This window comes from Carcharodon carcharias, chromosome 21 (genome assembly GCF_017639515.1).
Source record: "Carcharodon carcharias isolate sCarCar2 chromosome 21, sCarCar2.pri, whole genome shotgun sequence".
NCBI classification, from domain to species: Eukaryota; Metazoa; Chordata; class Chondrichthyes; order Lamniformes; family Lamnidae; genus Carcharodon; species Carcharodon carcharias.
In genome coordinates, this window is record NC_054487.1 from 1,988,831 (window position 1) to 2,060,919 (window position 72,089).

At 43.9% G+C, this 72,089-nt stretch overlaps 1 protein-coding gene, 1 long non-coding RNA gene and 4 other non-coding genes across 6 annotated transcripts; 3 read left to right on the plus strand and 3 right to left on the minus strand.

Annotated features, from left to right (window-relative positions):
- Positions 1-10,533: 10,533 nt before the first annotated feature.
- On the minus strand, positions 10,534-10,674 carry LOC121293451. Its single transcript, XR_005946530.1, has one exon. It is a non-coding gene; the product is annotated as a U4 spliceosomal RNA (small nuclear RNA).
- Positions 10,675-22,211: 11,537 nt separating this feature from the next.
- trnae-uuc lies at positions 22,212-22,283 on the minus strand. Its single transcript has one exon. It is a non-coding gene; the product is annotated as a tRNA-Glu (tRNA).
- A 1,175-nt stretch (positions 22,284-23,458) lies between these two features.
- Positions 23,459-23,542, minus strand: trnas-aga. Its single transcript has one exon. It is a non-coding gene; the product is annotated as a tRNA-Ser (tRNA).
- An 8,255-nt stretch (positions 23,543-31,797) lies between these two features.
- Positions 31,798-45,230, plus strand: LOC121292965. Its single transcript, XR_005946401.1, has 3 exons — positions 31,798-31,899; positions 42,123-42,255; positions 45,093-45,230. It is a non-coding gene; the product is annotated as an uncharacterized LOC121292965 (long non-coding RNA).
- LOC121292943 (gastrula zinc finger protein XlCGF8.2DB-like) lies at positions 37,155-38,303 on the plus strand. Its single transcript, XM_041215450.1, has one exon. It carries the CDS (start codon positions 37,248-37,250, stop codon positions 38,232-38,234), a length of 987 nt encoding a protein of 328 aa, XP_041071384.1. The 5' UTR covers positions 37,155-37,247; the 3' UTR covers positions 38,235-38,303.
- A 1,662-nt stretch (positions 45,231-46,892) lies between the features above and the next one.
- On the plus strand, positions 46,893-47,033 carry LOC121293448. Its single transcript, XR_005946527.1, has one exon. It is a non-coding gene; the product is annotated as a U4 spliceosomal RNA (small nuclear RNA).
- The last annotated feature ends 25,056 nt before the right edge of the window (positions 47,034-72,089 follow it).

The following is a 72,089-nucleotide window of genomic DNA, read 5'->3' on the forward strand; positions in this document are numbered from 1 at the left end:
TGTCCCCCTCATTAAGTATCTATTGACTTTACTTAGATGGACAATTCCCACTCCCATTGTTCTGGGTGAATGATAGATGCTCCATACATTTAGATTTTTTATAAATTAATTGCTAATTTTATTGAATAGCCCACTGCCCCAAACTCCACATCATAACAAAAAATCACCATTTCTGATTGGACATTTAATGGCGGTACCTTTACCCAGCATTCTCCGCGGTGGTGACTGTCCTCTATCCACACCACTGGAGAGCGGTGCGCAGGCGCAGTGATGGACAGTGTTTGGAGCATGCGCAGTGTCAGTGATGACGATGGGGAGTGAAGCTCCTCGGCCACATCTGCAGCCGGTGAGGATGTGGAAACGCGGCGGGAGCGATGGAGCCGGGAGATGGACGGGGGGAGGTTTCTAAACACCTGGTGAAGGTCCCGGGTTGGCATCTCCGGCTCTATCTCTCTAGCCCACAGCAATGGGCAGCGAGGGATGGGTAATAAATTCTGGCCTGGCCAGTGACGCGCACATCCCAGGAACGAATTAAATAAATTCAAATAAAACCAGGACCAGGTTAGGGGCCGCCATTTTGTTTCAGCGGGGAGTAGGGCGCATGCGTCGCCACTGTGGTGATGTAACAATTAGTGGGCGGGGCTTCCGGATCCCGGTTCCCATCGGGTCCTAGTGCCGGGGAAAGCTATCCTTGCACCTGGTTTGGAGCAGCTTCACCCAGTCCCAGGCTGCAGGATGTTTGCAGCCGGGAGGAGTCCATGGGTCTTGTATATGTTCAGGGTGAGAGGTTGCAGCCCCTGTATAGTTACCTGAAGAGGCTCATCCTCAATGTTTGGTGACACTTCAGCCCCACTCTCCTAATCTCTGTCTGACCAGTGTGAAGGGGGAGTGTAACTGTTCATGGGCCTGGTAAAAACAGGAATTTGTCGATCCAGGATGGGTGACACACATGGGGGTGGTCACACTGGCTGCCAATCTCTCATCGTAGTCTTGTCCATGCCCGGGTGGCCATGGAGAGGGAACATGCGGTGTCCACCGGTATGCTTGATATCTCACACAACCGGTGGGCACCTCAGGGTACAGAGTGTCTCATAGACACTGGAAACAACATTCAGGTTTAGATAGGAAGGTTCCCTTTGCTTCTATTGGGACTTTGTTGCTGATCTGAGCTTCTTTCAGTTTGATTGGACCACGTTTTTGGGGAAAGCATGTACCAAATAACTCGAATTGTCTGTTTTGAATTTCTATCCTGTACTTACAGTGATGGTTTTTGTAAACTCCTTTTACAGGAGAGATGATTTACAGATAGGAAACTCAAGCCGAACATCACATCAAGATCCGGCAGAGTCACTCGATTCATCAAGACCTGAGTACAGTCGATCATTGAATGTGGAAGGAGAAATGTTTGTCTGTTCTGTTTGTGGGAGATTTCAAATATCAGTGTGACTGGAAAGCACTGAGACACGCACACCCGAGTGAGAGTGTTCCAGTTAACTGACTGTGGAGAGAGATTGAACCAGTTATGCAGCCTGAAAAAAATCACACCATTTACAGCAGAGAGAAACTGTACACGTGTGTGTGGATGAGGCTCCAACTGATCATCAAATCTGGAGAGACACAGGGACACATGCATCATGGAGAAACTGTGGAAATGTGGGGACTGTGGGAAAGGATTCAATCGTCCATCCCGACTCGAAAACCATTGATGCAATCACACTGGGGAAATGCCGTTCACCTGCTCCGAGTGTTGAAAGGGATTCACTGAGTTATCCAACCTGCGGACACACCAATAGATACACACTGAAGAGAGACCATTCATCTGCTCTGAGCATGGGAAGGGAATTAATCGGTCATCCCACCTGCTGACACATCAGCAAGTTCACACTGGAGAGAGACCAATCACCTGCTCCGAATGTGGGAAGGGATTTAATCGGTTATTCCACCTGCTGACGAACCAGCGAGTTCACACTGAGGAGAGGCCATTCAGCTGCACTTGCTGTGAAAAGAGATTCAGGTCTTCATTCAACATCAAAGTACACCAGCGAGTTCACATTGGGCAGAGGCTGTTCACAGTGTGGGAAGAAATTCATTCAGTCATCCAACCTACTGACGCACCAGTGAGTTCACACTGGAGAGAGGCTGTTCCAGTGTACTTCCTGTGGTTAGAGGTTCAGGTCTTCGATCCACCTCAGTGAACTCCAGCGAATTCACACTGGAGAGAGGCCGTTCACCTGCTCTAAGTGCAGGAAGGGATTCACTCAGTCATCCCACCTGCTCAGACATCAGCAAATTCACAAGTGACCTCAGGGGTTGGATTCTGCTGTTATTGCTGCTGTTAATCACATCCAGGGCTGAACCATGTTCATTCTGACAGTTGTGGTTTGTTTCTGCTGAAGTTAATAATCCCTGTAACTGGGCTGGAGTTTAATATCCTGATCTATAGCTGATTGTGTTCTCAGGGCTGCAGTGTCCCTTTAAGAACTGCTGTCTCTGATCTTTCACCATAATTCAGGAACTCTCATCAGAAATTAGTTTACAACAAGATTCTGAACTTGTCCTTCAATCCCAAATGGATCTTTGGTACGAACTCTACAATTCAGTGTCTGAGAGGTTTTGATCGAGTGGAAAGAGAGAGAATGTTTCATCTTGTGGGGAAGAGCATAACTAGAGACCATAAATATTGGATAGTCACCAAAAAATCCAATCGGGAATTCAGAAGAAACTTCTTCACCCAAAGAGTGTTGAGAAAGTGGAACTTGCTACCACTGGGAGTGGTTAAAGTGAATCGTATAGCTTTTGTTTAGTTGAAAAGGGTGCAATACGTGGATGTGTTCATTTAGTTGTGCAAAGGACAGGGCCCTGTGTGTGAATATATGTAGCTTCTAGCAAGTGTAAGTGAGGCACACATTGAGACCGACTGATAATCTTCAATTGGTTGTTTGTATAATTCTTAGCACAGTCAGGATTGTTTAGTATGTGTTGTCTAATCGTGGAATCACATCTAATATTATTTAAGGGGAAGCTAGACAAGCACAAGAGCAGAGGGGAATAGATGGTTACAATGATAGATTTAGATGAGGAATGATGGGAGGAGGCTCTGGTGGAGCTTAAACACCAGCATGGACTGGCTGGGCTGAATGGCCTCTTTCTGTGTCATGTATCAGATGTAATGACACTCCTGAAGGGTCTGGTCCTAACTTTTAGACTATACCACCTATTCCTAGACTGTCTGACCAGCGGAAATAATTTCTATTTACCCTCTGTTCCCCTTAATATTCTCGATTCTGCTGTTACTGTCACTGTTAATCACATCCAGAACTGAACCATGTTCATTATGACAGTTGGGGTTTATTTCTACTGGTGATAATCTCTGTAACTGGGTTGGAGTTTAATATCTTGATATTTGTTAAATAAACCAGCTTTGTTTCAAACTCTCAGAATGTCGAGTCCTTGATTTCTCCAGGATAAGAGGAGACTAATTGATGTCCTGTTACTGACTGCTCCATTTTTGCATCTTTTCTCCTTCCAACTCTAGATTCTTTCAGTTCTCAGACCTCTGGTTACCCTCATGGACAAGTCCCAGCTCCCCATATCTCCCAGAGAGCCTCTTTTCACCTTGGGATCCAGGGAAGTATCAGTATTAAAAGCAGAAAATGCTGGAAACAATACCTGATACCTTGCCAACTGCTAATTGATTTTGTCTTGGATTATTGTCTCCAGCCTTTCCCCACCACTGATGTGAAGCTGATTGTCCTGGAATTGCTGTGTTTTTGAACAGGGGTGTAACATTTACAATCTGTCAGTCCTTTGACACCACTACGATATAAGGAGGATTGGAAGATTGTGACCAGAGCCTCCACAAGTTCCATCTGAAGGATGCTGTCTCTGACAGTGCAGCAGTCCCTCAATGTCACCCTGGAGTGTCAGCCTAAATAATGTGCTCAGGTTTATTAATATTTCCTCTTGTTATTGATGTGGATCATTAAGAAACAATGGACTCTTATGATGTCATCCAGTCCCAGTGCGATGATGTCATCCAGTCCCAGTGCGATGATGTCATGAAGACTATTAAATACCAGTGGAGCCTTAGTGGTGAAAACAGTTTTGTTCGAGATGGCAGCAAGTCCATTACTGATAGATCAGCAAATGGAATTAATGGGAAAGAAAGTGAGGCAGCTCATGGACCTCAGGAATAGTGTTGTGGATTATGAAGCTGAGCAACGTGTATAGTATGTGTGTGCCACTGCCCCCATCTCCTGACACACTGTCCCTCTGCCTATCACTGGCCATCTATCTAGCTCCACCTGTCCTACCCCCCTCAAACAGCTTATATTTCACCTTATTTCTATTTTTCCTTCGTTCTGAAGAAGAACATATGGATTTGAAATGTTAACTCTGCGTTCTGCTCCACAGATGCTGTCAGACCTGCTGAGCTTATACATCTGCTCATGTCAGTATCGGTAGGAATGAACACCATTGTGGAGATGAAGTCCCACCTTCAAATTGAAGATGCCCTCCAGCACGTTGTGTGGCACTACCCCTGTGCTAAATGGGATAGATTTTGAAAAGATCTAGCAACTCAAGACTGGGCATCAATGAGGCATTGTCGGCCATCAGCAGCAGAATTGTAATCGAACATAACCTGTCACCTCATGGCCTAGCATATACCCCACTCTACCATTACCATCAAGCCAGGGGATCAACGCTGGTTTAACGAAGAGTGCAGGAGAGCATGCCAGGAGTAGCACCGGGCATACCTAAAAATGAGGTGCCAACCTGGTGATACTATAACACAGGATTATTTGCATGCCAAACAGCATTAACATTAGCAGAAACAGAGCCCAATGAACATGGTTCAGTCCTGAATGTGATTAACAACAGAATCCTGTTTGTTATTTGTGAACTCGCTGGTGTCTCATCAGGTTGGATGACCAGGTGAATCCCTTCCCACACCTGGAGCAGCTGAATGGCTTCTCCTCAGTGTGAATTCGCTGGTGCTTCACTAGGTCAGAGGACACAGTGAATCCCTTCCCACATACAGGGCAGATGAACGGCCTGTCTCCAGTATAAATTCGCTGGTGCTTCAGCAAGTGGGATGACTGAGTGAATCCCTTCCCACACTTTGAGCATGTGAATGGTCTCTCCCCAGTGTGAGCTCGCTGGTGTCTCAACAGATCACATAAATGAACAAATCCTTTCCCATAATCAGAGCAGGTGAACGGTCTCTCCCAGTGTGAGTGCGGCGATGAGTTTCCAGCTCAGACGGGTATCTGAATCCCTTCCCACACTCCCCACATTTCCATGGTTTCTCCCCACTGTGAACAGTGCCTTTTCCTTCCATGTTCAAAATCCAATGATATCCAGGTTATGATAATTTGGGCGACTCTGTCAGATCCTGATGTGATGTTTAGTTTCAGTTTCCTGACTGCAAATCCTCCTCTTCTAAAATCCTGGTTTAAAACAGAAAAAAGGGAGTGAGAGAAAACCCACAAAAACACAAAGACAGGTTGTGAAATTGAGCTGAATGAATCTGGTAATTTGTGGGGCCGGCACTAGGAAAAAGTGACCATGAAAACTGCCGGATTGTTCTAAAACCCAACTGATTCACTAATGTCCTTCAGGGAAGGGAACCTGCCACCCAGTCTGAGCTTACACAAGACTCTGGCCTCTGTGGGAGGAGAGGGAGAGAGAGGTGGGAGGGGCAGCGGGTGTAGGGATATCTACAACACCACAAGAACTTTGACAGTCTCCAAAAACCTCAACTTCCACCAGCTAAAGGACCAGGATAGCAGGTGTATGTGAACACCATCACCTCCAAGATCCCCTCTAAGTCACACACCGTCCTGACTTGTCTGACATCCAGTACTGGATGAACAGAAATTTCCTCCATTTCAATATTGCAAAGACTGAAGCCATTGTCTTCAGTCCCCACTACAAACTCCATTCCCTGACCACTGGCTCCATCACCCTCCCTGACAACTGTCTGAGGCTGAACCAGGCATTCAATGGGACATAGGAGCAGGAGTAGGCCATTCAGCCCATCGAGCCTGCTCCAACATTCAATCTGATCAAAGTCCTTTCCCACACTCTCCACATATCCCCGTATGTAATTGCTCAACCTGTCATCCATTCCTTTGTTCCATCTAGACTTAAATGTCAGAACACAGTCCCAGCCGGCCTCCCACATTCAGCCTCCCTGTAACCCAGAACTCTGCTTACATGCACCAAGTCTGGTTCACCCATCAACCCTGTACTCACTGACTTACAAAGCTCTGGGTTAAGGAGAACCTCAATATTAAATTTCTCATCCTCGTTTTCAAATCCCTCCATGGTCTGTCCCTCCCTACCTCTGTAATCTCCTCCAGCCTCACAACCCTCCGAGATATCTACACTTCTCTAATTCTGACCTGCTCAGTGTTCCTGATTTTAACTGCTCCCCCTTTCGTGTCTCCCCCAGCAGCTGCCAAGGCCATAAGCTCTGGAATTTCCCCCCCTAAATCTCTCTACCTCACTTTCCTCCATTAAGATAATCCATAAAACTTACCTCTTTCAGTGAACTTTTGTGCATCTGCCCTGATATCTCTCAGGTGGCTCAGTGTCAAATGTTGCTTTCTACACTCCTGTGAAATACCCTGGTATGTTCTATTACACAATAGAATTAATTAATTACCATTTTAGGGTGGGCAGAATCTGATGGTCAACTTAGGCACTAAAGTGGAAGAGAGATGGACTATACCGCAGGAAAAACAACTCCTGAAAGATACTGTAGGAAGATAAAGCTGGTGAGCCAGCAGCACATGGTCAGGGGATGCGCAGCAGTGGAAACCTCATTTAGACACAGTTGGCAGAAAGAACAGTAAAATCCTAAACATAGTTAAAATACACTCATTGTTAGAGACAGAGAAAGTTAGACAATGGCAGAGAGGTGAACAGGGAGGGCAGCGGATGAAACAGAGCAATAGATGGACATGGATTCAGATCCATAGTAAAGGAGTCACACCAGCCCCAGAGCCATTAAATCTCTCATAGACAACAGAGAATAGTCAAAAATACTCAACTCTGAAATAATTACGGTTTTAAAATTTAAAATCTCTTGCTGGATCTCGCAGCTGGAAAGATAACAAAAGCACTGGAGTCAGAGAAAAATGTCCCAGTTGAGGAATTACCCGGGGAGCGGGGTGATGTCACCGTGTAATTGTTGATGTGTGATGATGTCACCGTGTAATTGTCGATGTGTGATGATGTCATAGACACGAACACAGAACATCTGGGTCTATGCAAACCAGTGATCACCACACATTGTGAAAGATGTGAGAGTCCTTGAGAAAGTACAGAGGAGATTTACCAGGGTCAGGGATGAGGGATTTTAGTTGTAAGGTTAGTTTGGAGAAACTGGGGTTGTTCTCCTTGGAGTAAAGTGGATTGAGGGGAGGTTTGATGGTGGTGTATAAGTTTATGATAGGTTGAGATAAAATAGATGAAGATGTTCACATTAGTTGATCAGAAAAGGTTTACGGACACAGACTTAAGATTTGAGGCAAGATCCATAGGGGGGATGTGAGGAAAAAACTTTACACAGTGAGTGATTGAACAATCCGGAACTCAGTGCTTGCACTCAGAGGCCGATAATATTCAGGTCCTGATGAATCGAGTGACTCTGTCAGATCTTAATGTGATGTTTGGGTTGAGTTTCCCGTCTCCAAATCCTTCCCATTCAACATCCTGTTAAAGGAGATTATAAGAAAAATCCATCCCTGTCAGTCCCGGATAGAAATTCACAACATTCTCTCCTCCTGCTACCTGGACCAGGATGACCGCGCATGCGCCCCGCTGCACAGCCGCTGCCCCGGGCCGAGCAGAGGGAGAGTCCCAGCCATTTCCGGTCTGTTCGCTGCAAACGCGGGACCGGCAGTTTCTTATTTAGGCTCTGCGGCCTGTACCAAGTGTTTACGAAGCCTCCCAGCCCAATCCGCTGGCTCCATTCCTCCCGCCCACCCACTAACACTGAGATAAAAGCAAAAAAACTGCGGATGCTGGAAATCCAAAACAAAAACAGAATTACCTGGAAAAACTCAGCAGGTCTGGCAGCATCGGCGGAGAAGAAAAGAGTTGACGTTTCGAGTCCTCATGACCCTTCAACAGAACTTGAGTTCGAGTCCAAGAAAGAGTTGAAATATAAGCTGGTTTAAGGTGTGTGTGTGGGGGGCGGGGAGATAGAGAGACAGAGAGGTGGAGGGGGGTGGTGTGGTTGTAGGGACAAACAAGCAGTGATAGGAGCAGATCATCAAAAGATGTCAACGACAATAGTACAATAGAACACATAGGTGTTAAAGTTAAAGTTGGTGATATTATCTAAACGAATGTGCTAATTAAGAATGGATGGTAGGGCACTCAAGGTATAGCTCTAGTGGGTTTTTTTTTTATACAATGGAAATAGGTGGGAAAAGGAAAATCTTTATAATTTATTACCCACTAACACTGTTTGGCTGCTGCAGTCGACATTTGCTCATCAGTTCTCTGACTCTGGTCTCAGGACAGCACTGCGCATGCTCAGGTCCGAGACCGCAATACACAGGTGCCAATTACACTCCGCAATGCGCATGCGCACTGCCTTAGCGTTCTGGATACGACACCTTTTGCCCCGCTCTGAATGCTGGGTGAAAGGTACGCCATTGGAGATTGATATTCTTGCATGTAAAATTATGTTTCATGTTCAGCTGATCATCGGACGCTTACAGATAAAAGTTGAAATTATTAATTCGATGAATAGAACAGTCAAAGTACACGGGCTTCCAAAGAAGTTCTGTCCTGTGTGTAATTACCAGCAGAACAAGCCCTTGCAGTTAGAGGTGAATTCACTTGATTCTCAGCAGTCCGAGTGAAGAAGTGATTTTTCCTTCCATATGCCGAGCATTTAAACTCTGCCTTGTCAGTCAGAACGTGACTGTTGCAAATTAAATCCTTTGATCTTTTAAAGTTGGATTGTGAACACGTGGCCAAACTGAGAAAATCCCTTTGCAGAGTTTTCTCCATCAGATGTGACTGCTGCTGTGTCAACTAATGAGGTGATTGAGGGAATCCATTTCCACATTCAGCTGGTGAATGATGTTTTTGCAGTGTGACTTTACACAGGATTTTCCAGCTCAGACTTAGATCTCTAATCCTTCTGGCAATGAGTTCTATTTTCTACTCAAAGAAAAGAGAAAGGCAATGCTACAACTCTGAAATAAAGGCAATATTTTGGAACTAAAACAGCTCTGGTAGCATCTGTGGAGAGAGGAACATAGTTTTAATTTCAGGTCTGTAACTTTTCAGCTGAACTGTACTGAATCAGTGCACAGACCTGAAAACATAACTCAGAAATTCCCAAATATGCTGAGTATTTCCATCATTTTCTGCTTTTATCTCTGGTTAAAGACGTTGCCCCTGAATTGGACATTGGATTTATTGGTGACTAATTTACATTGATTCTTGTCTATCTGCAAATGGAAACATCTTCCAAACCCCTTTCCAAAATTAATGGCTTTGCTGAGATCAGCCCTCACCCTTTTCTCCACAGAAAGGCTTTTTAACCTGTTCAATCTCTTTTGAATGAGATAAATTTCCAATTTTAGGATAATTCCAGTAAACCTTTCTTGCATCTTCTCCAGTGCTTCTAGATCCATCTAATTATATAAAGAGGGAGCTAATCTGAGACTTCAAACTCATCATTTCCCCCAAATGCCTGTATGTTAGAAGGATCAGTATTGCAGTGGGAGAGAGGACTATGGTTTCAAGCTTTGATTTCCCAATCTCTCTTTCAACCATTTTCCCACGAGCAGGACTTAAGCTGAAATTAACACATCCAATGAAAAGATTTAGAAAGTGGTGTGTTACTTTTATATGTGACTAACTCACTCTTGCATTCTGTAAATCCTGCTCGGAGGTTTTGTGAATGGGATATCATCTACCTGCGATTTCCTAAGCCCGTGCTTGTGGGAGACTTGGCCCCTGTTGCAGTATCTGCATCCCAGAGATGGCCAGTAACCCGCTGATTGAAAGGGAAATTGCCACTTTTCCCTGCTGGCTGTTGGAGAGCAAATAATTGCTGCTTTCTATTTTTCCCTGTCTCACTCGCTGCTGGGCTGAGGAAGAGCAAATAGTTGATGGGCTTGTTTGAATCCAATAACTTAATAGGTTTCTAATGGGTTAGATGTAAGTACATGGGAGATGTAATTGTTTTCTAATTAGAAGCTAAATGGCAGCAGGGGGACAGCTTCATAAATCAATGAAAGGAGCAACACTCCCACTGAATCTCAATCAGGGAAATGCAGCAACATGTAAATGGTAAGAAAATATTTAGTGATACAAGTGTTGCCGAATCAATTTCATGAAAATGTCTGAACAGCATTAGCAACCCCAGCACTGACAGAGTTCAATCAACACAACCATTAAATACTGAAAAGCTCAGCTCTTCACAAATGCTGCTTTGCCTGCTGAATATGAACAGAATCCTCTGGGTTTATTTTACTATCTTTTTATATATGTAAAAAGTCTCCAAAGAAACTATAAAAAATTGTTAATAGTAACTTTGTTGCAAGTCACTAGAGCGGGGTATTGGGAAAAGTTTTCAATAAGCTATAATTACACCTCAACTAAACTTCATTAGCTACAGTACTACCACTACATAAAGTTAATGGAAGCTCCCTAGACAAGTGGTGGTCTAGCAAACAGAAACTGTTCACACTTGTGGTGAGCAAAATGAATTGATTTCAGCGCATTGCACACTCTCGCCTGGGATTGAATTTATCAGATGTCACTTATTTTCGTGGTAGGTAAGCATTAAAATCGCTGCACCACAGAAACAGGAAACTGCACAAAGGCCCAATGGGCTTCACTAAAATGTTAAAGTGGTGACGTCATGCAGCAGCACTTTGGGTCTTTGTTTTGAAGAAATGGAATTCGGCTGTTCTCATTAGGAATGCTGGAGACAGACTGATCAACAATGTCATCATCAAATGGCACAGCGCAGTAAGAGGCCATTCGGGCAATCATATCGGTGTCCATTTTGTACAAAGAGCTTTCCCGTTAATCTCAATTTCGTTGCCTCTTTCCATAACCGTTTTTTTTACTCCCTTGCAAGTCATTGTCCAATTCCCTTTTGAAAACTCTGAGTTAAGAAAAACAATATTGAAATAGGTGAAGGAGCTTCTGCAGTGCCTCTGCATCAGCGTGTGACAATTAACAAAGTTTCCCTGACCCAATTTCCCCAGCGTTCTCTAATTCCATTCGTCTGCAAGGATTCACAAAAGTTATAGCTAGAAATGGAAGAAAAGCAGTGCGAGGTTGGTGTCATACTTGCTTTCTGGGTGTTTGTCTTTCCTTAGAGACTTGCTTCCTGTCACTCTCGGTCTGTGTGTGTTCTTGTGTGTGTGTCAACATGGTTCAGTTCCCCATTTTTACCATCCAAACATTATTCACGTTAATTGTGTAGCTTCATATTAAGATGGTACAGAGAACAAAAGGAGCGGATTTAAAATATACAAGACAGGTTTCCTTTCTTTTTTTGACTGGCGACTTTTCAGCTTCTAAGGGTAGGGGCGGTACAAAGTGGAGAATGATGGGAATTGTCACTGAGCAACAATTAAACAGGCAGACACCGAGACCTTGTGGTCGAGTGGCTAAGGCAATGGACACATCGAGAAAATAAGTTTCTAAAAACAAATAGTCCAAACTCAAATCACTCGGACAATAGGAACTGTTTACATTGCTGTCAGGTGTCGCAAGGAACAGGAAAATAAAAGTTCCATCATAAATGTTACAGGAACGGATAGGTTATAATCACCAGGAAAGGCTGAACAGCCTGAAACCCTTTTCTCTGGAAAAGAGAAGGCTGAGAGATGACCTGATAGAAATGGGATGCTTTGTCCCTGTTTCTTCGACGATTCGAGGTGAAATTTATTCACTCAGCTGCAGGTTTACATGTTTTGAATCTGCATCAAACAAACAATGAAATGTTTAGAGATATAGAAAGAAAGGTTCTACATTGAAATGGAATTCTTAAAGTCGTATATTGTCATCTGCTAAATGAATAACTTTTATCAAACTCTCTCTGTCATTAGTTTACAACATTGACTGCACTTCAGCAAGATTTCATTGGCTGTAAAACGCCTCCCGTTTTTATGAGTTGGTGAAAGGCACTGCTTAAATGTAAAGCTTTCTTTCTCTTCTTTCTTTCTGACTGTCAATCTAGATTAACAATCATATGGAATGGTGAAGTGTATCTGTACCTTTCAGTGTCTACTCCACTCTCTGTCTCTATCTGTCCCTCTTTTTCCCTGTATACCTGTCTCGCTCTCCTTCACTCTCTTAGTCCCTCTGTCTGTGTCTCTATCTCTGTTCACTCTTGTGCTCTTTGTTCCCTCTATTCTCTCGCTGTCTGTGCGCAACCAAAATTCACTTGAATGATTCCTGAGATGAGACGGTTGTCCTAGGAGGAGAGATTAAGTGAGATGAGTCTGTTCTCACTGGAGTTTAGAATAATGAGAGGTGATCTCATTGAACAGTCCGACATTCTGAGCCAGCTTGACAGTAAACATGCTAAGAGGCTGTTTCCCCACGGCTGGAGCGTCTAGAACTGGGCTCACATTCTCCAGATAATGTGTCAGCCGTTTAGGACTGAGGTGAGGAGACATTTCTTCACTCAAATGTTAATGAACGTTATGAGCCGAGAGGTCTGTGGATCCTCAGCCGATGAGTATATTGAAGGCTGAGATGTTTAGATTTTTGGTCTTTAAGGGAACGAAAGGGCATCAGGATAGGGTGGGAAATTCGTGTTGAGATTGGGATCCACCTTGATCTTATGAACTGGAGGAGGAGGCTCGAGGGGGCGAATGGCCAATTCCTGTTCGTTTTTTGATCCTGTCAATGTTCTATGTCAGTGTAAATACCATCAAGGGGATGGAAAACAGCAGGTTGAGCGTGGTATACTGGCCGAACGGCCTCAGGTGCTGGATTCAGATTTCAGTCTCTGTGGAACCGCTGTCAAAGTTATAGGTGGTTCACCTGAGTCACTTTGGGTGCTCTCTTCTGACGAAAAAGTGCCAGCACAAAGTGAATGTGGGAGTGTATTGGGTTTAATTTTAACTGGAAGAAGGAGGAGAAGCAAAACAAATATTAATTGATTTTGTGAGAATGCACAGTAGTGGAAGTACTTGAGTTGCTCTTCCAGACAGCCAGCACGGACACAATGGGCCGAATGCCCTCCTTCTTTGCTGCAGCCATCTGTGCTCAAATACCAACAACATTAAACTATCCATAGGACCAGTCATCGTCGCTGAGTGGATAAGGCGATGGAGTTCAAATCCATTGGGGTTTCCGCATCTCATTATTTCTGCTTTTAACTCTGTGTCTACAGAGTTAATTATCAGTTACGTTGAATCAAATCCATCGAGAAACTCGGGAGCTATTTCCGTTAATTGATGAAAGCATTCACGAAATTTCCAGTCCGAAATGGAACAAAAACGGAGCCAGGCTGATGCCCTTCTTGCTTTCTGGGTGTTTGCCTCTCCTTAGAGACAAACCCTTGCCCTCTGTAACTCTCAGTGTATATGTCTGTCTGTTTTCCTCTGTGTGTGTCAATGTGGCTCAGTTCCCCGAGAGATTGAAAACAGTTTTACCATCAAAAACTTTATTCACGTTAGTTGTGCAGCTTCATATCAAAGTGTTGTAGAGAAAAATATCAGGATGGAAGATGCAAGAGGGGTTTGCAATGTTTGGCATGAGGTGCAGCCATGAAGCAGAGGATTCAGCGAGAAGCTTTTTTCTCATTTAACACAAGATTTGGAACTAGATCTGGGAGATATTTGTATCGGTGCAAACAGTAAAATCTCCTCTATAAATCTACAAGATTCTGAGGAAGCTTGACAGGTTAATGTAAAGAAGATGTTTCCAGTAGTGGGGAATCTTGATTCAGTAGGCTCATTTTTGGGATGAAGAGGCTGACTTATCAAAAACGGTGAAACAGGTTAAGCCTTTATTCATTAGAGTTTAATAAAATGATGGGTGATCTTATTGAAACGGACAAGATTCTGAGGAGGCTTGACAGGGCAGATGTAGGGAAGATGTTTCCACTAGTGGGGAATCTCGAACTAGGGGACATAGTTACAGAAAAAGGGAGCACTCATTTAAAACTGAGATGCGAAGGAATTCCCTCTCTCAGAGGATAGTAAATGTCTGGAATTCCCTACCCCAGAGAGTTGTGGTGGCTAGATCACTGAAAGTATTTAAAAGAGGACGTAGTTGGATTTTTAAAATATCAGGGAGTTGAGAGCTATGAGGAGCGAGCACAAAAGGGGAGTTGAGACCTGGAGCAGATCATCCATGATCTTATTGAACGGTGGGGCAGGCTTGAGGGGCCAAATGGTCGACTCCTGCTCCTTTCCCTTATGTTCCTATGTTCGTTTGAAACGTGTCTCTGGTGAAAGGGGCCGGAAATAAAAGGCACAGATAACATCGGTAATCCAGGTCGTAAGCTTTGCATGCAGTTTCCTTGATGGTCTATTGGTCAGAATTTAGTGCTTTCACGGCTGCTGCCAGGGTTCGATTTCTGGTCAAGGGGTAGTAATTTATTGACCTTGTGCAAACTGTTAAAATGAGCTTGAATAATTTACTGATTAAAAGCGAGAGATGCAAATCATCATATTCTCAGTGGCGTGAGCGCTTGTGTTCTGCATCAGAGTTGGAAATGTCATTCAGTCGCAACCGGTTGAGAACAAACACAGAGATGAAGATAAGGAATGAGGGAAGGGCTGTAATCGGCTACAACGCATGGACAATAGAGATGGTGGTGTATGACGAAATATAGCGGTATTGGGGGAGATTTTATTGTTGATACCGATACAAATATCTCCCAGAACTGCTTGCAAATCTCATGTTAAATGAGAAGCAAACTTGTTGCTGAATCTTTCACTTTTTAGCTGCACCACCTTCTAAACATTGCAAACTCCTAATATAAAAGCAAAATACTGCGGATGCTGGAAGTCTTACACAAAAACAAAAATAGCTGGAAAAACTCAGCAGGTCTGACAGCATCTGTGGAGAGGAATACAGTTGACGTTTCGAGTCCATTTGACTGACTCTTCAACAGAACTCATGAAGAATCATAAGGACTCGAAATCTTAATCCCGTCTTCCTCTCCACAGATGCTGTCAGACCTGCTGAGTTTTTCCAGTTATTTTTTTTATTGCAAACTCCGACTGCGTCTTCCATCCTGATATTTTTCTCTGTAACATTTTGATAAGAAACTGCACAACTAATGTGAGTAAAGTTCGTGATGGTAAAAATGTGTTCAACCCCTCAGGGAACTGAACCACATCGACACACGTAGAGGGATACACACAGATTTATACACCGAGAGTGACAGAGGGCAAGGGTTTGTATCCAAGGAGAGACAAACACCCAGAAAGCAAGCATGACACCACCTGGCTCCGTTTTTGTCGCACTATGACTGCAAGTTTTGTGAATGTTTTCGTGAATGAACGGAAATAGGAAAATCCCCTTGGATGCTTTAGTACTTGGATGGATTTGATTGAGTCTAACCGAGAATTAACTCTGTCGGTACAGAGTTAAAACCAGGAATAATGAGCAGCGGGGAAACCCCAATGGATTTGAACTCCATCACCTTAACCACTTGGCCACGGCGACTGGCCTTATGGACAGGTTAATGTTGCTGGTATATAAGATGGCTGCAGCACAGAAGGCGGGCTTTCGGCCCATCTTCTCCGTGCTGGCTGTCTGGAAGAACAAGTCAGCTACTTCCACTGCCGTACATTCTCACAAAAGCAATTAATATTTGCATTGCCTCTTCTTCTTCTCCCGGTTAAAATGAAACCCAATATACGCCCGCGTTCACTTTGAGCTGGCACTATTTCTTCAGAAGAGAGCATTCAAAGTGACCCACAGGTGAACCACCTATAACTTTGGCAGCGGTTCCACAGAGACTGGAACCTGAATCCAGCGCCTGAGGCCGTTCGGCCAGGCTACCTCTCTCAACCTGCTGTTTCCCGTCGCTTTGATGGTTTTCCCACTGAAACAGAACATTAAAAACATCGAAAAAGGAACAGGAATTGGCTATAAGCCTCCTTGAGCCTCCGCTACCATTTATTAGATCATGTCAGATCCCGAAAATCAACACCAATTTCCCATCCAATCCCGATAGTCCTTCATTCCCTTAAAGTCCAAAACTATATTCACCTCAGCCTTCAATATACTCGTCGACTGAGGATCCAGAGACATGTGGGCTACACAATTCGAAAGATTCACAAGCCTTTGAGTAAAGAAATGTCTCCTCACCTCAGTCTTAAATGGCTGACACATTATCTGGAGAATGTGAGCCCAGTTCTAGACGCTCCAGCCGGGGGGAAACAGCCTCTCAGCATGTTCACTGGCTCAGAATGTCAGACTTTTCAATGAGATCACCTCTCATTATTCTAAACTCCAGAGAGAACAGACTCATCCCACTGAATCTCTCATCCTCATCTCAGGAATCAATCCAGTGAATCTTGGTTGCACACAGGCAGTGAGAGAATAGAGGGAACAAAAAGCACAAGAGTGAACAGAGATTGAGACACAGACAGAGAGACTGAGAGAGTGAAAGAGACCGAGACAGATATACAGAGACAAAGAGAAGCAGACAGAGGGAGAGAGAGGGCTGGACACAGAAAGGAACAGATACACTTCACCATTCCATATGATTGTTATCTTTAGTTTGACAGACAGAAAGAGAGAAATAAAGATTTACATTAAAACAGAGCCTTTCACTAATTCAGGAAAACGGGAGGCTCTTTATTGACAATGAAATCTTTTTGAAACGTGGTCACTGTTGTAATCTAATGACAGACAGAGTTTGATAAAAATGTTGATTCAATGGATGACAAAATACAATCTTAAGAATTCCATCTCAATGTTGAATCTTTCTTTCTATCTGTCTAAACATTTTATTGTTTGTTTGATGCAGATTCACAGGATGTAAACCTGCAGCTGTGTGAATAAATTTCACCTCAAATCCCTGACGAAACAGGGCTAAACATCCCATTTCTGTCAGATCATCTCTGAGCCTTCTCTTTCCCAGAGAAAAGAGTTTCAGGCTGTTCAGCCTTTCCTGGTGATTATAACCTATCCGTTCCTGCAACATTTGTTATTGAGCTTTTACTTTCCTATTCCTTGCGACAACTGACAGCAGTAGAAACATTTCCTAACGCCCGGGTGATTTCAGTTTGGACTATTTGTATTTTAAAATGAATTCTCTCGATGTGTCCATTGCCTTACCCACTTGACCACAAGGACTCGGTGTCTGTCTTTTTAAATGTTGCTCAGTGACAATTTCCATCATCCTCCACTTTGTAGCTGTAACTTTTGTGAATGCTTGCAGACGAATGGAAATTAGAGAACGCTGGAAGTTATAGATGTTTTTTATTCAACTTAGTCGTCAATTAATTGTGCAGGCACACAGTAAAATTCAGGGATGATAAGAAGCGTAGCTGTCAGGATTCCAGCCTACATGTGGAGATCCCAATTCATTCAAACCCGTCACCTTAACAACTCAGTGGAAGACCCAGATTTGCATGAAAGTTGTTTGTATAAAACCATAGACGGCAGCATCAGACGGCCATTCACATGCCGACTGTCTGGAAGAGCAGCTCAGCGACTGTAATTCCACAACCCGCCTTTTCCTACAGCAACTCATATTTATGTCGTTTCACCTCGTTCCTCCTATCAAAGGTAAAAACCGCACACTCCGCTGGATTTCATGTGAGTTGTTAGGTGTTGGTTCAAAAGTACTGCTGCAGATCCTAAAAGGCAGATAGCTTAAATATTTGGCAGCAGTGAGATTCGAGCCCACGGCTCCATAGAAATTGGAGTCTTAATCCAGTGTCTTAGACCGCTTGGCCACGGTAGTCCACCTTAGTCTTAATTTCCTTCAATAGTATTGCCAACGAAATTGAACAGCAGCAAAGGAGCAGGGGTAAGTCATTTCGAAACTTGAAATAACTCCACGAGTTAATCAGATCATCTTGCATTTTGTAACATACAGAAATCATCTCTACTGCTAAATTCTTTTTTCAATGTCTCATTGTTTCGATGTTTCCAATGTTTCTTTTTTTTCCTGTGTGACTGTGCGTGTTTGCTCAATGAAGTGTTGGTAATAGGTAATGAATTTGTATCTATTGACTGAGAAAAATGAGAAGATGATTGGTCAGGATAAACATTTTTTGATAATTCGATTTGACATCAACTATTTCAAAAATTTTGAAAACTGTAAAAAGCTTCAGAATCCAAATCTTCATGTCATTGGGTCAGGGAAGCTTTGTTAATTTTCACACATTATGCATGTAGACTGCAGAAGTTCCTGCACCTCTTTCAATAGTGTTTTTCTTAACTCAGAGTTTTCAGAAGGGAATTGGACGATGACATGAAAGGGAGAAAAATAATCAGGGTTATGAAAAGAGACAAAGAAGTTGAGATTAACTAGAAATCTCTTTGTACAAAACTGACATAAAAATGATTGTCTGAAAGGCCTCCTGTAGAGCTGTATCATGGCATGTTGACATTGTTGATCAGTCTGTCTCCAGCATTCCTAATGAGAACAGCCGAATTCCATTTCTTCAAAACAAAGACCCAAAGTGCTGCTGCATGACGTCACAGCTGTACATTTTAGTGAAGCCCATTGAGCCTTTGCACTGTTTCCTGTTTCTGTGGTGCAGCGATTATCATTCTTGTCTAACATGTGAAATGTTCTCTGGTTCAAAACTGGGCAGAGCCATTATCAAAATCTGTGGGTTCACGTTGCAGCCACGTGGCCTGGTCAGTGTTTATCCCTCAACCAACCGCACATGGTCTGCTCATTGTGACGTCCCTGGTTTTGGCTGTTTCCTGAGCGGTGATTGGCTGCCGTGTTCCCTGCATTACATCAATAGCTCCACTTCAATAAAAGCAAAATACTGCAGAAATCCGGAAAAGGAAACAGAAAATGCAGGAAAAACTCAGCAGGTCTGACAGCATCTGTGGAGAGAGAAACCAGCTGAGTTTTCCAACATTTTTTGTTTTTATTTCAAAAATGTACTTAATTGGCTGGAAAGTGTTTTGAGACATCCACTGGTCGGGAATAGCGCTATTAAAATGCAAGTCTGTCCTTCTTTAATTATCTTAACTCACAGTCCTCTGGTTACTGAGCCCCGTCAGTGTAAACAGTTCCTCCCTATCGGCTCTATCAAACCGCCTCGTCCACGTTGCCCCCACCCCCATCATTTTGAACAGCTCCATGAAATCTCCGTTGAACCTTCTTTGCTCCAAAGAGGACAATCCCGGTGTCCACAAACTCTCCATAAAACTGAATTTCCTCATCTCTGGACATGATGCAAGACGGAGGATTGAGAGAAGATTTTGGACAATATTGTCAGTTGGCAGATGGGAAACTGGAGAAAGAACCAAAACAGAAAACCCAGTCTCCAGCTTTGTGAATCTTCAGAAAGACTTTGGGAACCGGAATTAGGGGTGAATGAAGGGTGAACTGTCCGACTGACCAGAGACAGTCAAGGTGTGCTTTCCCTTCTTTCAGACGCTGGAACATTGACTCTGATGTTATCAGTGAAATTAACTGATCTGAGACTTTGAAGGGATTCTCGTTACTGCACATCAGGAATTCAAACCAAATTTCGGCTTCAGGACAATCAGAATACTTGGTAACAGTCAAGACACCGAAAGGCTCGAAGGGAGACGGCTCCGGTTGTCGGAGATCTGGTTCCCGGTGACAGGGATGTGTCTGCAGTGGGTGGGATCAGACTGTTTCCATGTATCCACAATGAATGTCCCAACATTTATTTTGGAAGAGTAAAACTGAAAGAGAATAGTTGACATTCCATTCGCCGCAATCTGAAACTTTAACTCACTGACACGCTAGCTGCATTCTTAACGGTCCTTGTGGCGCAATCGGTTAGCACATTTGGTTGTTAATCGACAGTTTGGTGGTTTGAGGCCACCCAGGAGCGAAGCTGTTACTGTTTACTCCCCTTCATTATCACACAGTTTCTGGATGTCATTGGGTCCTTGAACTGAATGTCAAGACTCCAGAAATGTTGCCAGCTCCAATGTTATCCAGTGAGCTCCCAGGCAAGTGGCTTTTTTTCGAATATTCGTTTCAAATGTAATGGGAAAACAATTAGGCATACCATGTACCGGTATCCAACACACTGGAAATCGATGAAGTTATTGGATTCAAAAAAAACCATCAATTCTTCCCTCTTCCTCATTTCCACAGTGAGTGAGACAGGGAAAAGCAGCAAGATAGCAATGTTCCGGTCCCACACTCTCCAATCACTCGCTGCCAGCAGAAAGCAGCGACTGCAGCTTCAGTCAGCGGGTTACTGCCCATCCCTGGAACGCAAGATTCTCCAACCCGGGCCAAACCTCCCAATACACCGAGCACAGGCTCAGGAAAACACAGGTAGATTATATCCTGGTTACTAAACCTCCGAGCAGCATTTACAGATAACCCGAGTGAGTGAGTTACAATTAAAAGTCACATCAACTTTCTAATCTTTTCACTGTAAAATTCCTTCATTTTATTGATTAGCTGACTGTTGTAAATCTGAAAGTGAGCACCATGGGATTTGAGTTATGAGCGACTTGTTTTCCATTGTTTGTCCATCAGGTATGCAACTCAATTTTTGTTGGATGTTGATGCCAATAATTTCAAAATGAGCACACAAAGCAGGTAAGTATTGAATCCAGTAGAAAATCCTGAGGAAAATCGAACACAGTATTTGGAAGGAGGTGCAGCTAGGAAGTGGAAGATGTGAATGATGTTATTGATGATTGAGAGGAATGCATTGCAACTTTGGGGCATTTGTCGGCCGATTACGTTCCACACTTTAAAATTCCGACCAAGCTGAGGGATCAGGTGGAAAGCAACAAAACCATCCATGTATGCTGGGATACGGAACAGCTTCACACATTCCCGGCTAGCTTAGTCGGTAGAACATGTGACTCTTAATCGTGGGTTCGAGCCCCAAGCTGGGTGCTGTTTAAAAATCTGAATAACCGTCGTACGGACTAGGAACGTTGACCCTGTTTCTCCTTCCAGCTGCTGAACTTTTCCAGCATTTTATGTTTTTGTTTCAGGTTTCCATCATTTGCAGTAATTTGCTTTTATCTTTTTACTTTTACATCTTACTGCTTAAAAAACACCAACTAATCACTGCGGCTCCTGTGAAACTTACTGGTCAGACATTCACCACTGAAAACAACTGACACACATCAAATTGAAAGTAATTTCATTTCGCATGTCTTTCTGCTTCTGTCCCTGCCTCGCCTCCAGCTCTCTCTGCCCGTCCAGCTCCCATGTCAATGAGCTACTTGATGCAGACACAGTCAGTTCGTGGGAATGGGTAAAACTCGTGAGTAAAGAGACACCTGGATCTCATCTTCCTGATTCTCCCAGATTCTCCCACTGATTACATGAAGGTGCACAGTGCCGATTATCCACAGTCACTCTCCTCCTAGTTGTTCAGCTTTGAAATTGATTTTCACATTGGATTTCAATGTGAAGAAAGCAGAGCTGAGATAAGCTTATCAGCAGATGTACTGCTAGAAGGTGCATAACAGGCTGATAATAACAGTGCTCTTTGGAGGCAGTGAGCTCCAGTGAAGGATTGGCACCATTAATGTGTCGCTCATTTAGTCTCGTGACTAATGTCGTGCTGGAAATGATAAGAAAACTCGCTCCGTATTTAGGTTTCAAAACAGCCGAATACAAGGTAAGAAAGTGCATCTCGCTCGAGTGGGTTACAAAATGGCAGAATGACTCGTGCTGTTGGGAAACATAAAATTATAGAAAGTCACAGCACAGAAAGTGGCCATTCGGCCGGGCATGCTGCTTTCAAAGAGCAGTAGTGATTGGTTGATCCATCAGGAGTGATATTTGTGCCAATGCAAACAGTAGGCAGCAAACTTAGTACTGCTCCCACCCTTATGTTGCTTCACACCAACAGTTCTATGGTCAGTGCCTTGCAAACAGCCCTTCTTCTCTTCCCTTCGCTGATACTCACGAGTGTGATGTTTTCCCGATCTGAGGCGAAACTTAAACTCTCACTCCTCTGATTATGCTGGAGTTTTTAAACGTTTTTAATCAATGAGTGAACAACACTCGTTTCAACAAATACAATATATCGACATTTCCTGACTGGGAATCGAACCCGGGTCGCGGCGGTGAAAGCGCCGAATCTTAACCACTAGACCACCAGGGAAGCTGTACCGGCATTTTTCGATTCGGCATATCTACGCTGTTTTTGCCTATTGTTTTTCAGTTCAGATCTCTTTCAGCACAAAACTGCTTGTTTACGTTCAAGATAAACGAATTCGTCAGCCAATGAAAACAACAGTTGCTGTGAGCTGGAACATGAAACCGACAGTGAGATGAAATAGTCCCACAAGCTGCACATGCGTAACTTTCAATTTCCAAAACCCTCCACCCTGTTCGCTGAGCAATGATTGGCTGCCGTGTTCCCTGCATGAAAACAATGACTCTCCTTCAGAAAGTACTTCAATAAAAGCAAAATACTGGAAATCTGAAATAAAAACATTAAACGCAGGTATAACTCAGCAGGTCTGACAGCGTCTGTGGAAACAAAACCTGCTGAGTTTCTCAAGCATTTTCTGTTTTTATTTCAACAAGTGCTTCATTGGCTTGAAAGTGGTTTCAGACATCCGCTGGTCAGGAAAAGCGCCGTATAAAGGCAAGTTTGTCTTTCCTTCACTATCTTTAAATCCCAATCCTGTGGTTACTGACCCCCGTCAGTGGAAACAGTTTCTCCCTATCTGCACCAACCAGCCGCCCGTCCCCACTGCCCCCACCCACCTCATTTTGAACAGCTCCATGAAATCTCCACTTAAACTTCTTTACTCTAAAGAGAACAATCCCGGTCTCTACAATCTCTCCACAAAACTGAATTTCCTCATCCCTGGACATGTGATAAAATGCTCCTGGGGAACGCCTTGTGACGTCTCATTAGGAAAAAGCAGCTTTATAAATATAAGTTCTTGTTGTAGTCCATACGTAGAAAGAGACAAACTACTCTTTCCTCTTTCATCCTGATATTTTTCACTGTAAAATTGAAATGTGAGGTTGCACAACTAATGTGAATACAGTTTGTGCTCGTAAAAATGTGTTCACCTCCTCGGGGAACTGAACCGCATTGACCCACACAGAAACACACATCGAGAGTGACAGAGGCCTAAGGGGAGACAAATGCCAGAGTGAAATCATGTCACCAAATTGGCTCCGTTTTGTTTTCCATTTCCAACTGGAGATTTGCAGAAGGCTGACAAATGAGAGAACACGGATGTGTTTGGATCGCTTTTCCTCGATTCAAACGATAATTAGCTCTGTCTGTGCGCGGTTAAAATCCGAATTAATGAGAAACGTAGTCGGCAGGATTCGAACTTGTGGGGGGGGTAAACCCAATGGATTTCTAATCCATCGCCTTAACCACTCGGCCACGACTACAGAAGCTGCTCTTTTGTCACTATTATTTGTATGAAATCATGCAATGGTTACAGCGGAGAAAGCAGTCTTTCTGCCCATCCTGTCACTGCCATTACCTGACCTTTTCCCTGGAACCCTGCAATTTATCCTGTCTCTCCTCGTTCTTCCGACCAAACTGGGAAAGAAAGAGTCAGAATGATCCAACCCGGCCACTTACCACCCCATCAGTCAACTCTCCATCATCAGCAAAGTCATGGAAGGGGTCATCAACAGTGCTATCAAGCAGCACTGACTTAGCAATAACCTGCTCACTGATGCCCAGCTTGGGTTCCACAAGGACCACTCAACTCCTGGTCTCATTACAGCCTTGGCTCAAATATAAACAAAAGAGCTGAACTCCCGAGATGAGGCGAAATCAGCATTTGACCGAGTGTGGCATCAAGGTGCCCGAGCACAACTGGAGTCAATGGGAATTGGGGGAAACTCTCCGCTTGTTGGAGTCATACCGAGCACAAAGGAAGATGGTTGTGGTTCCTGGAGGTCAGTCATCTTATCTCCAGGACATCACTGCAGGAGTTCCTTAGCGTAGTGTCTTCGGCCCAACCATCTTAAGCAATAAACTTCCATCCATCATAACATTAGAAGTGGTGAAGTTAGCTGATGATTATACTATGTTCCGCTCCATACCCAACTCATCAGATACTGAATCAGTCCATGTCCAAATGCAGCAAGAGCTGGGTAATCCAGGCTTGGGCTGACAAGTGACAAGTAACATTTGCACCGCACAAGTGTCAGGTAATGACCATCTCCAAAACAAGAGAATCCAACCATCACCTCTTGATGTTCAATGGCATTACTATCACTGAATCCCTCACTATCAACATTCTGGGGGTTCACATTGACCAGGAACTGAACTGGAATAGCCATATAAACACTATGGCTACAAGAGCAGATCAGAGGTTAAGAATCGTGCAACGTGTAACTCACTTCCTGACTCCCTAAAGCCTGTCTACCATCCACAAGGCACAAGTTAGGAGTATAATAGAATAGTCCTCACTTGCTTGGATGAGTGCAGCCCCTGCAATACTGAAGAAGCTGGACACTGTCCACAGCCAAAGCAGTCTACTTGACTGGCACCACCTCCACATCCAGGTTTAGCTGCAAATTACATTGCCTTGAACGTCTGACCAAAGTAAAACACTGCAAACATCAGACCCTGGAGCAAGGCTGACATATTTGCGCAGGTGAGGAACCAACTGAAGCTTTCAGTATTGGTTTCCTTAACACCGATTTCCAAATGGGAATTGTTCAATGGCTTGAAAGCGAAAAAAACAGGGCTGAGGAGAAAGAGAAGGAAATTGTCATTAATTATAAAGCTCTTTGTACAAAATTGACATAGATATGATGTGTGGAAGGTCCTCTTACTGCGCTGTGCTATTTGATGATGACATTGTTGATCAGTCTGTCTCCAGCATTCCTCATGAGAACAGCCGAATTCCATTTCTTCAAAACAAAGACCCAAAGTGCTGCTGCATGACGTCACCGTTTAACATTCCAGACAGCTCCATTGGGATCTTTACAGCGCAGGGTTTAGAGAGGCGAGTGGGGTCATATTCACTTCACATATGATGGAGCTGCGGTTTGATACCTGGCAAGAGCATTTTCCAAGTGTGTTTATTTGAGTGAGTGAAAATTTTTCACCATTTGTGATTTTAACCACATTGATTATCAGTTAATTAGATGGGAATCCATCCAAATACGTCTGTATTTTCTGATTTCCATTCATCTGTCAGCATTCAGGAAATTTGCTTTCGGCAATAGGACAAACACTGAGTCACGTTGGTGACATCCTTGCTTTCTGGGTGTGTGCCTCTCCTTAGACCTCTTCCACTCTCGGTGTATATCTCTGTGTCTGTTCCTCTGTGATTGTCAATGAGGTTCAGTTTCCTGAGGGGGTGAAAACTTTTTTAATGTCGCAAACTTAATTCACATTAGTTCAGGTTAAAATGTCGATGAGAAAAGTATCAGCGTGAAAGGTAAAACAGGAGACTGGCCCTTTCTATATATATCCTACAACAACAACAACTTGTATATATAAAGCGCCTTTAACCTGTTGAAATGTCACAAGGCGTTCCCCGTGAGCATTTTATCTCAAAGTGTGACACTGAACCTCATATTTGGTCAGATGACTAAAAGCTCAGTCAAAGGGGGAGGCTTTAAGAATTGTCTCAAAGGAAGAAAGTATCGATTTCATGTTCCAGCTTACAGCAATGGTTCTTCTTATTGGTGAAGAAGTCACTTGTGTTCAACCGAACACAAGTCCAGTGACTCGGGATTGACCCTTCCGTTGGACCAACAGCGAATAGGGTGGAGGGTTTTGGAAACTGAAAGTTGCACATGAGCAGCTTGTGGGACTATTTCACTTCACTGTCCATTTCATGTTCCAGCTCACAGCAACCGTTGTTTTCATTGGCTGACGAAATTGTTTATCTTGAACCTAAACAGACAGTTTTGTGGTCAAAGAAATCTGAAATGAAAAACAATAGGCAAAAGCAGCGTAGATAAGCCAAACCGAAAAAACTTTCGTGTAACTTGCTTGGTGGTCTACTGTTTAGGATTCGGTGCTCTCACTGCCGCAGCCCAGGTTCAATTCCCGGTCCAGAAATGTCTATTTATTGATTTTTTTTGAAACGAGTGTTGATATCTCATTGATTAGAAACGTTTAAAGGCTTCACCATAATCAGAGGAGTGAGGGTTTAAATTTCGCCTCAGATCTGGAAAACATCACACTCGTGAGTGGCAGTGAAGGGAAGAGGAGAGGAGAAGGGCTGTTTACAAAACAAAGTACCTTCTTGCAGTACATCTGCTGAACAACATAAGCTTATCACAGCTCTGCTTTCTGCACATTGCAATCCAGTGTGAAAATCAATTTCAAAGCTGAACAACGGGGAGGAGAGTGACTGTGGATAATCGGCACTGGGCACATTCCTGTAATCAGTATCTGGGAGAACCAGAAAGATGAGATCCAGGTGTCTCTGTACCCTAGAGTTTTACCCATTCCCACGAACTGACTGTGTCTGCATCGAGCGGCTCATTAACCTGGGGGCTGGACGGGCAGAGGGAGCTGGAGGCGAAGCAGAGACAGAAGCAGGAAGAAATGCGACAATAAAGTGCTTTGAATTTGATGTGTCAGTTGTTTTCAGTGGTGAATGTCTGGCTTGTAAGTTTCACAGGAGCCGCAGTGATTAGTTGGTGTTCTTTTTTAAGCAGCAAGATTTAAAAGTAAAAAGATAAAAGCAAATTACTGCAAATGATGGAAATCTGAAACAAACACAGAAAATGCTGGAAAAGCTCAGCAGCTGGAGGGAGAAACAGAGTCAAAGCTTTCAGACCGTACAACTCTTAATCAGATTTTTAAAAAGTTACAACGCCCAACGTGGGGCGCAAGCCCACGACCCTGAGATTAAGAGTCTCACGCTCTACCGACTGATCTAGCCAGGAACGTGAAAAACTGACTCGTATCCCAACATACATGGATAAACCTATTGCTTTCCACCTGATACTTCAACTTGGTCGGAAGTTTAAAGTGTGGGACATAATCGGCCTACAAAAGCCCCAAGGTTGCAATGCATTCCCCTCAATCATCAATAACATCATTCACATCTTCCACTTCTTAGCTGCTCCTCCTTCCAAATACTGTGTTCGATTTTCCTCAGGATTTTCTCCTGGATTTAATATTTGCCTGCTTTTTGTCCTCATTTTGAAATCAGATTCGCTTCAATATCCAACACAAATTGAATTGCAAACCTGACAGACAAACAATGGAAAACAAGTCACTCGGTAACACAAATCCCATGGTGCTCATTTTCAGATTCACAACAGTCAGCTTTTCAATAAAATGAAGGAATTTTATAGTGAAAAGAATTAAAAAGTTGGTGTGACTTTTATTTGTGACTCACTCACTCGGGTACTCTGTAAATGCTGCTCGGAGGTTTAGTAATCAGGATATAATCTACCCACGTTTTCCTGAGCCTGTGCTCGGTGTATTGGGAGGTTTGGCCCGGGTTGGAGTATCTCGCGTCCCAGAGATGGGCAGTAACCGCTGATTGAAGCTGCAGTCACCGCTTTCTGCTGGCAGCAAGTGATTGGAGAGTGCGGGGCCGGAATATTGCTGCTTTTCTGCTTTTTCCTGTCTCACTCACCATGGAGCTGAGGACGACTTAGTAATTGATGGGTTCGTTTGATTCCAACAATTTCATGGATTTCTAGTGGGTTACAGAGTGGCTCCAAATCTTTTCTCACTGTATTTGACAGAAAACGTAATTTTAAAAAGAAGTTGTTCTTGTGGGAGCTGACTGGACAGCAAAAGACCTGCCACCGTTTTGGGGATGACATCTTGCAGCCCAAGTATCCAATCACAATCCAGAACTGTGTGGCAATGATTGGTGATGAGGGGGAAAAACAGTAAAAACCTTCACCCCTTGGGTGGTTTTGAATCACTAACCTTTCAGTTAACAGGCAAACATGCTGACCAATTGCATCACAGACACTTACACAAACCTGACCGAAAAGGTATCCGAACCAGGGTGTCAGTGAGTCTAATCTTCAGATTGCCACTACCCAGATGGCTATCGCATGCTATCAGTTTTATACTTCAAAAAAAAGGGTGAGACATTCATTATGGATTCATGGAAACAGTCTGGTCCCACCCACTACAGACACATCCAAGTCACCGGGAATCAGCTCTCCTACAACCGGTGCCATTTCCCTTCGAGTCTTTCATTGTCTTGTCTGTTACCAAGTATTCTGATTGTCCCGAAGCTGATATAAGGTTTGAATTCCTGATGCGCAGTAACGAGAATCCTTTCAATATCTCAGATCAGTTAATTTCACTGATAACATCAGAATCTATGTTCCAGCGTCTTAAAGAAGGGAAAGGTGCCTTGACTTTCTCCAGTTCACCCTTCATTCTCATTGGATTCCATTCCTCAAAGGGGATTTTCATTTCCCTCTTGAGCTCCCTGACCTCATCTGGCAACATCTTTGGATTGAGAGGCTTAATTAACATTTCAGATGCAGTGCAGTTCTAATTAAAGGCAACAGACCTGAAATGAAAACGATGTCTCTCTCTCCACAGACGCTACCAGATCTGCCGAAAATTCCAACATTTTCTGTTTTTATTTCAGATAGCCAGCATCTGCAATGCTTTTCTTTTCTTTTCCTGATTAGTGAAACATATAAGACTCTGAGACCTTGACAGGGCGGGTTTGGAGAGGATGTTATCTCTTGTGGGAGAATCTAGAACTCGGGATCGCTGTTTAAAAATAAGGGTTCACCCATTTAAAACGGAGATTAGGCGATTTTGTTTCTCTCAGTGGGTCATGAAACTTATGAACTCTCTTCCTGAAAAGGCTGTGGAAGCAGAGTCGATAAATATTTTTAAGGCTGAGGTGGATATATTCTTGGCAAGCAAGGGTGAGACAGATTATTGGAGATAGTTGGGGTACAGATTTCAGGTGACTATCAGATCAGCCTTGATCTTATTAAATGGCAGAGCAGGATTGAGGGGCCGAATGGCTACTCCTGCTCCTTTTCCTTATGTAGTGCTAAGAATGTGGAACCCATTACCAGTAGATTTCGAGATCATGTCTGAGCTGAAAATGTGTCGGTAATTCACACTGTACAGATTGTTTACCATCTGGAATTGGAAAGGGGCTCACTATCATCCCATTTACTGACACAGGAACACAGTCTTGCTGGTGTGAGACCATTCAGATACTTCACGTGTGCAAAGGGCATTATTCAGTTTTCCCACCAGTTAACACCCCAACTTTATAAGTTCAAAGGATTTGATCCACAATCAGAGCATAGAAACGAGCAAGACACGGTTTTAATGTTCCATGAATAGGGGGAAAAGTCACGAGCACACCCCATCTGCTGAGAATGCACTGAGTTCAGATGGAACTGTAGGATTATTATGTCCAGGTGAGAATTGTGGTGGACCCCTGATCAATTTGGCTGCTGCATCATTTGATTCAACAATTTTATGTCTTGCCCCTATGTCACTCATCATATTCTGATTACAGGACATAGGTTTCTGCTCTATAATATGGTGTTACAATGGCGGAGTGGAGGCCCAGGTTTCACTGCGAGACAGAATGTACCCTATCCTCACTCCAGCAGCTAACTGCGCGTGCGCATTTCTGCGTGTGGTGGGGCATGCGCATTTCGTCTGTTTCATGAGCATGCGCAGTGCTGGTCTGTGACTGGAGCTCTTCAGAGCGGGTGAGAGAATGTCGAGCGGAACAAACTCTTTCTTGGACTCGAACTCAAGTTCTGTCGAAGGGTCATGAGGACTCGAAACGTCAACTCTTTTCTTCTCCGCCGATGCTGCCAGACCTGCTGAGTTTTTCCAGGTAATTCTGTTTTTGTTTTGGAACAGTTAGTGTGTGTGTGAGGAGGAATGGAGCCAGCGGAGTGGGCAGGGAGGCTTCATAAAGACACAGTGCAGGCCGCAGATCCCAAATAACAAGGTACCAGTCTTGTGTTTGCGGAGAACGGGCCGAAAAAGTCTGGATTTCTCCCTTCGGCAGTTCCTGGGTAACGGCCGCCACCTTTATAGGGGGCAATGTGCAACAGGGCGCATGCGCGGTCATCCTGGTCCAGGTAGCAGGAGGTGAGAATTTGTGTGAATTTCTATCCTGGACTGACAGGGATGGATTTTGGAAACTCCTTTTGCAGGGGGTTAGAAGCAAACTCAAACCAAGAGAAACGTTTGTCTCTTCTCAATTTATGTTCGGGATTGACTGATGGATTTTGTGAACTCTATTTACAGGTTGTTAGAAGAGGAGGGCAAACTCGAGGGAGATGAGAAACCAAAACCAAACATCACGTCAAAATCTGAAAGTCACTTGATTCATCAGGACCTGAATATCACCAGCCTTTGAATGTAAGCTTTGAGTTCCAGGTCATTACCAGTCACTGGGTAAAAAAAACTCTTCCTGGCATCCCCCTTGTGGATCTTGCCCAAAATCTTAAAACTCTGTCCTTTAATTCTTTCATAATCAGCTAATGGGAACAGCTTTAATTTAACTAACTTTCATAATCCTGTACCCCTCTATCAAATCTTCCCTCAATCTCCTTTACTCCAAGGAGAACAACCCCAGTTTCTCGAACCTCATCTTACAGTTGAAACCCCTCATCTCTTGAACCATTCTGGTTAATCTCCTCTGTACCCTTACATCCTTCACAACATGTGGTGATCACTGGTTTGCACGGACCCAGATGTTCTGTTTTTGTGCCTGTGACATCATCACACATTGACAATTCCACTGTGACATCATCACACATCAACAATTATACAGTGACATCACCCAGCTCCCCGGGTATTTCCTCAACTGGGAGATTTTTCTCTGACTCCAGTGTTTCTGATATCTTTCCAGCTGCAGGCTCCAGCAGGAGAGTTTAAAGTTAAAAACTGAAAGTGTTTCAGAGTTGACTGTTTTTCACCATCCACCTACAATTTAGAGCTTTTAGGTCTATGCTCTGTATCTGTGAGAGGCTCCATGGCTCTGGGGCTGGTGTGGATCCTTCACTGTGGATCTGAATCCATGTTCATCTGTTTCACCTCTGCCCACCCTGATCACTTCGCTGCCATTTTTAAACTTCCCCTGTCTCTAATAATGGATGCATTTGAGTTATGTTTAGTATTTTACTGTTACTACTGTCAATTGTGTCTAAATGAGGCTTCCACCACTGTCCACCCCCTGACCATGTGCTGCTGGCTTCCCAGCTTTATCTTCCCACAGTATCTTTCACAGTCAGGAATTGCTTTTCCTGACCTATAGTCCATTTCTATTCCACTTCTGAGCTTATATTGACCATCACATTTGGCACCATTTTTACTCCCTGAGAGGAGGCGATGGTGTAATGGTATTGTCACTGGACGAGTAATCCAGAGACCCAGGGAAATATCCTGGGGACCCGGGTTCAAATCCCGTCATGGCAGATGGTGGAATTTCAATTCCAGGAAAAAAATCTAGAATTAAGAGTCTAATGGTGACCAATGATGATTGTTGTAAAAACCCACCTGGTTCACTAATGCCCTTTAGGGAAGGAAATCCTTAGTCTTGGCCTACACGTGACTCCAGACCACAGCAGTGGTTGACTTTTAACTGCCCTCTGAAAGCTGGCCTAGACAGTGATGCCCACATGAATTTAGAAAAATCATTCTGCACACCTTGAAATGTTAACTCTGTCTCTCTCCACAGATATCAGCATCATTTTTGATATCCCCAGTTGCCTGTGGAGAAGATGATGTTTGACCTTCTTGAACCGCTGCAGTCCGTGTGGTGAAGGTGCTCCCACAATGCTGTTAGGTAAGGAGTTACAGGTTATTCACCCAGTGATGATGAAGGAACAGTGATATATCTCCAAATCAACAGCAACAATTTGTATTTATATGGCACTTTCAATGTAAGACAATATTCCAAGCATTTCACAGAAAGGTTAAAAGCAAGGTTTGACACTGAGCCAAACAAGGAGATATTGGGCAGGTGACCAAACGTTTGGTCAAAGAGGTAGGTTTTAAGGAGTGTCTTAAAGGAGAAAAATGAAGTAGAGAGGAAGAGAGGTTTGGGGAGAAAATTCCAGGGCTTGGGGCCATGGAAACTGACAGAATGCTCAGCAGGTCAGAACTAAAGGAGCACAAACATCTCAGAGGGTTGTGAGGCTGGATTACAGTGATAGCGAGGGGCGAGACCAACATGGAATTTCAAAAAGTGGATGAGAATTTTAAAATGTAGGTGCTTCTTATCCTAGATCCTTTGTAGGTCAGTGAGCACATGGGTGATGGGTGAATAAGACTTGGTACGAGTAATTCTCCGCCCCACTCCCACTCTGACCTCTCTGTCCTTGGCCTCCTGCACTGTTTCAATGAAGCTCAATGGGGGCTCGAGGAACAGCAGCTCATCTTTCAATTCGGCACTTTACAACCTTCCAGACTCAACATCGAGTTCAGCAGTTTCTGCACCAACAGTGAGTTGTCAGGATCTGGAACATTCTACCTGAAAAGGTGCTGGAACCTGATTCTATCAGGAATTTTAAAAGGGAGTTGACAGGGATTTGGGATTGAGGAACTTACAGGGTTACAAACCGAAAGTGGGTGTGTAGGACTAAACACCACTGCTCTTTCAAAGAGACAGCACAAGCACAAAGGGTTGAATGGCCTCCTGTGCTGTAATTTCTATGATTCTAGGAGTTGGCCATTTAGCCCCTCGAGTCTGTCCCACCATGCAATCAGATCAGGCTGATCTGTGACCCTTTGTCTCATGTCCCTTGATTTATACCTTGGGTTAGGAAGGATCTATCAATGCCAGATTGAAACTGAACATTGATCAAGCATGAACTGCTAATTCAGGAAGAGAATTCCAAACTTCTCCCAACTTTACCTGGAGAAGATTTTCCTAATCTCACTCCTTAAAGGTCTGGCTCTAATATTTAGACTATGTTCCTCAGTCCTGGATTCCCCAACCAATGGAAATAGTTCCCCTCTATCTACCACACCATTTCCAATTAATATCATGAAAACTTCGAGAAAATCCTCCTCAATCTTCTAAATTCCAGGGAATACAAACCTCACAGTGAGATGATGAATATTGGCAGAATGAATAGGGTACTCAATGGTACAGTCCTAAAGAGTGTGTAGGGACTGGGAGAACTGGGGGTTAATGTGCATACACATTTGAAGGTGAAAGGACATATTGAGAGAGCAGTTTGCAAAATGTAGGAGATCGTGCGTTTCATAAGCAGATTTAATGTGTATAAACGCAGGGAAAAAAAGCTGACCCGTTTTAAAGCTCTGGTTAGGTCACAACAGGAGTATTGCATCCAGTTCTGGTCTCCACACTTTAGGAAAGGGATGAGGATCTTTGAGAGGATGCAGAGGAGATTTACCAGAATGGTTCCAGGAAAAAGGGAATTCGGTTACAAAGTCCGATTGGAGAAGCTGAAGTTGTTCTTCTTGGAGTTACAGAGTTGAGGGGAGATTTGATTGAGGTGGACAAGATTGTGACAGGTTTAGATAAGGTCGACAAAGAAAATGTTGTTTCCAGTTGGTGATGCTATAAGGATTAGGGGGACACAGATTGTAGGTTATGGGCAATCGATGCAGGGAGGAACATTTTACACAACATGTGGGAATAACCCAGAACTCACTGTCTACGAGTGGGCTGGAAGCAGACAGGATCAATGCTTTAAAATTAAATTGGACCAGCATTTAAGAGGAATAAATATGCAGGGAGTTGAAGACACAGCGGGGCAATGAGACAGACTGGACTGCTCTACAGAGAGCTGGCATGGACTCAATGGGCTGAATGGCCTCTTTCTGTGCTGCAATGACTCTGACACATTTGTTTGACCTCTCCTCATAATTTAACCCTTGGAATCCAAGTGTTATTCAGGTACATCTGCAATGCTCTCCCACTAAGGCCAATATAGTTAATCCTTCCTAAGGTGCTGCCCAGAACTGAACACAGTAATTCCTGTCCTGATGAAAGATCATGTTGACCTGAAACGTTAACTCTGTTTCTCTCCACAGATGTTGCCAGACCTGCTGAGCACTTCCAGCATTTTTAAATTTTATTACAGTGGTTTAGGTGCAGTCTAACCAGGATTTTGAAAATCTCGGTGCTTTTCCCACAAACAGACCAGACAAACCTTTTTCCTTCCACAGTCAAAGTCATTTAGATCCTGATGACTCGAGTGACTCTGTCAGACCTTGATGTGATGTTTGGTTTGAGATTCCCCGTTTGTAAATCCTTCCCATTGGAAATCCTGTAAAAAGATTATTAAAAAATTCCCTGTCAGTCAGGGGTAGAAATTGAGGTGAAACAAACATTTCTCTTGGTTTGAGTTTACTGTGTGTAAATCCTGCCCTTCTAACCCTCTGGAAAAGGAGTTTCCAAACACTCGGTGTAAACTGGGCTCCGGGAGTTTCTAATCCGGGTTTGGAGTCCTACACCGGGTGTTTGTGAACCCTCCCAGTCCACCCTCCAGCTCCATTCCTCTCCTGCACTCGGCCCTTTCTCACCCGCTGGACTGTCACCCGACCGCCTTCATCCTAGTTCAGCACTGGTAGTGCGCATGCTTCAATGTAAGACCGGCCACGCCCCTCATTCACTCCGATTGGTCGGAGAACCAGCCGCTCACGCTCTATCCTCCAGGCCGGAGCTGCCGTCAATCATTGTGAGCTGGAGCATGCGCAGAGCGTGAAGTCAGACGTGAGGGGAGCTCGAGCGAGCGGATTTAAAATGTGGGATTTACAAAGACCGAGTGTGGAATCAGAGCTGGAAAAAAAAACCCGTGAGCATAGATAGGGCTGGAGGGTAAGTCGAGAGGCTTTATGGATTCACGGTCTCTGTCCTAAACCCTCAATAAGGAACCATCCGTCCAACCACAGATTAGGCTCTTTCTCCGGAAGTAGGCCCGATATAACGGCTGCCATTTTGGAGGGGGCAAGAAGCAGCAGAGCGCATGTGCGGTCACCATATTTGTAGGGGGCAATGTCCAGCAGGGCGCATGCGTGGGCGCCATCTTTACAGAGGCTGCAGACCCGGATGAATGACCCGCAGGAGGGACAATAAATCAGAGATAGAGTTTGGTGTGAAATCAATGGGTTGTTGTAAAACAGGAGATCAGGGTAACAGTCAGAAACAACAACAACTTCTATTAACATCATACATCATCCCAGTGAGCTTCACAGGGAAATTATAAAACAAAGTGTGACATCCAGACACAGAAAGAGGTGTCCAAAATACTTAAATAGTAGTTTGGTTGTATGGAATTTGATTATAGCTGTAAAAAGAGACAAGCTGTCAAAGCTTTTCGACTTGCACTCACCAGGACAGACACAAGAATCCCAAATTTCAAAGGGAACCACAGTTTCTACTGTATGAGAAAAGGGTGCAGATTGTTTGGCCAGTCAGCTCTGATTGGTTGTTGTCATGGAGAACACAGCAAGGAGCTGTCATCCTCTGTGCTTTTGTTTAATTCCACAATAGGCCCCGTGCCTGGACTTGTTCCTTCTGCCTGCAGAGGACAGGTCCCTGTGGATGAACATACGGAGCTTCTAGCAAGTGTAAGTCAGCCACATTATGAGCCCAACTGATCATTTTTGAAATTTGGTATTCTTCCCTCTATCCTGATGAGTACAAGATAAAACATGTTGACAAAATGTCTTTTTTTATTAATACTCAATTGTCTTAAAGGGGGAAAGTGTGGTAGACAGAGGGAGAGAATCTCAGAGCTTGGGATCAAGGGAACTGAAGGCACGGATGCTAATGGTGGAGCAATTAAAACAGGGAATGCTAGAATTAGAGCAGTGCAGATATCATAGAGGGTTGTGGGTCTGCTGGAGATTGCAGAGATTGGGAGAGAGGAGGCCGTGGCGGGATTTGAAAACAAGGCTGAGAATTTTAAAATCAAGTTGCTGCTTGAACGGCAGGCAAGAAAGGTCAGGGAATGGGCCTAGCTGTGAGTGAAGACACAGACAGCAAAAATATGGATGTCTTCAAGGTTACAGAGGGTAGAATGTCGGAGACCAGCCAGGAGTGTGTTGGAATGGTCGAGTCTGGAGATAAAAATGGCAGTGAAACACTCCTGAGATAGGGCTGAGGTCAGCTGATATTACGGAGGTGATCTTAGTGATGGCACAAACATGAGGTCAGCAGCTCATTTCGAGATCAAATGTGACACCGAGGTTGTGAACTGACTGGTTTAATCTCAGACTGTTCCCAGGGAGAGGGATGGAGTTGGTATCTGGGAAATGGAGATTGGAGCAGGGGCCGAAAACTGTGTCTTCAGTCTTCTCAGTGTTTAATTGGAGTTAATTAGTCATCAGAAAGAGAAGCAGGAACCAGAATGGGCCATGAGACTGATCCCAGGTTTAACTTAGTTAGAGAGGGAGAGAAGGAAGGAAGGAAACCCTGGGAGGTTTGGAGAAACCACCTTCACGATCACTCATTAAATCTCCACACAGTAAGTTTTGGACACAAGGTTAACATCTGCTATTCTGTATGGTCGGACAGGGGGTTTCAGATTAATGTTTTGTAACGAGAAATCACTGAAGTGAATGATCAGACATATTGTCACCTCCCGTTGTAGAAATTTGTTAAGAAGATTCAGAAAGAATTGTCCAAAATTCTGTTTGGATTTCAGCACCGGGAGGAGGGAGAGTGTGTGGGACAGGGATTTGCAGCTTTTGGGGAACAAGAGAGGAAAAAATGTTCCATAGAAACTAGAATTGTCTGTTCTGAATTTCTATCCTGTTCTTTCAGTGATGACTCTTGTAAACTCCTTTTACAGAGAATTAGAAGGGAGGATTTTCAGGCAGGAAACTCAAACCAAACATCACATCAAGATCTGACAGAGTCACTCGATTCATCAGGACCTGAATATCATCACCTTTGAATATGGAGGGAGAAATGTTTGTCTGCTCTGTCTGTGGGAAAATATTTCAAACATCAGTGTAACTGGAAAAGCACCGAGACACACTCACACCCGAGTGAGAGTGTTACAGTGAACTGACTGTGGAAAGAGCTTTAACCAGTTATAAAGCCTGAAATAACATCACACCATTCACAGCGGGGAGAAACTGTACACGTGTTCTTTGTGTGGACGAGGCTTCAACTGATCATCAAACTTGGAGAGACACAGGGACAGCTGCACCATGGAGAAACCATGGAAATGTAAGGACTGTGAGAAAGGATTCAATTGTCCTTCCAAACTGGAAATCCATCGACGCAGTCACACTGGGGAAAGGCCGTTCACCTGCTCCAAGTGTGGGAAGGGATTCACTCAGTTATCCTCCATGCTGACACACCAGCGAGTTCACACTGGAGAGAGACCATTCACCTGCTCCGAGTGTGGGAAAGGATTCAAGTGGTTATCCCACCTGCTGACACACCAGCAAGTTCACACTGGAGAGAGACCATTCACCTGCTCTGAGTGTGGGAAGGGATTCACTCAGTCATCAAACCTGTTGACACACCAGCGAGTTCACACTGGGGAAAGACCATTCACCTGCTCCCAGTGTAGGAAGGGATTCACTCAGTTTTCCGCCCTGCTGAGACACCAGCGAGTTCACACTGAAGATAGACCATTCACCTGCATGGTATGTGGAAAAGGATTCACTGGGTCCTCTGACCTGCTGAAGCACCAGCGAATTCACACTGAGGAGAGGCCATTCAGTTGTACTTCCTGTAGAAAGAGATTCAGGACTTCATTCAACCTCAAAGTACACCAGCGAGTTCACACTGGGGAGAGGCCTTTCACCTGCTCCGAGTGTGGGAAGGGATTCACTAAGTCATCAAACCTACTGACACACCAGCGAGTTCACTCTGGGGAGAGACCGTTCACCTGCTCCGAGTGTGGGAAGGGATTCACTCACTCATCCAACCTGCTGAAACACCAGCGAGTTCACACTGGGGAGAGACCGTTCACCTGCTCCGAGTGTGGGAAGGGATTCACTCAGTCATCCAACCTGCTGAAACACCAGCGAATTCACACAAGGAGAGGCCGTTCAGCTGCACTTCCTGTGGAAAAGGGATTCAGCCTTAATTCCACCTCAGTGTACACCAGTGAATTCACATTGGAGAGAGACCATCCACCTGCTCCGAGTGTGGAAAGGGATTCACTCATTTATCCAACCTGTTGAGACACCAGCGAGTTCACACTGGAGAGAGGCTGTTCACCTTCTCCGAATGTGGGAAGGGATTCACTTGGTCATCCCACCTGCTCAGACAGCAATGAGTTCACAAGTGACTGCAGGGGTTGGATTCTGCTGTTATTGCTGCTGTTAATCAAGTCCAGAACTGAACCATGTTCATTCTGACAGTTGGGGTTTGTTTCTATTGATGTTAATAATCCCTGTGACTGGGCTGAAATTTAATATCTTGATGTCTGTTAAATAAATCAGTTTTGTTTCAAACTCTCAGAATTTCGAGTCCTTGATTTCTCCAGGATAAGAGGAGACTAATTGATGTCCTGTTCCCAACTGCTCCAATTTTGGATCTTTTGTCCTTTCTAACCTTTGATTCTTTCAGTTCTCAGACCTTTGGTTACTCTCTTGGACAACTCCCAGCTCCCCACACCTCCCAGAGAGCCTTGGGATCCAGGGAAGTATCAGTATTAAAAACAGAAAATGCTGGAAATAACCGATACTTTTCCAAGTGTCAATTGATTTTCTCCCAGATCATTGTCTCCAACCTTTCCCCATCACTGATGTGAAGCTGATTGTCCTGGAATTGCTGTGTTTTTGAACAGGGGTGTAACATTTACAATCTGTCAGTCCTTTGACACCACTACTATATAAGGAGGATTGGAAGATTGTGACCAGAGCCTCCACAAGTTCCATCTGAAGGATGCTGTCTCTGACAGTGCAGCAGTCCCTCAATGTCACCCTGGAGTGTCAGCCTAGATAATGTGCTCAGGTTTATTAATATTTCCTCTTGTTATTGATGTGGATCATTAAGAAACAATGGACTCTTATGATGTCATACAGTCCCAGTATGATGATGTCATCCAGTCCCAGTGCGATGATGTCATCCAGTCCCAGTGTGATGATGTCATGAAGACCATTAAACACCAGTGTAGCCTTAGTGATGAAAACAGTTTTGTTCGAGATGGCAGCAAGTCCCATTACTGATAGATCAGCAAATGGAATTAATGGGAAAGAAAGTGAGGCAGCTCATGAACATCAGGAATAGTGTTGTGAATTATGAAGACGAGAAACATGTCCAGTATATGTCCCACCTCCCGACACTCTGCCCCATCTCCCGATATGGAATTCATTGCCACAGAAGGCGGGAAGGCCAGGTCATTGAATGTATTTAAGACCGAGATAGGTAGATTCTTGATTGGTAAAGGGATCAAAGGTTACAAGGAGAAGGCAGGAGAATGGGGTTGAGAAACTTATCAGCTATGATTGAATGGTGGGGCAGACTCAATGGGCTGAATGGCCTAATTTCTGTTCCTATTTCTTATGGTCTTATGACACCCTGCACCCATCTCCCGACACTCTGTCCCCATCTCCCCACACTCTGCCCCATCTCCCGACACTCTGCCCCATCTCCCGACCCTCTGCCCCCATCTCCCGACCCTCTGCCCCCATCTCCCGACACTCTGCCCCCATCTCCCGACACTCTGCCCCCATCTCCCGACACTCTGCCCCCATCTCCCGACACTCTGCCCCCATCTCCTTACACTCTGCCCCATCTCCTGAGCAGTTTGTCTCTACCTCTGCTGAACCCACACAGGATGCACCATGTTGAAACCAGAGGAAAGGACTGGGTGAGAAATTATAAATCACCAAGGGTGCGCACATGGGGGCTTGACAAAATATTAAGTTTCCTGTTTTTAACAATGAAACTTAAAACGCATTGATTGGAACCACTTCCAGCTCTTGTCCATTCTGACATCCCGTGGGCCAGCTCACCCTCTCACTGGGTTCATGCTGAATGTCAATCGAGGCTGGGAGCCATTGGGTGGATGAGTGGGTGGAGGAATGTTCAGTTCACAGGGAGGGGGATGGGGGAGGGGGGTTGGCGCTGGTGGTGGGAAGTGTTCATTCTGAAGGAGTCCCACCTGAAACAGTGACTATTAACTTATCACTTTCTAATGGTTATTGACCTGCTGTGTATTTCCCCAGGTTTGTTCTGTTCAGTTTTTCAGTATTTATATATTTTTATTTTTGCTGAAACATGTTCTTGTTCTGACACTGAAATCCAGAGGATTTTAACTCTGTTAAAGTCAATCCCCATCGAGTACACAGGAGGACTCAACTGGTTCAAACTTCTTATGGTATCAATAAACAAAAATCCTCCAAGATGTTTATTTGGGGAATTGTTTTTCTCTGAGACCCGGGATGGTCAAACTATGTCCCAAAGTTCAGATTTGGGCCGTGAGCCTGGACTATGGGGCCCACATACATGGAGCACCATTACCGGATGTCCTTCATCCCCGATTTTAATCACTCCACCATTTGTGGCCGGGCCTTCAGCTGCCTGGACCCTAAACTTTGGAATTTCCTCCCTAAACCTCTCCACCTTTCTAATTCACTCTCCCCCTTTCAGACACTCCTTATAACCGACCTCTTTGACCAAGCATTTGGTCATCTGACCTAATATGTCCTTATGCCCCTGTGAAACTTCTTGGGACAATGTATTACATTAGAAGCTCGATATAAATATAAGTTGTTGCATTTGTTGTATTTCAGTTAGACCTGATCACTTATTGAGTCTGTATCAGTGTAACTCAGATAGACACAGTTTGTGTCATAGTTCAGTGAGATCTGATCACTTCCTGAGTGAGTGAATCTGTATCAATGTAACTCGGATAGACACAGCTTGTTGGAACAGACCTGAGGAGAAAGAGGCTCTGAATTAATCACTGGATTTTCTGTTCTCCATATTTGGGGAAAAGGTGATTCTTTCCAAACATCCAAATGACGAATCACGTCATTAAAGATGGTTTGTTGTTTTGAGCTGAATTATTTGGTAGAATTAGAGTGAAGGAGTGGGATTGACCCACAGACTGAGCCACCACTTTAAGGACAGGAAGAGAGAGAATTTGGAGAGGGTGAAAGAATTAGTAGGTGACTGGGCACTGAATCTGGAACAATGAGCAGAGAGGGGCAGGAGTGTGTGGGACAGGGGTTTATAGATTTGGGGGAATGAAAGGAGAAAGAATGTTCCATAGAAACTAGAATAGTCTGTTCTGAATTTCTATCCTGTACTGACAGTGATGTCTTTTGTCAACTCTGTTTACAGGGGATTAGAGGGAGAGCATTTTCAGATGGGAAACTCAAACCAAAAATCTTGCAAGATCTTATAGAATCACTGAATTCATATCTGATCAGCCTCTGATTATGGAAGGAGAATTGTTTGTCTGTTCTGTCTGTGGGGAAATATTTAAATTATCAGTGTGACTGGAAAATCAGCGGGACACACACACACACACGAGTTGGAATCGCATCTTCGGGTCAAATCTGACATCAAGTGTGCAAAAAGTCTGGTTTAGATTCAGACAGTTGTGAGGAAGAGGAATGGAGTTGGTAGCTCGGGAATGAAAACAATGGGTTCAGTCTTCCCAATACTTAATTGGAGGAAGTTTCTGCACATTCACCATTGGATATCAGACAAACAGTCTGATAATTTAACAAAAGTGGAGAAGTGGAGAGAGGTGGTGGTGAGGTAGAGCTGGGCACTGTCAGTGTACACTTGATAACTGACATTGTGTCTTCAGATGATGAAGTTGTGGGGAACATGTTGATGAGAAATAAGAGGAGGCCAAGGCTGGATCCTCTGGGGGACACCAGAGGTAACTGTGGGAGTGGGAAGGGAAGACATTCCAAGTGAGTCTCTAGCTATGATTAGATAGAGAAGAATGGAACCAGGAGAGATTGAGGCCGAAATGAGATGAGGCATGGTTGTATTGAATGGCGGGGCAGGCTGGAGGGGCTGAATTGCCTACTCCTGCTCCTAGTTCTTATTTTCTTATGTAAGGTACATAACAGGCTGATGATAACAGTACCTGTTTTAAACAGTGAAAGACAATGAAGGATTGGCACCGATAAAAGTGTCCTTCAACTAGCCTGGTTCCAAAATCTCATTCGAGAAATGACAAGAAAACACACTGAATTTGCTCTATGTCTTGACTTCAAACGAACAGGATACAAGGTAAGAAAATATATTTTGCTGGATTGGTTTATAAAATGGCAGAATGAGCGTGAAAAAACAACCATGCTATTGGGAAATATAAAATTATAGGAAGTTGCACTTCTTGGTTTGGCGTGTCGCTTTGAAATAGTGGCTGCGATTGTTTGATCAGGAGTGATATTTCTGCCGGTTTGAACATCAAGCTGAAAAACTTATCCTTTTATACCCCACATTTAGCCTCGCAGCACCATCCCTTTAGTTAGTTTATTCCTTGTGCCTTGCATCTTATCACTGTCCATCGTAACAGAAATGGAATGAGGACAACTGCAATTATTGTGGCAACAATCTGAAACTTCAGCTTGTTAATACCAGCTTTAGGTATCTTGCAACTCACCTTGGTACATGTTTCCGTGGTGTAATTAGTTACAACATGTAACAATTGTATGAGAGGTCGGTAGATGGAGAACAGTCAAATACTTTCTCTTATTACACCCTTGGATATTGACTGCTGCACAGTTCCAAGCTTTTTATGTGTCCTTTCGCTGCCAGAAAATATTCCCTAAAATTTGCCAATGCTGCTGTTATCCATTAACTCTTCAGCTAAAAAATATCTTGTTTTTTTCCCCCCCAAATGGGACATGGAGAAAACGCGGTTGTGATGATACAAACCCGCGTTCAAATTCAGAAATGAGGAAATACAGTTTAGTTCATGGACAGAAGAATCTGAGGTTGTTCTTCTTAAAGCTGAGAAGGAAAAACAGGAATTGTGATCGAGCTGATTAAAATCATGAAAGGTTCAGATAGAGAAATTAAAGAGAAACTGCTTCAAATGGATGAAGGGTCGATAACCAGATGGCACTGATTTAAGATGAGTATCCGAAGTACCAGAGGCAATAAGGTGTTTTATTTAAAATTGAAAGTGATTTATTGGAAATCACTGCCTAATAGGACGGTGCAAACAGAATGAATTGCAGCCTTGAAAAGGGAAGACGAGAAGGAGGAAAATCTGCAGCAATGTGGGGAAAGGGTGTGGATGTGGGACTGGTTTCACAGATCTTACAGACACAGTGGGTCAAACCATCTCCTCCTGTGTGGGGAAAGGGTGTGGATGTGGGACTGGTTTCACAGCTCTTACAGACACAGTGGGTCAAACCATCTCCTCCTGTGTGGGGAAAGGGTGCGGATGTGGGACTGGTTTCACAGCTCTTGCAGACACAGTGGGTCAAACCATCTCCTGTGTGGGGAAAGGGTGTGGATGTGGGACTGGTTTCACAGCTCTTGCAGACACAGTGGGTCAAACCATCTCCTCCTGTGTGGGGAAAGAGTGTGGATGAGGGCTGGTTGCACAGCTCTTGCAGTCACAGTGGCTCAAACCATCTCCTCCTGTGTGGGGAAAGGGAGTGGATGTGGGACTGGTGCAGACACAGTGGGTCAAGCCGCCTTTTGTGTGGGGAAAGGATGGGCAAGGGAGACTGGTTGCACTGCCTTTGTAGGCACAGTGGGTCAAACCATCTCCTGTGTGGGGAAAGGGTGGGGATGTGGGACTGGTTGCACAGCTCTTGCAGACACAGTGGGTCAAACCGCCTTCTGTGTGGGGAAAGGGTGTGGATGTGGGACTGGTTGCACAGCTCTTGCAGACACAGTGGGTCAAACTGCCTTCTGTGTGGGGAAAGGGTGGGGAAGTGGGACTGGTTGCACTGCCCTTGTCAGCACAGTGGGTCAAACCATCTCCTCCTGTGTTGTTGTACTTTCCTGTGACTCCGCGATTTGACTCACTTCTGAAAAATGGATCAGACCATTTCAGAAAGTTAGTGTCAATTCACTATTAAGCTCTCATCTCACTTTCATCCTTCATTCACTTTCAGCTGCCGAGGCTCCAAGTGATAGAATTCACTCCCTCAAACTCTCCACCTCTGTCCACTCTCTCTCCATTCCTTTAAGATGCTCCTTAAAACTTACCCCTTTTACCACGTTCCTGGCTACCCATCCTAATATCTCCTTCTGGGTGGGTCACGATCAAACTTTGGGAATGCTTCCTGTGAAGTGCTTTGCGGTGTTTTATTGGATTAAATGTTAATCAGTGAAAATTGTTGTTGTTCAGCTCCACACGGTAGGATTGGAGCTGAGGGGACAGAAAGGATCCAGCTCAGTCAGTGGCATTCTGCCTCATGTGTGGAAGTACAGCTCGGGAGAAATACTTGAACATTTGGGCTCTATTCCTGAGCTGGATGAGTTGTTTTCTCCATGGAGACTATGAAATGTATTAGCAGAGTCAATGATTGAAGCAGAGACCAGGGCAACATAGAAGAACATGTTAAAAATGTGACGGGATGACAAGGGGAGAAAGAGCGTGGCAGATTAGCGGGTCTGTGAGATTAGGACTAATTCTGTTGGGGAATCTAAACATAGACTTGTTGGAGTGACAGTCTGTTTCTGTTTGGTAATATTTCTGAAACTTTTGGATGTCAAAAACGCATCAATGGATAAATGGCAGCATGAAATATTGGGTACAGTAGATGAAGATTCACTAATAAATTAACCTCCCGCTATTATGAGAACCCATTTATCATTCACATGGATTGAGACAGACTTTGGTAAACTGAGATGTCATGGGAATGTGTTAATTATTAATATCACCCATGGTGATTCCAGGTTAAATTACCACCAGGAAATCAGTTAATTGGCGCACTTTTTTCTTATTCTTATTTTATTTATTTTACTTCTCTTATTTATTGTTATTTATCAGTCACATGTAGGCCAGACCAGGTGAGGATGGCAAATTTCCTTCCCTAAATGACATGAGTAATCAGGTGTGTTTTTACAAAAGCTGATGATAGTCTCATTGCTTGTGATTGCAGATTTACTAATTGAATTTAAATTCCACCAGCTGCTGTGGTGGGATTTGAACCTGTGACCTCAGAGCATGAGCCTGGGCCTCTGGATTACTCGTATGGATGTCCAGGCTTTAGAAAGACAGCTCATCCTGAAAACAGCCCCAACATTTCATTCAAAATAAGAAATCGAACACGAGGTGGTTATTGCACCAATCGCTATAAAATAGACCAGCATTTAACTTTACAAATAAGCATAAAATATTGGAGCCAGTGTCCAGAGGTTACACGTCAAATATCACACAACAAATGTCACAATGTGTTACTGATACAAAATCTTAAAAAAAACAATTCCAGCTACTGACCTGGAGCCTGATATTTACAAACAGTTACTACTATCATCTTAGTTGGATTTCTCCATTTAGAGCAGTGATCTTCAACTCAGAGGCCAGTTTAACAGTTAAATGTTACAAATGTGCCGCAGCCTTCAGAGGACACGTGCGCAATAATTAAGATTACCAGTTAAGATGGGATGGAAGTCACTTCCATTTAATAAAATGTCTTCCTTTGGATTGTATGAAGTCTGCTTAGCACAAAAAAAATCACCTAACTCTGAAAGGTGGTAAATATAAAGTTCGAGGTTGCTGCTTTAAATTTGATTGCTTTCTTTGCTCGGAGTCTTCAAAAGATGGGTTGGAAAACACAGGTGGAGCAGCACACACAGGTTAATAAATCAATTAAATAGAAGTGTATTATATCAGCACATGAATAAATATCATGTTTCAGTACCTTTTAAGTAACATTTTGCTTTCATTTATCCAGTTAATATATTTGGGCCAAGTTTAATTATTGGCTCTGAAAGGTTGTATCATAATTACAACACTGTGGGTGTACCTACACCACAAGGACTGCAGCCGTTCAAGAAGGCAGCTCACTACCACCTTCTCAAGGGCAAGTAGGGATTGGCAATAAATGCTGTCTCACATTCTGTGCATGGATACACAAAACGGAAAAACTACTAAGCACACATTGAAAACATGGCTGGGATCAATTGAAATTCAGATCTGTCAAAATAATAATTGCAGAAGATGAATCTTGTAATTTAAAAGTAAAAAAAAACAAAGCTGGAAATATTCATCAGCATAAGCAGTTGGGGGGTGCATGATTCATCAGAACTGCCCTGTCCAGTTCCCAACAATGTATCAACATGAAGCAGAAAACTCTCTTCTCCCTGCTCCCACTGCCCCTCACTGAGTCTGAACTGGGTACAATGTGTCAACATGAAGCAGAAAACTCTCTCCTCCCTGCTCCCACTCCCACTCACTGAGTCTGAACTGGGTACAATGTGTCAACATGAAGTAGAAAACTCTCTCCTCCCTGCTCCCACTGCCGCTCACTAAGTCTGAACTGGGTACAATGCACAAGGACACAATACTGTGCCCAGAGCTTTTTAAAATTATTATTTATAAACAACGTTCAAAGTAGTGTTACTATTAGTTATGTTAGAGTGTGTTAACACAACCGTTTAAACTACCCCCTGGGGAGCTTGGACACGTGCTCCCAGCAGACAGGGCATCATTTCACTTCACAAGGTATCATAGGGAGGATTAGCATATTCCCATCCCATAAGCCTTTCCTTCTCATTTCAACATTCTGTCTGATAAATAATGTTTTAATGTACTGATATAATTTTAGAAAATAAGTTACAGCTGATAAACACAATCCCAGGCGAGAGTGTGCAATGCACTGAAATCAATTCATTTTTCTCACCACAATTGTGAACAGTTTGTATTTGCTAGACCACCGCTTGTCCAGGGAGCCTGTATTAACTTTGTGCAGTGGCAGTATTGTAGCCAATGAGGTTTAACTGAGGTGTGATTATTGTTTATTGAAAACTTTTCCCAATACCCTGCTATGATGACTTGCAACAAAGTCACTATTAGCAATTTTTGATAGTCTCTTTGGAGATTAATTACATATGTGAAAAGATAGTAAAATAAACCCAGAGGTTTCTGTTAATATTCAGCAGGCAAGGCAGCATCTGTGCTTTTCAGCATTTAATGGTTGTGTTGATTGAACTCTGTCAGTGCTGGGGTTGCTCATGCTGTTTAGACATTTTCATGAAATTGTTTCGCTAACACTTGTATCACTAAATATTTTCTCACCATTTACACGTTGCTGCATTTACCTGATTGAGGGTTCAGTGGGAGTGTTGTTACTTTCATTGATTTATGAATCCGTCCCCCTGCTGCCATTTAGCTTCTAATTAGAAAACAATTACATCTCCCATGTACTTACATCTACCCCATTAGAAATGTATTACGTTACTGGATTCAAACAAACCCCTCAACTATTTGCTCTTCCTCAGCCCAGCAGCGAGTGAGACAGGGAAAAGTAGAAAGCAGCAATTATTTGCTCTCCAACAGCCAGCAGGGGAAAGTGGCAATTGCTGTTTCAATCAGCGGGTTACTGGCCATCTCTGGGAAGTAGAAACTGCAACAGGGGCCAAATCTCCCACAAGCATGGGCTTAGGAAATCGCAGGTAGATGATATCCCATTCACAAAACCTCCGAGCAGGATTTACAGAATGCAAGAGTGAGTTAGTCACATATAAAAGTAACATGCCACTTTCTAAATCTTTTCATTGGATGTGTTAATTTCATCTTAAGTTCTGCTCGTGGGAAAATGCTGAAAGAGAGGTTGGGAAATCAAAGCTTGAAACATAGTCCTCTCTCCCACTGCAATACTGATCCTTCCAACATACAGGCATTTGGGGGAAATGATGAGTTTGAAGTCTCAGATTAGCTCCCTCTTTATATAATTAGATGGATCTAGAAGCATAGGAGAAGATGCAAGAAAGGTTTACTGGAATTATGCTAAAATTGGAAATTTATCTCATTCAAAAGAGGTTGAACAGGTTAAAAAGCCTTTCTGTGGAGAAAAGGGTGAGGGATGACCTCAGCAAAGCCGTTAATTTTAGAAGAAGATTTGGAAGATGTTTCCACTTGTGGATAGACAAGAATCAACATAAATTAGTCACCAATAAATCCAATGTCCAATTCAGAGGCAACGTCTTTAACCAGAGATGAAAACAGAAAATGATGGAAATACTCAGCATATCTGGGAATTTCTGTGGATTGAGAACCAGAGTTATGTTTTCAGGGCTGTGCACTGATTCAGTACAGTTCTGCTGAAAAGTCACAAACCTGATAGGAAAACTATGTTTCTCTCTCCACAGATGCTACCAGAGCTGTTTTAGTTCCAAAATATTGTGTTTTATTTCAGAGTTATAGCATCGCCTTTCTCTTCTCTTTTCTTTGAGTAGAATGTAGAACTTATTGCCATCCAAGTCTGAGCTGGACAATCCTGGGTAAAGTCACACTACAAAAACATCATTCACCAGCTGAATGTGGAAATGGATTCCCTCGATCACCTCATTAGTTGATACAGCAGCAGTCACATCTGATGGAGAAAATTCTGCAAAGGGATTTTCTCAGTTTGGCCAAGTGTTAACAATCCAACTTTAAAAATTCAAAGGATTTAATTTGCAATAGTCACGTTCTGACTGCCAAGGCAGAGGTTAAATGCTCGGCATATGGAAGGAAAAATCACTTCTTCATCTGGACTGATGAGAACCCAGTGAATTCACCTCTAACTGCAGGGGCTTGTTCTGTTGGTAATTACACCCAGGACAGAAGTTCTTTGGAAGCCCGTGTACTTTGACTGTTCTATCAACTTTTATCTGTAAGCGTCCGATCATCAGGGGAACATGAAACATAATTTTACATACAAAAATATCGATCTCCAATGGCGTACCTTTCACCCAGCATTCAGAGCGGGAAAAAAGGTGTCCTATGCAGAACGCCATTGCTTTGCGCATGTGCATAGCTAATTGTGATTGGCACCTGTGCATTGCGGTCTCCTATCTACGCATGCGCAGTGCTGTCCTGCGATCGGAGCTGGAGAGCTGATGAGAAAATGGTGACTGCGGTAGAATAACAGATTTAGTGGGTGGGTGGGAGGAATGAAGCCAGTGAAGTGGGCAGACAGGCTTCATAAACACTTGGTACAGGCCGCATACCCTTAATATGAAATTACCAGTCCCGCGTTTGCAGCGAACAACCGGAAATGGCTGGGACTCTCCCTCTGCTCGGCCCGGGGCAGCGGCTGTGCAGCAGGGCGCATGCGCGGTCATTCTGGTCCAAGTAGCAGGAGGAGAGAATATTGTGAATTTCTGTCCTGGACTGACAGGGATGGATTTTGGAAACTCCTTTTACATCGGGGTAGAAGGGGAGGATTTACACACAGCAAACTCAGACCAAGAGAAATGTTTGTCTCTTTGCAATTTGTATCCTGGACTGACAGTGATGGGTGTTTTTATAATCTTTTTACAGGATGTTGAATGGGAAGGATTTGCAGACGGGAAACTCAAACCAACAACACATCAAGACCTGACAGAGTCATTTGATTCATCAGGACCTGAATATTATCGGCCTCTGAGCATAAGCATTGAGTTCCACTCAATCACTCATTGGGTATTTTTTTTTCCTCACAGGCCCCATGTATATTTTGCCTCAAATCTTAAATCTTTGTCTGTAATCCTTCCATGATCAACTAATGTGAACATCTTTATCTTATCTCAACCTACCATAAACTTGGACACCTCCATAAAATCTCCCCTCAATCCACTTTGCTCCAAGGCGAACATCCCAAGTTTCTCCAAACTAATCTTACAACTAAAATCCCTCATCCCTTACCCATTTTGGTAAATCTCATCCGCACCCTCTCACATTCTTCATAATGTGTGGTGATCACTGGTCTGCACAGACCCAGATGTTATGTGTTTGTGTCTGTGACATCATCACACATCGACAATTACACTGTGACATCATCACACATCGACAATTACACAGTGACATCACCCCGCTCCCCGGGTATTTCCTGAACTGGGAGATTTTTCTCTGACTCCAGTGCCTCTGATATCTTTCCAGCTGCAGGCTCCAGCAGGAGATTTTAAATTTAAAAACTGTAATTGTTTCAGAGTTGAGTATATTTGACTATTCATCAATAGTTTAGAGATTTTAGTGCTGTACTCTGTTATCTATGAGAGGTTTCATGGCTCTGGGGCTGGTGTGACTCCTTTACTGAGGATCTGAATCCATGTCCATCTATTGCTCTGTTTCATCCTCTGCCCTTCCTGATCACCTCTCTGCCATTGTCTAACTTTCTCTATCTCCAATAATGGGTGTATTTTAACTATGTTTAGGATTTTAATGTTTCTTCTGCCAACTGTGTCTAAATGAGTTTTCCACTGCTGTCCATCCCCCGACCATGTGCTGCTGGCTCACCAGCTTTATCTTCCCACAGTATCTTTCAGGAATCATTTTCCCTGTGCTATAGTCCATTTCTCTTCTGCTTTAGCGCCTGTGTTGACCATCAAATTCTGCCCACCCTGAAATGGTAATTAATTAATTCTGTTGTGTAATGGAATGTACCGAGGTGTTTCACAGGAGTGTTAGAAAGCAACATTTGACACAGAGCCACATGGACAAAAGTTTACTCAAAGAGGTAGGCGTTATGGATTATCATAAGGGAGGAAAATGAGGTGGAGAGGTTTTGCGGGGCAATTCCAGAGCTTGTGGCCTTGGCAGCTGCTGGAGGAGACCCAAAGGTAGTGCAGTTAAAATCAGGAATGCTGAGCAGGTCGGAATTAGAGAAGTGTAGATACCTCGGAGGGTTGTGAGGCTGGAGGAGATTACAGAGGTAGGGAGGGAGAGACCATGGAGAGATTTGAAAACAAGGATGAGAAATTTAAAATAGAGGTTCTCCTTAACCCAGAGGCTTTGTAAGTCGGTGAATACAGGGGTGATGGGTGAACAAGACTTGGTGCGAGGAAGCAGAGTTTTGGATTACATGGAGGCTGAATGTGGGAGGCCAGCCGGGAGTGTGTTCGGAGAGTTAAGTCTAGACGGAACAAAGGAATGGACAGGTTGAGCAGTTACATAAAGGGATATGTGGATAGTGTGGGAAAAGACTTCGAACAGATTGAATGGTGGAGCAGAATGGGCTGAATGGCCTACTCCTGCTCCTATGTTCCTATGCACAGTCTGGTTCAGCCTCACACAGTTGTCAGTAAAAGGGATGGAGCCGATGGTCAGGGAGTGGAATTTGTAGCGGGTACTGAAGACAATGGCTTCAGTCTTCCCAATATTAAGTCAGGATGGTGTGTGACTTGGAAGGGATCTTGGAGATGATGGTGTTCACATATACCTGCAAGTAGAGCTGGATAGAGGGCCAGTGATAGGTGGAGATAACCAAAAGATGTCACAGACAAAAGGACAAAGAGGTGTTGAAGGTGGTGTTATTATCTAAGGAATGTGCTAATTAAGGGTAGAAAGCAGGACAAGCAAGGTACAGATAGCCCTAGTGGGGGTGGGATGGGGGGAAGGTACAGATAGCCCTAGTGGGGGTGGGGTGGGGTGAAGGAATCAAAAAAGGCTAAAAGGCAGAGATAAAATAATGGATGGAACTACATTTAAAAATAATGGAAATAGGTGGGAAAAGAAAAATCTATATAAATTATTGGGAAAAAAGGGAGGAAATCAGAAAGGGGATGGGGATGGAGGAGAGAGTTCATGATCTAAATTTGTTGAACTCAATATTCAGTCTGGAAGACTGTAAAGTGCCTAGTCAGAAGATGAGGTGCTGTTCCTCCAGTTTGCGTTGAGCTTCACTGGAACAATGCAGCAAGCCAAGGACGGACATGTGGGTATGAGAGCAGGGTGGACTGTTGAAATGGCAAGCGACAGGGAGGTCTGGGTAATGCTTGTGGACAGACCGAAGGTGTTCTGCAAAGCGGTCACCCAGTCTGCGTTTGGTCTCTGCAACGTAGAGGAAGCTGCATTGGGAGCAATGAATGCAGTAGACTAAGCTGAGGGAAGTGCAACTGAAATGCTGCTTCACTTGAAAGGAGTGTTTGGGCCCTTGGATGGTGAGGAGAGGGGACGTAAAGGGGCAGGTGTTGCACCTTCTGCGGTTGCATGGGAAGGTGCCGTGGGAGGGGATTGAGGTGTAGGGGCTGATGGAGGAGTGGACCAAGGTGTCATGAAGGGTCTACCTCGCCACCATCCCTTTCCGTTCCTCCATTGTTACGAAATTATCCAACTGCTTATCCCACACCCAGTACTGGATGAGCAGTAAATTCGTCCAATTAAAAATTGAAGACAAAAGCCATTGTCTTCAATCACTACCACAAATTCCATCCCGTAACTACTGAGACCATCCCAATGAGTTATCATAGGGGTACATTGTCCGATGTTTATCAAGACATGAATTTTTCTTCCTAACCAAGGGAGAGAGAGAGAGAGAACTATTTCTGTTATGTTGAATACTTTTCTGAAGATTTTATAAGGTTAATTAGACAGTGATTTCTCACAGATCTCCCCAGCTTGAGAAGGGAATATTCTTATTGATTTCTCACAACTGATTTCTGACTAACATCACTATTTCTAAGCTCCGAGCTTGTTTTCCTAATTTCTTGATGACAAACATAGATAACATGCTAAACCTACTAGAATGATCAGAATCAGCAACACCAACACTTGAGCTGCTACCAAGAATAAATGTCAAAACTTTTCCACTAAGATGTGATAACTATCGACTTAGATTCATCGTCTCCACCTGCCGATCATCTCACACAATCTAAATTATAGACATGTCGTAAATACATCTGGTTCAAAAGTTCATGCATGGACTTTAAAGATTCTCTAGCTCTCTGTTCACCTTCATCCACCTTGTGGATATTTTCTAAATCCAGATTCTATTCCCCTCTTCAAATTAATTTGGTTCACTTTGTTAGATTCAATGTGTTTAATTCTTTCCTAAATGTTTGAGAGACAACTTTTCTGTGGAATATGTATTGATGTCTTGATAATTTAAAACGTTGTTTTATTCTACTGGCCACACTAATCACTCATGTTATGTTTTTTTATATTCATTCATGGGATATGGGCTTCACTGGCTGGGCCAGCATTTGTTGCCCATCCCTAGTTGCGTTTGGGAAGGTGGTGATGAGCGGCCTTCTTGAATCACTGCTGTCCATGTAGTGTAGGTACACCCACAGTGCTGTTAGGAAGGGAGTTCCAGGATTTTGACCCAATGACAGTGAAGGAATGGCAATATATTTCCATATCAGGATGGTGAGTGACTTGGAGGGGAATTTCCAGGTGGTGGTGTTCCCATCTGTCTGCTGCCCTTGTCCTTCTAGATGGCAGTGATCATGGGTTTGGATGGTGCTGTTGAAGGAGCCTTGGTGAATGCCTGCAGTACCTGTCATCAAACCCCATCTCCTCTCATCCATTTTGCAGCACTTGGCCCGTAGCCCTGTTAGCTGTGGGGTTTCCAGTGTTCATCTAAATACTTCTTAAATGTTGTGAGGGTTCCTGCCTCTACCACTCCCTCAGGTACTGAGTTCACCATTTCACCTGGGCCTGGGGATTTATCCACTTTTAAGGCCGTCATTAGAGACTGAGTCTCAGTTAATCATTGTCTGAATCTGGGGAAGGGAGGGGGAGATTCTGTTAGCAAATAGATTGAAAAATAAGAAAGACCAAGTCCCAGCTCGTACCATTCGCACCTTATGATAACATAGTTATGGGATAATCTTGAGGATGGATGGAGTTGTATAAGAGGCATTTCAGGGCAGGTTCACTCGGTTAATTCCTGGGATGAAAGTGTTGTCTTTTTTAAAAATTCATTCACGGGATGTAGGTTTCGCTGGCAGGTTCCAGATAGCCCCCACCCTCTGGGTGAAAAGATAATCCTCAAATCCCCTCTAAACCTCCTGTCCTTTACCTTAAATCTATGCCGCTGAGTATTGACCCCTCCACTAAAGAGAAAAATTTCTTCCTATCCACCCTATCTATGCCCCTCATAATTTTGTGCACCTCTATCAGGTCCCCCTTCAGCCTTCTCTGCTCCAAGGAAAACAACCCCAGCCTATCTAGTCTCCCTTCATAGCTGAAATGCTCCAGCCCAGTCAACATCCTGAGGAATCTCCTCTGCACCCTCTCCAGTGCAATCACATCCTTCCTATAGTGTGGCAAACAGCACTGCACAGAGTACTCCAAATGTGGCCTAACTAATGCTTTATACAGCTCCATCATAACGTCCCTGCTCTTGCATTCAATGCCTCGACTAATATGTCGACAATGTCTGACACAAAGCTGATTTATTTAACCTTTATCCAAAATTTTAAACTCCAGCCCAGTTACAGGGATTGTTAACATCAGCAGAAACAAATCCCAACTATCGGAAAGAGTATGGTTCAGTCCTGGATGTGATTAACAGCAGCAATAACAGCAGAATCCAACCCTGGGAGTCACTTGTGAATACACCGGTGTGTCTGCAGGGTGGTTGAATGACTGAATCCCTTCCCCCACTTGGACCAGGTCAATGGCCTTTCTCCAGTGTGAACTCGCTGGTGTGTCAGCAGATCAATTTTGTTTTTATAGCTTTTCACACAGTCGGCACGCTTAAAAGGTCTCTTTTCAGAGTGAACACGTTGATGTGAAGTGAGCTGGGTTAGTTGAGTCAATCTCTTCCCACACTTGGAGCAGTTGAATGGTTTCTGCCCAGTGTGAACTCGCTGATATGTCAGCAAAATCTTTCTGCTTTTAAAGCACTTTTCACAGTCAGAGCATTTAAAAGGTCTCTTGTCAGAGTGAACAAGTTGATGTGAAGTGAGGGTAGTTATCTGAGTGAATCCCTTCCCACAGTCAGTGCAGGTGAATGGCCTCTCCCCAGTGTGACTGCGCTAATGAGTTTCCAGCTCAGATGGGGATCTGAATCCTAACCCCCAGTCCCTGCATTTCCACGGTCTCTCCATGGTGTCGTTGTCCCCATGTCTCTTCATGTTGGACGATCAGTTGAATCCTTGTCCACAGACAGAACACATGCACAGTTTCTCCCCGCTGTGCATGGTGAGATGCTTTTTTATCAGATGGTGTAACAGGTAAAAGCTCCTTCCACAGTCAGTTCACTGTAACACTCTCACTTGGGCGTGTCTGTGTGTCGGTGCTTTTCCTGTCGCACTGATGTTTGAATTTTTTTTCCCACAGACAGAACAGACAAATATTTCTCCTCCCACAGTCAAAGATCAATGTTATTCAGGTCCAACATCGGGAATTATAGACCAGTCAGCCTGACGTAGGTCGTAGGGAAAATTCTGGAGTCCATTATAAAAGATTTAACAGCTGAGCACTTGGAAAACAGTGGCAGAATGGGATAGAGTCCACATGGATTTACGAAAGGGAAAACATGCTTGACAAATCTACTGGAATTTTTCGAGGATGTAACTCGTAGAGTTGATGAGGGGGAACCAGTGAATGTGGTTTATTTGTACTTTAAGATAGCTTTCGACAAAGTCCCACATAAGAGATTAGCGTGTAAAATTAGAGTACATGGGATTGGGGGTAGTGTATTGAGATCGATAGAAAACTGGTTGACAGACAGGAAACAAAGAGTAGGAATAAGTGGGTCTTTTTCCGAATGGCAGGCAGTGACAAGTGGGGTACCGCAGGGATCGGTGCTGGGACCACAGCAATTCACAATATATATTAATGATTTAGATGAGGGAGCTAAATGTAATATCTCCAAATTTGCAGATGACACAAAGCTGGGTGGGAGGGTGAGCCTTGAGGAGCTTGCACAGATACTTCAGTGTGATTTGGACAAGCTGAGTGAGTGGGCAAATGCATGGCAGATGCAGTATAATGTGGATAAATGTGAGGTTATCCACTTTGGTAGCAAAAACAGGAAGGCAGATTATTATCTGAATGGCTATAAATTGAGAGGGGGAATGTGCAACGAGACCTGGGTGTCCTCGTACACCAGTCGCTGAAGGTAAGCATGCAGGTGCAGCATGCGGTCAAGAAGGCAAATGGTATGTTGGCCTTCATAGTGAGAGGATTCGAATACAGGAGCAGGGGTGTCTTGCTGCAATTATACAGGGCCTTGGTGAGACCACACCTGGAATATTGTGTGCAGTTTAGGTCTCCTTGTCCGAGGAAGGATGTTGTTGCTATAGAGGGAATGCAGTGAAGGTTTATCAGACTGATTCCTGGGATGGCAAGACTTGCATATGAGGAGAGATTGAGTCATTTAGGATTATATTCACTGGAGTTCTGAAGAATGAGGGGGATCTCATGGAAACCTATAAAATTCTATCAGGACTAGACAGGGTAGATGCAGGCAGAAGTGTTCCCGATGGTAGGGGAGTCCAGAACCAGGGGTCACAGTCTGAGGATACAGGGTAGACCATTTAGGACTGGGATTAGGAGAAATTTCTTCACCCAGAGAGTGGTGAGCCTGTGGAATTCGTTACCACAGAAAGTAGTTGAGGCCAAAACAGTGTGTGTTTTCCAGAAGGAGCTAAATATGGCTCTTGGGGTGAAAGGGATCAAAGGATACGGGGAGAAAGCAGGAGCAGGCTATTGAGTTGGTTGATCGACCATGATCACAATGAATGGCGGAGCAGGCTCGAAGGGCCGAATGACCTACTCTTGCTCCTATTTCTATGTTTCTAGGTTTCGATGTTTCCTGGTGAATTGAGTGACACTGTCAGATCTTGATGTGATATTTGTGAGTTTCCTATCTACAAATCATCTCCCTCCTGAATCCGGTAAAAGGAGTTTACAAGAGCCATCACTGTAAGTACCGGATAGAAATTCAAAACAGACAATTTGCGTTTCTTTGGGGCATTCTTTCCCCAAACATATGGGAAATCAAACAGAAATAAATTCAAATCAGCAACAAGGTCCCAATAAAAGCAAAGGAAACTTTACTAACTAAACCAGAATGTTGTTTCCAGTGTCAATGAGACACTCTGTACCCTGAGGTGTCCGCTGGATGTGGGAGGTATCAAACGTACCGGTGGACACCGCTTGGTCCCTCTCCAGGGACACCCGAGCACAGGCAAGGCCATGGAAGAGAAATCGGCAGCCAGTGTGTCCAGACCCATGTGTGTCACCCATCCTGGATCTGCAAATTCCTGTTTTAAACAGGCCCATGAACAGTCACAGGAGAAGATTCTCTAACTGACCACTGCCCCCCACCCCCCCTCTCTCCACCCTACCCACCACGCCAACCCTTCTACACTGGGCAGCCAGACATGAGGATTGTGTGGCTGAAGTGTCATCAAAGGCTGCGGATCAGCCCCATCGGGGCTGCAGCCTCTCACCCTGAATAGTTCCAAGGCCCATGGACTCCTCTGGGCCACAAACATCACCTGCAGCCTGGGAGTAGGTGAAGCTGCTTAAGAACCTGTTTGTAGTTAATTTCTCTGCCGGGCACAAGGACCCTGTTGGGAAACGGGACCGTGAAGCCCCGCCCACTCACTGTTACATCAACAAGATATCCGCGCATGCGTCCTGCTCCCTGCTGAAACAAGATGGCGGCCGTTACCCTGGGTCTAGGTCTCGGGGATAAAAATAAAAAAACTAAATAAAATTAGAGATGAAATTAGAGAGAAACCTGAATGTAACAGAACATCCATTATCCACCGGAAAGATGGGGAGTGGGAATTGTCCATCTCAGTCTCGTCAATAGATACTTAATGAGGGGACATTATTCTCTGTGTCTTTCCCGGACCTGGAGATGGAAAAGGGGCAAATGAATGAACTTTAAACACCTCGTCCACTTGGCACAGAAACTGTCTGAGACTCAGAATAGAAACCACATGGAACTAAATACTGACAAATACTAAACTGTTGGCTACAAATAAATACAAATATATATTGGGGGAGACGGTGCCACAGTGGGAATGTTACTGGACTAATAATCCAGAAAACCAGCTTGATGCTCTGGGGACAGGGGTTCAAATCCCACCACAGCAGCTGGTGGAATTTAAAATAATTATTACATCTGGAATTGAAAGCGACTCTCAATAAGGGCGACAATTAAGCCCTTGTCGATTGTCATAAAAACCCACCTGGTTCACTAATGTCCTTTCGGGAAGGAAATCTGCCATCCTTACCTGGTCTTACATGTGACTCCAGATCCACATTGAAATGTGGCTACTCTTAAGGACCCTCTGAAATGGTGTGGCAAGCACTTGCTTCAAGGGCAACAAATGCTGTCCCTGCCCACGTTCCATGAAAGAAAGTTTTTAACACCACTGCCACTGAATGGCTACAATTTCGGAAGGAAGTGAAGACAGGGGATCCAGAAAAGATGCAAGAGAACGGTTCCCCTTCCAAGGATAACAAACCAACTTCACCGAACCTAATTGAAGTTCTGATCTCTCGTGCATCTTTCCTCCACTCTCTCACATTCTTCCTAAAGCTCAGAATTGGACACAATGCTGCAGTTGGGTCCAAACCAGTGTTTTATTCAGGTTTATTCTAACTTGGTTGATTTTGTACTTTATTCCCGTATTCATAAATCCCAGGATTCCACATGCTTTATTCACTGCTTTCTCAGCCTGCCCTGCCATCTTCAATGATTTGTGTACATATCCAGATTCCACTGCTCCTGCACCCCTTTCCAATTGTATCCTTTATTTTATATTGTCTCTCCTCGCTCTTCCTACCAAAATGAATCACTTCACATCTCTCTGAATGAAATTTATCTGCCACCTGTCTGCCCATTCCACCATCGTGTCTATGTCCTCATGAGGTTTATCACCATCCTCCCCACTGTGAACACAACTTGAAAATGCGGTGTCGTTTGCAAATTTTGAAATGCAGCCCTGCACACACAAGTCTAGATCATTAATATATATCAAGAAATCAGTGTCCTGCCCACCGATCCCTTGTGATTCCACTGTATACTTTTCCTCAATTTGAAAAAGCAACCGTTCACCATTCATGTTGTTGCCTGTCACACAGCCAATGCTGCCTCTGCCCAAAGGATTTTAACTCTGCTGACACGCCTGTTACTTGGCACTGTATCAAATACCGTTTAGCAATTCATGTGCACGTCAACCGTGTTACCCTCATCAACATTTTCTGCTGCCTTATCAAAAACTCAAGAAATTTAGTTCAACACGATTGTCCTGAACAAATTGTACAAGTGACCTAATTTCGACCTGAATTGCCACTTCTAAATGCTTTCCCACACAGAGGTTAAACTGACTGCTCTGTCAATGCTGGGTGACCCTTCCATTTAAGATTACTCAGGATTTAATATTAGTGCCAGGAAGTGTAGGGAAAACGTGAGGAGTTGTGAAATTGTAACATTTAAAGACACTGATAAGTGATAAATAGCTCAATAAATAATCAGATTTCAAGACATAAAGTACAGATAAATTAATTTATGAATAACTGAATTGAATTATTAATAAAGTCAGGCAGAGAACTTGGAATGGAGAAACGAAAATTACTGCAATGCTTAAAACATGAAATGAAAAGATTAAAAACTGGAAACACTCAGCAGGTCTCGAAGAATCTGTAGAGAGAGAAAACTGAATTAACGTTTAAGGTCTGTGAGCCATTGAAAGGGGGGAGGTGGAAGAGGAACAGAAGGAAAGGTCTATGAAAGGCTGCAGGGCGGGAGAGATTAACTGACAAAAGGTTTCATGAGGTAAAGTCAAAGGGAATGGTAATGGGACCATTAAAAACACAAATCTGTGTCTAGATGAGGTGTGAATGACACGATAATAACAACAGCCTGAATGCAATGTGTAGAAAATGAGAGAAATGAGAAAGGAAAACTAGGACTCAAAGAAATCAGGAACAAATGAGGGCAGAGGTAATTACTTGGTTAAACAGGGATCCAGGGACAAAAGCAGAAGGTGGGAATCACTTTGAATGGAGCAGCGGGATAGAGACAAGTCAGAGAATCATAGAATGGTTGCAGTAAAAGGAGGAGGCCATTCAGCCAGTCGTGTCTGTGTTAGGCCCCTGAAGGGACAATTTACCTAATGCCACGTCCCTGCCTTTGCCCCATAGCCCTGCAATTAAACAAAATTGAACAAGTCTTAATCAAAACTTGTATGAAACAAGATGGTTACGCGAAGGGGCAGCAGAAAAAAAAGCAACTTGTTCACAGAGTGTATCGGGGGTGGGGAGCAGCATAATGTACCTGTGCAGGTCAGTGAGGATCCCCAAGGTCCATCAGCCGTCTGCATACAGTGTTTAGTGGGTCTTGGGGGAGGGTAGGATGGAACCATTTGGGACACAGCACAGGGCAGGAGGTCACCCCTGATTACACGAAGGACTCACCTTGGACTGTCCCACACCTGGGCCGGGCGGGGTCAAGGTGCAGGAAGCTGCAAGCTGGTTGGTTGAGCTGTGAACTGGGCGGGGTTGGGGAGTTTGAGTGACAGGTCTGGGGCTATATCAGAGCAGCACAGTCACTGCTCCTCCTTTTCCTCGTGGAAGTTTCACTGGAATCGTGTTGGTGAGTGTTTCTAAACTCTGTCTCACTATCCCGGGAATGGAGGTGGATTGGAGGTTGCTGTGAGTGTTGGATTATATTGTTTCTCCTCATTCTTCCCGCTTCTCCCACTCCCAGTTCCAGGCTGCAGGTCCCGGTGATTCTGGATGCGGGACGGTTGTTAGTCCCGCCCCTGGTGTGGGTGCGCAAGCGCAGATGCGCGGCTTATTGTTCTGTCATAATGGCGGGTGATCGTCCTCCTGTATTTTGCTGCAGTTCTTCACCTCCTTGACTCTCGCGGCGCCATAGTTGCCACCTGCCGATTGCGGCAACCGACCTCCGATCAGGAAATGAACAACTTTTAGATAGAGCGGTTTCTGAAGCACATAGCATTGTGGGAACATTGCCCGCCATTAGTAGGTGGCCGTCGCTGAGAGTTATCGTTTAGTCTGAAGGCAGGTCAGCGACCTGAGCCCCGACTTCTGTTTCTTAATCTGTTCATGCTGCCTGACCTGCTGGATATTTAAAATATTTTATCTCTTAATTTCAGTTCCAGTCTTGCAGAGCTTTGCTTTAGTTTATTGTTTCATGCAGCCGAGTCTGGAAACACAGACAGGCCAGTTAGGAGCCGGTTTGAATTAGGGTGGGTGTTGAATGGGGGTTTTTTTTGGTTGCATCAGTTTTGAGCTGGAGTGGAATTGGAGGAGAAGCTGCTGGGGTTAACCCCGAGGACTTTGCAACCCAGTCGGGCCCAGCAATTTCCAGTGTGAGGCTGTTAAAGGAGGTAGATCCTGGGGGAGAACAGAGTGACAAACGTCCATTCAATTTAAGAGTGTTGTTTTAGTAACAAGTATTTCTATGGTGCCTTTTTTTCCGAGATTTTTTGTTAACTCGATTCTTGGTATTTGGTGTCACTAACAAGACCAGCAGATATTGTCAATCCCCAGTTGTCTGTTGGTCAGGTGTTGGTGGGCCTTCTTCCTTAACCGCTGCAGTGACTGTGGTGAAGGTGTTCCAACAATGCTGTTTGGTAAGGAGTTACAGGATTTTCACTGAGCGATGATAAATGTCCAAATCAACAACAACAAGTTGCATTTATGTAGCACACTGATTAGAATAGAACGTTCCAAAGTATTTCACAGGAATATTATACAGGAATATTTAACACTAAAGCACATGAGGAGATATTGGGGTACATGATCAACAGCTTGGTCAAAGAGGTAAGTTTTAAGGAGAGTCTTAAAGGATGAGAAAGAGAGGCCTAAATAGGGAATTCTAGAGCTTATAGCCTAAGCAGCTGAAGACACGGTCACCAATGGTGAGTCAAGTAAAACCAGGGATGCTCAATTGGCCTGAATGAAATGAGTCCAGATATCTGGGAGGGATGTAGATTGGAGGATATGATAGAGATAGTGAGGGGCGTAGTCACTGAAGGATTTCAAAACAAGGATGAGAATTTGAACATTGAGGTGCTGCTTAACGAGGAGCCTATGTAGCTCAATGAGAACAGGGGCGTTGGATGTACGAGACAAAGTGCGAGTAAAGACATGGGAAGTGGAGTTTCAAATGACTCCATTGTTTATGTGGCAGGCTAGGAAGATTCCAGTTTAGAGATAGCAAAGCAATGGATGCGTTTCAGCAGCAGCTGAGCTGAGGCAGGAATGAAATTCGGCAAAATGACTGATGTGGAAATGGACGGCCTTAGTGGTATGTAGTCAGAAGCTCATCTTGGGGTGAAATATGACACCAAGATTGTGAACAGTGTGGTTTGGCCTCAGAGTTGTCAGAAAGGCATTGAAGGTTGGGGAGTGGAGTTTGTAGCAGGGAATGAAAACAATGGCTTCAGTCTTGCCAAAATTTAAATGGAGGAAGTTTCTGTCCATCTAGTAATGGATGTCAGACAAGTCAGGGCGGAGTGTGACTTGGAGGTGATGGTGTTCACATTCACCTGCTACCCTGCTCCTTATGGAGGTTGGAGGCTAAGGGATTGGGAAATTCTGTCAAAGTTCTGGTAGAGTTGTGTAGGCCCAGACTGGCAGGCAGGTTCCCTTCCCTGAAGGACATTAGTGAACCAGTTGGGTTTTTATGACAATCCAGCAGATTTCATGGTCACTTTTTCCTAATGCCAGTCCCACATGTTGAGCTCAATTTCACACCCAGCCTTTGTGTTTTTGTGAGTTCTCCCTCACTCACCTTTGTTTGTTTTGTCCTATTTTCACAGGGTTTGCAGTCCAGAATCACAAACCCGACATCACATCAGGATCTGACGGTGTCGTCCAATTTATCGTAACCCAAATACCATCGGATTTTGAATATGGGAGTTAAGAGCCCTGTTCGCCGTGGGGAGAAACCGCACGCATGTTCTGTGCGTGGGCGAGGCTTCAGCCGATCATCTGACCTGTTGAAACACAGTCACGCTGGAGAGGATCCATGGAAATGTGGGGACTGTGGGAAGGGATTCAATCACCCATCCCAGCTGGAAATCCATCAGTGTACAAGTACTGGAGAGAGACCATTCACAAGTTCAGTGTGTGGAAAGGGATTTTCTGATTCATCCAACCGACTGAAACACCAGCAAGTTCACGCTAGGGAGAGGCCGTTCACCTGCTCCGAGTGTGGGAAGGGATTCACTCAGTCATCCAGCCTGCTGAGACACCAGCAAGTTCACACTAGGAGAGACTGTTTACCTGCTCTGTGTGTAAAAAGGGATCTGCTGATTCATCCTCCCTAATGAAACATAAGCGAGTTCACACTGGGGAAAGACCGTTTACCTGCACTGTGTGTAAAAAGGGATTTGCTGATTCATCCAACCGACTGAAACACCAACGAGTTCACACTGGGGAGAGACCATTTACCTGTTCTGATTGTGGGAAGGGATTCATTGATCCATGCACCCTGCTGAGACACCAATGAGTTCATACTGGGGAGAGACCATTTACCTGTTCTGATTGTGGGAAGGGATTCACTCAGTTATTACATCTGCTTAGACACCAGCGAGTTCACACTGGGGAGAGACCACTTAACTGCTCCACATGTGGAAAGGGATTTGCTGATCCATCCAACCTCCTGGAACACCACCGAGTTCACACTGGGGAGAGGCCGTTCACCTGCTCCAAGTGTGGGAAGGGATTCACTCGGTCATTTCATCTACTGAGACACCAGAGAGTTCACACTGGGGAGAGGCCGTTTACCTGCTCAGAGTGTGGGAAGGTATTCATACAGTTATCCAATATGCTGAGACACCAGCAGGTTCACAAGTAACTGCTGTGGTTGGATTTAGTTCCCAATGATATTCTTGTCTGAAGCATATTCATAAGTGTGTGTTTCTGCTGATGTTAATAAACTCCAGCCCAGTTACAGATTTTGTATAAAATTGGAATAAACCAGCTTTGCGATAAACAGTGTGTTGAGTCGTTTTGATATCTCTAGCACAAGTTAGTTCCTTTTGAAGTGCTCTCCCTCTGCCCTGTCTCCTCCATTCTCACCCCCAACGACAATTGTGAGGAGCTCATGGAATTTCTTTGTCACTAAGATTGAGACAATCCGATCAGCTGCCTCTGCTGCTTCCCTCCCTTCCACTAACCCACCGGGGCAGACTGTCTCTAAATTTCCCCCAATATCTGGGCCATGAACACATCTTTTTCCAGTTTCTCTCCCATCTCCTCTCATGCCCTCTGTGTGCACCACCTGCTCCATCGACCCTATTCCCACTAAACTACTGACCATCCAACTTCCCCATGTTTGCCGTCATTGTCAATGGTTCTCTCTTTTCAGATACTGTTCCGCTCTCCTTTAAACCTTCCATCATTATAACGTCCTTAAATAAAAACAAGCCCTTCACTCTTCCATCTTTGCATGCTGCTGCCCCATCTCCAGCCTCTCTTTCCTTTCTAAAATCCTTAAACATTTTGTAATCTCCCAAAACTGTGTCCATTTTTCCGAGAACTCCATGTTTGAATCCCTCCAATCAGGTTTCTGCCCTGCCTCAGTTCGAAAACAGTTCTTATCAAAGCCACAAGTGAGATCCTATGTGGCTGTGACACAGGTAAACTTTCCCTTCTGGTCCTTCCCGACATGTCTCACCTTCTTGGAGAGGAGACAGCCAGACCTGTGAGGAACACATCCGATCGGGCAGTGGGCTGAGTTTGAAAATAAACCCAAGGGCGACATTGCAGGAAAACTTGGTTGGTGAGAAGTTGCTGTTAGGGATTGTGTTTAAATAGCTTAAAACTAGAAAAAAAACATAACATTTATAAAGAGGTAGCTGCCTGGATTTCAGTAAGGAACACCAACAATAGGGAAGTAACATTAAATCAAGTCAAAGTGAAATAGAGTCATAAAGTAAACCAAAGTAAGGTAAAGTTAGGAGAAGTGTCGCAAGGTGAAGTTACTGTTAATTTATTCTACTCATCCTTACTTTAAGTGTAAAATAAGAAGGAAGCAAAATGGGTAACAGGAAGTAGTCATGAGGCTACAAGGCAGGAGAAACAAAGCAGAGCATTGAGTCTGCTTCAAATGCAGAATTATGTTAAAAAGGGAAAATTAAAGGTGCGCTCCCTGAATGCGCACAGCATTCGCAATCGATGATCAGAAGGCATAAATAGTAAGATACTATCTGAGTAAGATATTATTGCCATTATGGAAACATGGCTGCATGGTGACAAAAACTGGGAACTGAATATTCATGGATACTCGAAGTTTAGTAAAGGCAGACAAGGAGGTGGAGTTGTGCTGATAATAAGGGATGAGATCAGTGCATTAGTAAAGGGGATCTCAGTTTGGAAGAACAATGTGGAATCTGTTTGGGTGGAGCTAAGAATTAGCAAAAGGCAGCAGACATTTGTTGGAGTTATTCATAGCCTACCAGATAGTAATGGTAATAGTAATGTATTAATCATTAATATAATAGCATAGGCTATACATTGATCATGGATGACTTCAATCTATATGTACACTGGGTAAACCAATTGAGCACTGATGCTGTGGAAGATGAATTTCTGGAGTATGTTGGGGATGGTTTTCTAGAGCAGTCTGTTGAGGAGCTGACTCGAGGACAGGCTATTTTAGATCTAGCATTATGTAATGAAAAAGGACTAATTAATAATCTTGTTGTAAAAGAACCTTTAGGGGCGAGTGAACACAATATTATAGTATTTTATACTGTGTTTGAAAATGAGGTAGTTCACTCTGAAGCAAGGGTGTTAAAGTTGAATAAAGGAAATTATGAAGTCATGAGGGAGAAATTGGCTGAGATAGAATGTGAAAATACATTAAAATGTACAGAGGCAATGGATAGTCTTCAAAGAATTATTAAATAGCTTACAGCACATACACCTTCCTTCAAGGTGCAGAACCCCCAAAAAGTCAGTCAACCGTGGCTGACAAAGGAAGTTAAGGATGGTATAAGATTTAAAGATAAGGCTTATAAAGTTGCCAGAAGTGGTAGTAAACCTGAGGATTGGGAGGCTTTTAAAATACAACAAAAGAAGACCAGGAAACTGGTAAAGAAAGGGAGAATAGCATATGAATGCAATCTAGAGAAAAGATAAAAACAGACTCTAAAAGCTGCTTTAGGCAAATGTGGGTCCATTGCATGCAGAGTCGGGGAATAGAGAAATGGCAGAGAAGCTAAATGATAATTCTGAGTCTGCCTTCACCGGGGAAGATACAAGAAATCTCCCAGGTTTAGAGATCCAAGGGAGTAGGGAGAATAAGGAGTTGAAGGAAATTAATATCAGTAAGAATGGGACTGAAAGTTGATAAGTCACCGGGACCTGACATATTAATTAGCAAAATAAACCCACATGGGATAGGAGGCAGTACACTGGCATGGATTAAGGATTGGCGAACAGGTAGAAAACAAAGAGTGGAAATAAATGGGTAATTCTCGAGTTGGTAGACTGTGACTAGTGGGGTACCGCAAGGATCAGTACTTGGGTCCCAGATGATCACAATATATATTAATGATTTGGATGTGGGGACCAAATATAATCCTTCCAAGTTCGCTGATGATACAAAGCTAGGTAGGAATGTGTTGTGAGGTATATGTAAAGCAGCTATGGGAGGATTTGGACAGACTTAGTGAGTGGGAAAGCACATGGCAGATGGAATATATTGTGGAAAAATGCGAAGTTATCCACTTTGGTAGAAGGAACTGATGTTCAGAGTATTTCCTAAATGATAAGAGATGAGAAAGTGTGGATGTGCAAAGGGACCTGGGTGTCCTTGTCCATAAGTCACTGAAGGCTAACTTGCAGATGCAGCAAGCTATTCGGAAGGCTCATCGAATGTTAGCTTTTGCCACAAGAGAATTTGAGTACAGGAGTGGTAAAGTTTTGCTTTAATTGTTTAGAATCTTGTCTAGAATGCACCTGGAGTAGTGTGTGCAGTTTTGGTCATCTTGCCTCAGAAGGATATTATTGCCATAGAGGGAGTGCAATGAAAGTTCACAGGCTTGTTCCGGGGATGGTGGGACTGTCTTATGAAGAGAGATTGGGCAAACTGGGCCTGTATTCTCCAGAGTTTCGAAGAATGAGAGGTGATCTCATTGAAATCTACAAAATATTTCAAGAAATAGACAGGGTAGATACAGGTAAGGTTCTTACATTGGCTGGGGAGTCTAGAACCAGGGGACACAATTTCAAAATAAGGGGGAAGACACCTTGGACAGAGAAATTTCTTTACTCAGAGGGTTATGAAACTTTGGAACTCTCTACCCCAGAGGGCCGTGGAAGCTCAGTCATTGAGTATGTTTAAGGTAGAGAGTGGGAGATTTCTGATTAACAATCATGTAAAGGGTTATGGGGATAGTGTGGGTAAACGGTATTGAAGTGTTTGATCAGCCATGATCGTATTGAATGGTAGAGCAGGCTCGACAGGCTGAATGAACTTCCTCTGTTCCTATTCATTGTTTATGCCTAATTTTTCGCCTATTTCCGATCTTTCTTCCCACCACCACCCACTCTACATCCACTGGCCCATTTACCACTTTCCAGAGTGCTTACCCTGGTCCTGCCATTATCACATTTTGCTTCCTTAATGTCACCATTAGCACCTCATTTAGCCAGTACCACCACCATTAACTACTCTTTGACCTTTTGTTTATGACATCTTTCGCCATCTCTCCTTTGCCTCCACCTATCGCTGGCCTTCTATCCAGCTTCACCAGTTCCACCCTCCTTAATCAGCACATATTTCACCACACCTCTACCTCCTTTTAGATCTGAAGAAGAGTTATATAGACTCAAAACATTATCTCTGTCTCTCTCTCCACAGATGCTTTCAGACCTGCTGTGTTTTTCTGGCATTTTTTGTTTTCGTTCCCCTGTTCCTATGCTTGCGGTGGATCCCCCTCTCAAGGGGCAAAGGGCATAGCCGAGAATCTAAATAATACTTTGCAACTGCCTTTACCAAGGAAGAAAATGCTACCCAGACCATTATGAAAGAGGATGTGATTCAGATTCAGATAGGTTTAAAATTGAATTAGAGGAGATATTAAATAGGTTATCTATATTTAAAGTTGTGAAACAAAAACATTCTGGAAAAACTCAGCAGGTCTTACAGCATCTGTGGAATGAAAAAAAAAAAATGTTTCGAGTCCGTATGACTCACTGTTTTGTTCTTTCTCCACAGATGCTGTTAGACCTACTGAGTTTTTCCAGCATTTTCTGCTTTTGTTTCAGAATTCCAACATCCGCAGTATTTTGCTTTTACTTTAAAGTTGTGAAATCACCTGAGCCAAATGAGATGCACCCAAGGATACTGGGAGAAATAAGAGTGGAAGTTCCAGAGGCACTGGCCATAATGTTTAATTGTGCCTTAGACTCAGGTGCCAAAGGACTGGGAAATTGCAAAAGTTACACCCTTGTTCCAGAATATGTGTAAGGATAAGCCCAGCAACTGCAGGCCAATTAGTTTAACTTCAGTGGTGAGAAACTTTGAGAAACTATAATTTGGACGAAGTTAACAGTCACATGGACAAATGCAGGTTAATTAAGGAAAAACAGCATGGACTTCTTAAGGGAAAATCTTGTTTTACGAACTTCCTGGAGTTTTTTGAAGAGGTAACAGAGAGGGATGATGAGGGCAATGCTGCTGATGTGGTGTACATGGACTTTCAAAAGGCATTTGGTACAGGGCTGCACAACAGACTTTTAAGCAAAGTTATAGCTCATGGAATAAATGGGACAGGAGCCACATGGATACGGAATTGGCTCAGTGGAAGGAAACAGAAAATAGTTAATGGATGTTTTTCAGGCTGGTGGAAGGTTTGTAATGGTGTTCCCCAGGGGTCAGTGTTGGGACTCGGGCTTTTCCTGATATATATTAATGACCTAAATCTTGATGAAAAGGGAAACATTTCAAAGTTTGCAGAAGATACAAAACGTGAAAGCATTGAGAACTGTGATGAGGACAGTATAGAACTTCAAAAGGAAATAGACAAGTTGGTGGAATGGGACAAATGGGTGGAAGATGAAGTTCAATGCAGAGAAATGTGAGGTGATACAGTTTGTAGTAAGAACATGGAGAGGCAATATAAATTAAGGGGTACAACTCTAAAGGGGTTGAAGGAGAAAGAGACCTGGGTGTATATGTCCATAAGTCATTGAAGGTGGCAGGAGAGTGATTGAGAGAGTGATTAATAAAATATACAATATCCTGGGTTTTATTAATAGGGGTACAGAGTGCAAGAGCAAGGAGGTTATGTTGAATTTGTATAAGTCACTAGCTTGGCCTCAGGTGGTTTATTGCATCCATTTCTGGGCACCACACTTCAGGGAGGATGTGAAGGCATTGAAGAGGGTGCAGAAAAGATTCGCAAGCTTGGTTCCAGGGAGGAAGGACAGCACATCAGAAAATAAATTGGAAAAATTAGGACTGTTTTCATTAGTGAAAAGAAGGCTGAGAGGATATTTGGTGGAGTTATTCAAAATCAAGTGGGGACTGCACAGAGTAGATAAGGAGAATCTGTTCCCACTCATCAAAGGATTGAGAACAGGAGGGCATAGTTTTAAAGTGATCAGTAAAAGAATCAACAATGATATGAGGAAGATCCTTTCATGCAGTATCTGGTTAGGGTCTGGAATGCTTTGTGTGGGACTGTGGTGGAGGCAGGTCCAATTGAAGCATTCAGGCAGGAATTAGGCTGTTATCTGAAAAGGAAGAATGTACGGGTTTATGGGGAAAAGGCAGAAGAATAGGACAGGTTGAGTTCCTCATTCAGAGAGTCAGTGCAGACACGATGGGCCAAATGGCCTCCTTCAGTGCCAAACCAAATCTGTAATGTGGTAGAAATTATTGGTTCATTCTGGCCGTCAATCTCTATCACCATGTTTGTAGCAGAGCAACATTCCATTGTTCTCCCAGCTTTACATTCTAACAGGAAGTTCCAGGTGTTTGTAGCGCTGTGATCTTGTGGTGTGGACAATAACATAGTCAATCTTGTGGAAAGTGTCTGATACATCTCGAGTGATATGTTCTGCAAGATACAATCTGTGTGAGTCATTGGAATAGGATTGTGTCATAGTTCAATGAGATCTGACAACTTACTGAGTGAGTCTGTATAAGTGAGGGTGAGATTCTGCAAACATAGGCATTGCAAATTAAGAATGACAAGGTCCATCTCCTCCCATTTGCATCCTGCAATAATGGACCTGTTGGAAAACTCTAGGTAATGAATCTGTTTCAATAAGTCTGTCACAAACTAACACCCTGTTGTTCTGCTGTGCTTTATATTTTAATGGGCATTAGCAGACATTTTTATTGCTATGAGCTTGGATAGTGGCTATGTCTTCACTCTTCTCTGTTGATCTTATCAAGAAGGGCTGCTGCAGAAAGAAGGACTTGGTCTGTCAGACGCGGTCACTGTGAAAGTGATAATGAAACATCTGTGTGTCAAAGTTCATTGACACCTGATCACTTACCGAGTGTGAGTCTATGAAAATGTAACTCAAATAATCTCAGCTCCTGCAGGTGATTCTCTGGCTACAATGACATAGATAAGGAAGGAATCAGGAGCATGTAGTCCCACCCAGCTGGACACCAGTGGAGAGGCATTGGGGGAGGATGGTTTGGTCAATGGTGCCAAAGACCACAGACAGGCCAAGAAGGACAATGAGGGAGAATTTACCTTTGTCACATTCACAGAGGATGTAATTTTTGACTTTGATGAGAGCTGTTTCAATATTGTGGCAGGGCAGTTTTCTTCTTGGAGGGATTGAACCATGGAGTTTCATGAAAGATTGGCATGGATTTTGGAGGTGACCAGGACTTGAGAGAGAAAAGGGTGGAGAGAAATGGGGAGATAGTTTGCAAGGACATTGGGGTCAAGGGTTGTTTTTATTGAGGAGGGAGCAATGATGGCAGATTTGAAGGAGAGGGAAAGCACTTCAAAGGAACTAACTTGTGTTTGAGATACTAAAAAGACTCAATGCACTGCGTGTTTAACACAAAACTGATTTATTTGATTTTTATACAGAATATTAACCAGAATGACAGGGCTGGGGTTTATTAACATCAGCCGAAACAGACCCCAGTGAACATGTCCTGGATGTGATTAACAGCAAAATCCAATCACTGCAGTTACTTATGAAATCACTGGTGTTTCACCATGTTAGCTGACCGAGTGTTGGAAGGGATTCACTCAGAGCAGGTGAACAGTCTCTCCCCAGTGTGAGCTCGCTGGTGCGTCAGCAGGTGGGATGACTCAGTAAATCCTTTCCCACACTTGGACCATCTGAATGGTCTCTCCCCAGTGTGAACTCGCTGGTGTGTGATGAGTTGAGATGATCGCCTGAACCCATTCCCACAGTGAAAGCACCTAAACGATCTCTCATCAGTGTGAACCAGTTGGTGGGACACCAGTTCCCCAGAACTTTTAAAGCACTTCTCGCAGTCTGGGCATTTAAAAGGCCACTTGGCAGTGTGAATTTGTTGATGTATCTGTTGGTGGGATGACTGAGTAAATCTCTTCTCACACTCGGAGCAGCTGAACAACTTCTCCCCAATGTGAATTTGCTGGTGTCTCAGCAGGGTGGATAACTGAGTGAATCCCTTCCCACACTCCGTACAGGTGAATGGCCTCTCCTCAATGTGTGTGCTGATGCATGGTGAGTTCAGATAAACGCCTGAACCCAGTCCCACAGTGAGAGAACCTGAACGGTCTCTCGTCAGTGTGAACACGCTGGTGCACCAGCAGGTTGGATCAATCAGTGAATCCCTCTCACACTTGGAGCAGGAGAACAGCTTTTCCCCAGGGTGAACCCGCTGGTGTATCACCAGGCTGGAAGACTGAATGACTCCCTTCCCACAAATGGAGCAAGTGAATGGTCTCTCCCCAGTGTGAACTCGTTGGTGTGTGAGCAGATTGGATGAATTAATGAATCCCTTCCCACACTCTGGGCAGGTGAACAGCCTCTACCCAGTCTGACTGTCCTGATGAGTTTCCAGCTGAACTGTTTCAGTGAATCCCTTCCTGCAATCTGCACGTTTCCACATCTTCTCCCTGTTGTGACTGCATTTATGTTCTGACAGGCCAGATGCTTTGCTAAAGCCTCGTCCACACACAGAGCACGTATACGGTTTCTCCCCACTGTGCTTTGTCCTTCCATGTTCAAAATCCGATGATATTCAGGTTACGATAAATTGGGT

Coding starts and splice junctions, on each gene's coding strand:
- LOC121292943 (XM_041215450.1), top strand. CDS start 37,248: ATGGAGAAACCATGGAAATGTAAGGACTGTGAGAAAGGATTCAATTGT.